This window comes from Oncorhynchus keta, chromosome 13, assembly GCF_023373465.1.
Source record: "Oncorhynchus keta strain PuntledgeMale-10-30-2019 chromosome 13, Oket_V2, whole genome shotgun sequence".
Lineage (NCBI taxonomy): Eukaryota > Metazoa > Chordata > Actinopteri > Salmoniformes > Salmonidae > Oncorhynchus > Oncorhynchus keta.
The window spans coordinates 29185617-29246564 of NC_068433.1; the positions used below are offsets into that span (position 1 = coordinate 29185617).

The 60948-nt window shown below is 44.1% G+C and overlaps 1 protein-coding gene across 1 annotated transcript; it reads right to left on the reverse strand.

Annotated features, from left to right (window-relative positions):
* Positions 1–6870: 6870 nt before the first annotated feature.
* On the reverse strand, positions 6871–54800 carry LOC118388088 (transmembrane protein 132C-like). The gene is made up of 9 exons (XM_035776944.2): positions 54320–54800; positions 48131–49040; positions 29284–29427; positions 26585–26756; positions 25119–25262; positions 12891–13099; positions 10380–10677; positions 10085–10276; positions 6871–8905 (listed from the first exon to the last, which is right to left on the reverse strand). Exons 1-9 carry the CDS (start codon positions 54384–54386, stop codon positions 7448–7450), a joined length of 3594 nt encoding a protein of 1197 aa, XP_035632837.1. The 5' UTR covers positions 54387–54800; the 3' UTR covers positions 6871–7447.
* Between the last annotated feature and the right edge of the window lie 6148 nt (positions 54801–60948).

Sequence of the window (60948 nt, forward strand, 5' to 3'; positions counted from 1 at the left end):
CCCATCGTCTAGAGTTTCTTGCATTGAAATGGGCCGTATGTGAAAAACTTTGTCACTGGCTAAAAGGTGCCAAGTTTACTGTCCTGTCAGATAATAACACACTCACATACTGACAAAGCCTAACCTTGATGCCTGTGAGCAGAGGTGGGTGGAAAAGCTAGCCCCATATGACTTTGATCTGAAATACATACTTGGGCCACAGAACATATGTTTCCACGCAACACGTCACAGCAGAGAACGTACAAGAGACGCTCCGGCTGTCTGTGAATTGCCAAGCCCTGTCAAACAGTGGCATGACAGGGTCCAATCAAGGTACAAAGGCTACTGAGGTATCTGGTGATGAAGTGAAGGCACTTCTAGACAACTGCTTGTACCAAAAGGGTATCATATCCATGTGCACTGTCCTTCTGATGCAGCTATCCCAACATCTGTAGGGAGGTTACCCAGTGCTCCCCGCTTTTTCACTAGGAGATCTCAAAGAGAAGCAGCAAGCAGATTAGACATTGGCTCGTGCTACCTATTATGTGGAGAGGAAACGGAGACCATCACATTGTGAAAGAGAACATGAAACAGTGGACGTGCAGAAACTTCTGAAACATTGGGAGAAGTTGGAATACAAGGATGGAATATTGTACAGGAAATCAAAGGACAAAACCGTAAATAAGAGATATCAGTTCATTGTACCTTTGTCCCTGAAGGCGGATGTGTTGAAGGGAACACAAGATGATGCTGCACACCAAGGTCAAGCAAGAACCTTTACACCCCATCAGACAGAGGTTGTTTTGAGTAGGTATGGATGAACAGGTGAAAGACTATGTCATGAGATGTAGATGCTGTGTTGTGAGCAAGTCAAGAAGACTTGAGGCAAGAGCTCATCTTCAATCGATTAAGATAAGTGCGCCACTAGAGTTGGTCTGTATCAATTTCTGGGCGTCTGAAGGAAAGGATGGAGAGAGTATTGACATACAAGTAGTAACAGACCATTTTACCAAAGTAGCTCACACCTTCCCTTGTACAAATCAGAAAACAAAACTTTTTCTGTATTTACGGTTTTCCTCAGCGTCTTTTATGTGACCAAGGGGCCAACTTAAAGAGCAAGCTGATATCAGAGCTAATGGACCTGGGAGGAGTGAAGAAATCTCATACAACTCCATATCACCCAATGTGCAATGGGCAAACAGAAAGATATTATTATTATATTATTATTAATCATACTTTGGGGAATATGATTCAGGCCTTGCCTCCAAGGATGAAAGAGCATATAACTGTATCGTACATGAGACGACTGTCACGTTCTGACCTTTATTTCCTTTGTTTTGTCATTATTTAGTATGGTCAGGGCGTGAATTGGGTGGGCAGTCTATGTTTGTTTTTCTATGTTTTGGGGTATTTCTATGTTTCGGCCTACTATGGTTCTCAATCAGAGGCAGGTGTCATTGGTTGTCTCTGATTGAGAATCATACTTAGGTAGCCTGGGTTTCACTGTGTGTTTGTGGGTGATTGTTCCTGTCTGTGTTACTTTGCACCAGTATTAGGCTGTTTTAGTTTTCGTGTTACGTTTATTGTTTTGGTATTTGATTCGTGTTTACTTTGTTTCATTAAACATGAATCTCAATAGCCACGCCGCATTTTGGTCTGACTCTCTTTCCCATGCAGAAAACCGTGACAACGACAGGGTTCGCCCCTTTTTACTTAATGCTTGGGCGGACCCCACAGCTACCGGTCGATGCCATGTTTGGAAGTGTTCTGAGAGATGAGACCATTTTGAGTTACAGCGAATTTGTAGACTCCTTTCAAAGAGATCTTCAGGAGGCCATGCGTATCGCACAGAAGAACACATCAAAGGCACAGAAAAAGCAGGCAAGAGAACATGACAAGACGATGAAAGGATGTGCCCTGGAGGTAGGTGACAAAGTTCTCTTTGTCCCATTCCTTCTTGTTGGCTAACGGAAATTGGCAGATGTGTGGGAATCTACCGTCTATGTCATCAGCTGGAGCAACCCAGATCTGCACATCTACAGAGTAGTCAACCCTTCCACAGACAAGAGCAAGGTTGTAAACCGCAACTTCTTACTTCCTGTGAACTTTCTTCCGATTGGAGAGGCTGAGGATACAACCGTTCCCTCCATCCTTTCAGAGGAGAGTTTTGCAGATGCCAGAACTATGAAACCAAACCCACTACCAGATGTGGATGGGGGCAGTGATGACCAGAGAACTGCAATCTGGAACCTCCGCAGCCTAAGTTCAAAAGTAGTCGATGAGGCTATGGACGCCTCCGGGTCCTCGTTGATAGAACAAGAGTGTAAGGGAGAAACCGAATCAATGGGAGATTCTGAAAGCGAGTAGGCATCTGGAACTAGTGACTCTGGTCACATTGAGCATTCCGAATTTCAGAGCAATAATGACAGAGACCCAGAAGGAGACCCCTGCCACTCTGAGGATGATAGCTTGCAGTCCTTGGCTGATGAAATAGAAACGTCCTCCAAAAGCAGTATAAGGGTCAGTGACTTTGCCCCAAGTGATCAAATTCAAACAAGCAAATCGGCCACCCAGAATAGTATCAGGGTCAGTGAAGTTGGCCCAAGTGAGCAGGCCCGAAGCAGCAGACTATATCCCCTAAAATACATTGTTAAGGACAAGTCCCACAATACAGTCAATTCACAAAGCTCTAAGAATAATTTAGGGGAGGGTAGCGTGACACGTACAAGGTACGGAAGGGTTGTTAGATCAGTAAAGAGACACGTTGAAGCCATGAAAATGCTTGTCAGATAACCTGACATGTCAGAGCCCATAGCAACACTCCAAAATGTCCTGTTGAATGTAATGGATATCAGAGTATTAAGTAGGCTATGTGTATTCAGTGTTGAGTGCAAGTGACAGTTTAGGTTACGGGACAGAAAGGGTGAAGGAAATGTGTAAAAGACACATTATTACTTTGTACAATGTTTTGTACAGTCCTATGGATAGCCCATGGCTAAGGTTAACCCTTCAGGTATTTCTTTAACAGGTTTAATGTGACCGCCCTAGTTATGTGTCTTTAAGGTCTGTATGGGTTGATGGAATTCTGCAGGGGTGAGGGTGACAAAGTGAAAATGTAGAGTTTCCATTAACCTCAATGTAGTTATCAAAGAACGCCGCAGTTTGCGGTAGAGTAGTGGGTGAAAACATTCACGTCGGGAAAAGGGGTGATATAAATAAAGTTTCCTTCCATTTTGTGTTACTGAATTCATAAAAACATTTGCTGCCATTGTAGTAAAGTTGGTAATACGAGAGGTCTTCGGACTTACCGTTTTTGTATTGTTTTCTTTGAATTGTTGTATTGTTCTGGGAGCAGGTTCTTGTCCCTTTCCACTTTATATATATAAAAAAACGGTTTAAAACTGTATAACACAATAGTGTCCTTGGAAAACTGGTTCATTTATCCTAGTCAATAGTGAATGTGGCTATGTATGTATTTATTTTGCCATTAATGTATTGAAGACCTATTTCAGCAAGTTAACCAAGTTTTTGCTGTCTTAGCTAGCCATGTTAATGATGAGCTAACTAGCACTGTTGGTCACTGCACTACTGTACAATGTCACGCTAGCTATTTCCAGCAGGTGATTTGCTAGCAGGTGATTTATTGAAATATGAAGTGAATGTTTATTTTCTTACTAACTTAAAAGGTTTATATAAAAGGGTTGTACTTGTGCTCTGTATTTATGGATTAATATCTTCACACTGAGGGTATGTATCACTACTGTTGCTCGTATCTAAAATATATCTTGTGTCCTACCTAACCATTGAACGTGTGGCTGTGACCATCCTGTCAATGCCTGTCATCACTGTTTGATATCTTTTACTGCAGGTATGCTTTTCTGTATTTTTGTTATGTTCTAAACACAAAGCATGTATACTATACAATCACTTTGTAGATTGAGTCTGAGAGAGATATTCTGAGAGCAGTGAACGTGTGGCTGTGATCATCCTGTCAATGCCTTTCATCACTGTTTGATATCTTTTACTGCAGATAAAAACCGAGTCAACCTGAAGTGTGGGTGTCCGTGTGCCTTTCTTCTGGGGGGCTATGTGAAGTTAGTTACACAAGGGCAATGATCACAATTCAGTCATAATGTGACTAATAGGCTAGTGTATCAGGGCAAGATGGTGCCGATGGAGATGGCAGCATCAAGACTAGCTCTTGGAAAACTTTGCAGTATTTTTTTGTATTTTTTATGTACTATTTTTTACATTGTTAGCACAGGAAATGTTTTGTGTCATTACATACAGCCAGGAAGAATTATTGGATATTAAGGCGGCGGTAACTCACCAGAACTACCAGCATTATGACCAGGAATACAACTTCCCTGGAGCAGATCCTTTGTTCACTCTCTCCAGAGCAATTTAACTTATTCCAGGGGCCGACCCAAAACTTTGCCGGCGGAGGAGAGGCACTCGAGGCGGCCTGCTGGTTCAACTTAGGAGGCACGCACACCAGTGCTTCCGAGTATATTTCTCGCTAATGTTCAGTCTTTGGATAACAAAGTTGATGAGCTGCGAGAAAGGATTTCTTTCCAGAGAGACGTCGGGCCTGTAACATACTTTGTTTCACGGAACATGGTCTCTTGGGATACTCTGTCAGAGTCGGTAAAGCCAGCAGGATTCTCAGTACATTGTGCAGACAGGAATAAATATCTCTCCGGGAAGCAGAAGGGCAGAGGGGTGTGTTTCATGATTAACGACTCATGGTGTAATTCTAGGAACATACAGTAACTCAAGTAATTTTGTTCACCCGACCTAGAATACCTCACAATTAAAAGTTGACCATATTATCTCCCAAGAGAATTCTCCGCCGTCATTGCCACGGCTGTTTACATCCCACGTCAAGCCGAAACCTCGACGGCCCTCAAAGAACTTCACTGGACTTTATGCAAACTGGAAACAACAAATCCTGAGGGTGAATGTATTGTAGCTGGGGGTTTTAACAAAGCAAATCCCTTTTGGCAAATCTGTCTACAACTCAATCTGGCTCCTCCCGTCCTATAGGCAGAAACTCAAACAGGAAGTGCCTGTACTATTCAACGCTGATCTGACCAATCGCAATCCACACTTCAGGATTGTTTTTATCACATGGACTGGGATATATTCCCAGGTAGCTTTTTGAAAATAATCTAGACGCATACGCGGATACGGTGTGTGAGTTCATAAGAAAGTGTATAGGAGATGTAGTACCCACGGTGACTATTAAAATCTACCCTAACCAGAAACCAAGGATAGATGGTAGCATTCGCGCAAAACTGAAAGTGCGAACCATCGCATTTAACCATGGCAAGGCGACTGGTAATATGGCAGAATATAAACAGTGTAGTTATTCACTCCACAAGGCAATCAAACAATATAAACATCAGTATAGAGAGAAAGTGGAGTCTCAATTCAACGGCTCAGACACGAGACGTATGTGGCAGGGACTACAGACAATCACGGACTACAAAAGGAAAACCAGCCACGTCACCGATACCGATGTCTTGCTTCCAGACAGGCTAAACACATTCTTTGCATGCTTTGAGAATAACACAGTGCCCCCGATGCAGCCTGCTAACTGCTCCTTCTCCATAGTCGACGTGAGTCAAACATTTAAACGTGTTAACCCTCGCAGGGCTGCCGGCCCAGACAGCATCCCTAGCCGCGTCCCCAGAGCATGCGCAGACCAGCTGGCTGGTGTGTTTACGGGCATATTCAATATCCCCCTATCCCAGTCTGCTGTCCCCACATGCTTCAAGATGGCCAAAATTGTTCCTGAGGTTGTATCGCCCCGTAGCACTCACCTTTGTCATCATGAAGTGCTTTGAGAGATGAGTAAAGGATCATATCACCTCTACCTTACCTGCCACCCTAGACCCACTTCAATTTACTTACTGTCCCAATAGATCCATAGACGATGTAATCGCCATCACTATGCACACTACCCTATCCCATCTGGACAAGAGGAACACCTATGTAAGAAGGCTGTTTATTGACTATAGCTCAGCATTCAACACCATAGTACCCTCCAAGCTCATCATTAAGCTTCAGGCCCTGGGTATGAACTTTGCCCTGTGTAACTGGGTCCTGGACTTCCTGATGGGCCGCCCCCAGGTGGTGAAGGTAGGAAACAACACGTCCACTCCGCTGATCCTCAATACTGGGGCCCTACGAGGGTGTGTGCTCAACTCCCTCCTGTTCACCCATGACTGCGTGGCCAAGCACGCCTCCAACACAATCATTAAGTTTGCAGATGACACAACAGTAGTAGGCTTGATTACCAACGATAACGAGACTACAGGGAGGAGGTGAGGGATCTGGGAGTGTGATGCCAGGAAAACAACCTTTCACTCAATTTCAACGAAACAAAGAAGATGATTGTGGACTTCGGGAAAAAGCAGAGAGTGCAGCCCCCATCTACATCGACGGAGCCGCAGTGGAGAAGGTGGAAAGCTTCAAGTTCCTTGGTGTACACATCACTGACAAACTGAAATGGACCACCCACACAGACAGTGTGGTGAAGAAGGCGCAACAGAGCCTCTTCAATCTCAGGAGGCTAAAGAAATTTGTCTTGTCACCTAAAACCCTCACATATTTTTACAGATGCACAATTAAAAGCATATTGTTGGGCTGGTATGGCAACCAACCCATTACTGGGGGCAAACTACCTGCCCTCCAGGCCACCTACAGCACCCGATATCACAGGAAGGCCTGTTCCTTTTTATGAACAGATTTTAACATTTGATTTTGCTAAAACGCTTTCAGTTCCACTATATTTAACATCCCTTTTCAGCCTTAAAAAAGGCAATAGTATTGCACACACAGTGCACCATTTGTCAGAGCACCAATATATTTTAGAAATATTGCATTTTCTCTAACAAATTGAACAAACTCTAAGCTATTCTGTTTAGGACATATACAAAGCCTGGAAAGTGTATAACCACATACAAATACATCATGATGCATTTTCTCATACAAATGTTCAAAAGTGACATGAAATGAAACAGTAATTAAATGCATTTAAACAGTTAGAAATGTGTAAACAACTATCTGTAGAAATATACAGTACATTATTTACAGTTATAAGCATACAACACTTTTCACCATCCCGTATTAATGAGGTCTGGTCATTAATTTGGTAATTTGGTCATGTGTGTGACTTAATGGAAAGGAAGAGACCTTACACCTATTAATATGTGTATACTCTATGTGTACTAGAAAGTGTATCCTCACTAAGTTGTACACATTTAAACACTTAAACAGGGTCAGAACACAGACACACACACACACACACACACACACACACACACACACACACACACACACACACACACACACACACACACACACACACACACACACACACACACACACACACACACACACACACACACACACACACACACACACACACACACACACACACACACAGAACCCATGTGGAGTATCACTGTGGTTGGCCCAGGGGTGTGACTACAGGCCATAGCATGTCAGGTAGAGGCCCCTTGGGCTCCCCAGCTCCCCCAGCCTGACTGGCCCAGTTAAAGTCCACTCCGTTCCTCTTCAGGGCAGCCAAGTGCTTAACGTCCAGTGTGGTGAAGGTGGTGAACTGGACCTGATTCCTCTTGCTGGTGGGGGAGTGGAGTGGATCGCTGCGGGTTGGCTTGGCTAGGAGGGTGGCTGAACCCTGAGCCATGGGGTCCAGGGTGGGAACCTGCTGGGAGCTGCTCCTCCTACCCAAGGTGGCAGTCCTCTCTGGGATAGCACTCATACTCAGGCTGCTCTCCAGAGCCCTGTGGCTATCTGTGGAGCATTGTCTCTGCAGGCTGCAGTGGGACTCAATAGAGCCGTGGTTCTCCCGTATGATGGTGGAGACCTGGGGTGGGTTGTCCGGCGCTGGCCCTGTGCTGGTCCCCAGCCACACCCAGTCGTGCCTGTGCTCCTTGGGGCCGTTGGGGTCTGGGTTGCCCTGGGCGGGGGTCTTGTTGATCCGGAAGCAGAGATTATAGGAGGCGCAGTTGAGAAAGAAGGCCAGGATAGCAAGGACAGAGACTCCCACCAGCGCAAAGATGCCTATCTCCAGGTCTGACATGGCTTTGAACGTCTTCACCAGGTCACTCTCCACCATCTGGGGCGGCTTGGGCTGCTCTTTCTGGGGTGGTGCCTCTGCTTTGGGCATCTCTTTCTTCTGGTTGGGGTTTTCCACCACGTTCCGCCAGTCTCTCCTCAGCTCCTGTCCTCTGCCCAGGCTTCTGTCCCTGCCAGGTCTGCCAGATACCTGAGGTTTGTCCGTGCCAGGTTTTCCCCTGGTGGTGGTACTACTGTCAGTGTTGGTGGTGGTGCTGCTGATGCCCTCTCTGATGGTAGAAATGCCACCTCCAGCAACTTGCTGATCCCTGGCTGTTGACGTGGTGACATCAGTTACAGTGCTGTCCTGGCTGTCTGGCACGGTGCTCCTGAACGAGCGTCTGTCTCCGTCCCCCTCGATCAGAGCCCGTGGTGAGGTCACAACTGGCGTGAGTTCCTGTGGTGATGTCACGACTGGCTCAGGCTCTACCTCTGACTCTGAACCTTCACCGCCATAGCCAGTAGCACCACGACCAGTGACCCCTCCGTCCATCCTGCTGCCTTTCTGGAAAGTGACCCTAAGAAGCCCATTGCCCACCACCAGCTTGCTCTTCCTCTTAGACTTCTGGCACTCCTCACAGATCCTCAGCTCAGCTTTCACCAGCACCCCCTGACCCTCACCCTCCGCCACCACAAATGCTGACTGGGGGGTCCGGCGCACGGTTGCCACACTCTTGTCCCCGGAGGTCACAGTCAGGGAGTAGACGCTGCGGTCAAAGAGGTCCAGAGGGGTCACTGAGCCGTCACTGAACTGGATCCAGCAGCTGACCATTGCCTCCTAAACACGGAAATAACACAGAGACAGGATAAGGAGAGGGCTTGGAATTCTCTAAAATAGGTGAAAATACATTCAGGAAATCAATATTCTCTCCATGTGCAGAGGGTCAGACATACAGAACATCAATTAATTTCCAAATATTCCCTCTCATAAATAGATGTGTTAATGCATAAGAGTAGGTGGTAAAGCAGGAGCTGATAGGATTTAGCATATTTCTACAGGATTCTCATGCAACCCAATGATTCACAATTACACAGTTATTTCAATTCCTGCATTAGCGTTTTGTCCATTGGGTTGACATGATAGCTAATCCCTAATTTTGTCGGTATCTATGAATTGCCTCTGTTAATCTCACTATAATTAGCTTGGGGGCTATTGTATCACAGACCACAGTCCTATCACATCATGGTGTGAAACTCAATTTAACCACAGGGGATCAATATCAGTATAGATGGAGAATACAAACCATTAGCACTAGCTACCAGAGGGTGCAATGTAAATGAATTACTCCCACCACAGTCAGTCCAATAGAACCATAGAGCTGTTAGCTGATAATGAACGATTGAAGCCAGAGGCATGGCCTATATTCTGAGGTGAAATACATTTGCATAGCTTGGAATTGTACTGTACATGACCCATCATAGAAACAAATGGGCATGTGCACTAACCCCGTTCTAATAGGTTGAGTATTGACTGGGTCAAATTAGCGATTGGCCAGGCCCCTGGCAGCACATGGCTGTCATAGTGCTGGTTATAGAGTATGGACTACTGCCTAATGGTATCCCCACTCACAGTTTGGGAAGTGTTTTTGAATGGGCATGCTGCCACGGCTAATGTGTGAGCTGTTAAACTGCGTCCATGCACTCTGTCTGGCTCACAGCGTGGCCACAGTACTACAGTCCTGAGCTGTGGACACTATTTACTCACACACACAGGAATCGCAGGGACAAACCACATGCTGCTAGGCTAGCAGGTTACTGTTATTCACTGTGAAATGTATTATTTTCTTGCTAAATATCTGTGAAGAGCTTTGAGGGTACAGGTTTTCCACGATTGCTAATCATTCCCCCCTCAGCTTCAGAATGGCACAATGTGAAGTTGGGGCTTGTTCTCCGGATGTACTTTATTTTGTATAATAGTTTTGAATCAGGTTTGATATTACATAATTTGTCTATTTACCTCTTTGGGTCTCTGCATGACTTCCTGTATTGTAGCCGTGGCAATGATGGCCATATTGCTCCCTGGGCTGAGCTGGAGAGACAGAGAAAGGCCAGAGACCAGCTGCACTCCCAGCTCTGTCACACTCACTTTGTCTTCCAGAACCCTGACCATCCGCTCAGCCAGGATCGAGTCAGACAGAGGAGACATCACCTACAACATTATACACACACATTAGAATACACACAAACAAATACACACATGCACACACACAAACAAACACACACATGCACACACACAAACATACACACATTACCTGTAGAGTGGTGGTCCCTGCAGCGCGTCCCTGCAGTACTGTCCCAGCATGTAGTCTGGCTATAGATTGGTCTCCCACCCTGAGAGAGTAGCGCACCAGCCTGGTGACATCCACCTGCCAGTCTGGCCCCAGGAAAGTCTCCAGAGACCCCCCCAATCCCCCTACCATGGGGTCTGGAGATGGGTCCGACGGCTCGGCCACAAAGGGTGTGAGCACCCTGACCACGGTGTGTTGGTACTGTAGCATGCAGCCTCTGCTCTTCCTTATCTCCTCCTCTTCCTCACTGTCCCAGCTGGTCCTGAGGAAACAACACTTAATTGTATACTCTTACGAGTAAACTGCCAGCTGGAAGACGTTCAAGAAAAATCTGAGTGTTGAATGGGTTTGGGTAGCTATCTCTGACACCAACCATAGCCATGCAAACATACAGTGTAGCTCCAGAGAAAACAACAACACCCTACACAATCCATCCATCCACCTCAGTGTATTGAGTAAGAACCAGGCAGCGGTAAGACGCTCAGTATTGAGTGAGACCCTACTGACCTGTTTTCTGAGAGCAAGTCTATGTCCCTTCTACGGGGAATAACACACTAATGTAACTAACAGTGATGTGATGATAGATTATTATTATAGAGTTGTCATGACGTTGACCTGGGGGGTAGGTGTATGACAGTCATAAATACCTCTTTCCCCCTTTTTCCTCTCTCTACTCTACTGAGGTTACATTTGCAAAACCCTTGGTTAACATAGAGATTCTGGGAACATCAGTAGGTGGGGGGAAATTAACTATATTCTGGTAATCCGAACAATTGAACATATGCGGTGGTACTTAATGAATATGATGTCAGTTCGGTTGTCATCTGAGACATTCTCATCAATGATAAGATGACATAAACTCTACAGTGGAAAGTCTGTATCCGAGTTATCGGATTCACATGGAATTGTTGTTCAATTTAAATGTTTGAATATTAAATTATTTGTGATGGGATGAAATGTGATTTTAGCTTCTAAAATGTGTGATGTAGGTTCATAAGATAGGGCTGCTCACTCAGTAGCCCGCCCATGTGAAGAGACAGAAGTTGTAAACTATGAAACACACCCCTTTTCTCCCTTCCTATATAAAGCCTTGACGACAACATAACTTCCTGTTCCGGGGATGAAGGACGACGGTCTTATGTCAGAATGGTTCAGATAATAACTACAGAACGAAGCCAACATCAGCGTGAGCTTTGGTTGTGAATGGTATGAACTTTGAAGTTGTATTCACTACAGAAGTGATACCTCCTAGCCGTTGAGTTAGCAACCCCTGCTGCAAATGCAGGTTAGGAAGGAACAGACAGAGTACCCCGTCTACCACACAACGACGTTACTACAACGTATACAATTGACCACAAGAGACATTCTTTAAAGGACAAAGGACTCGGTTTGGCAACACGACCTTCCCATCTACCACCAACCTACTGAAGCGCAGCTCAGAGTAAATATTTATTGCATTTTCCTTTTCCAAATGGGCGGTAATTTAGAATGCATATGATACTGTATTTACGATAGCACAGCTTCACCTTTTGTTCCTCAGTCTTCCCGCTCCTTCACTCAATCCAGACCCTTTTCTTTTGTGTAACAAGCTGTCATATCTGTTCCGCCCGCTAGGGACGTTTTCCTTTATGACGTAATTTGTAATCAAGTTATGATTAATTGTGTGTATGTGTAAGTCTGTGTGATCAGTTAGGTATTTAGTAAATAAATAGTTAAACCCAATTTTGTATTGCTGATTCAACTTGTTAGCCAGGGTTTGTGCAGATAAAATAATTTACAACTTTCAGATGAGACTGAATTAAGATGGCGATTGATATTGACTGCTAGTGATGTAAAATATTACTCGGTCTTTAAGAGTTTATTCGGAAGATAACAGCTCTATAAATATTATTTTGTGGTGTCCAGCTCTCTAGTTAATTACATTTACACGATGAGCTCAATCAGGTGATATTCATTACGGATAAATTATTTTATAGAATAGCATGTCATATCACTTAATCCGGCATAGCCAAAGACACGAGAGAGTACAGCAACATGCATTAGTCAAGGCTGATAAACTGGAAGATTTATATTCCCTACCCTCTCTCTCATAGTACCTACTGTATTATTGGAATCATCTATCTGTCTGAACAGCACAGCTCCAGTCTATGAGGCTTCTAAACAAACCCGCTTTAGGACTCCTACTTAGATTTGTCAAATAATGGTTTTGGATTTCATCCTTTGTCACTATGCAGTGGGTCACTGCTAGTGGCTCTTGTGATGATTTGTTATTAAGTTTTGTGCGAATAAACTGTCAATCAGATCCTTCTTTGAATCCTTCATGAATGCCAAACTCCAGCCTTGCTACAGCAGGTCTTGGCATCAGCTCTCTAATCAGCTCTCTCTGTGGATTTCTAAATAGTATTGACAAAGGCTTACATTGGTATGTGGCCAACATTGGTATGTGGAGAGTTGTTATTAAAAGCAAAACCATACCTCTTGGTGCCGGCGGCCACGGGGACTCTCCAGCCCTTGATCTGGCTGAGTTCGGGGTTGGCTATGTCGATAAGCAGGGGGAGGCGGGGCATCCACACACTCATCTCCAGTTGGGCACTCAGGTAGCTGTAAGTGAAGTTGAGCACCATCCTCATCCTCCCCCTCGTCTCCTTCCCATTAACAAACACATAGTCACAACGATCCGACACCTGGGGGGACACAGGGGGATGCTGAGCTATTAAATAACACATCCTCTTCATGAGGAGTTATGTGACGTGGATAGCAAGCTGAAGTCTACTTGCCCATAATGTACTAGCCCCATTCATTTCTTTGTCATTTGAGGTCCCTGTGCCCATTGTCACATAGGCTTCGGTTAGATTCATTTTGGGCCGCCGAGTATCCACATTACAGTTAGATTCAATCTGGGCCGCCGAGTATCCACATTACAGTTAGATTCAATCTAGGCCGCCGAGTATCCACATTACAGTTAGATTCAATCTGGACCGCCGAGTATCCACATTACAGTTAGATTCAATCTGGACCGCCGAGTATCCACATTACAGTTAGATTCAATCTGGGCCGCCGAGTATCCACATTACAGTTAGATTCAATCTGGACCGCCGAGTATCCACATTACAGTTAGATTCAATCTGGACCGCCGAGTATCCACATTACAGTTAGATTCAATCTGGACCGCCGAGTATCCACATTACAGTTAGATTCAATCTGGACTGCCGAGTATCCACATTACAGTTAGATTCAATCTGGACCGCCGAGTATCCACATTACAGTTAGATTCAATCTGGACCGCCGAGTATCCACATTACAGTTAGATTCAATCTGGACCGCCGAGTATCCACATTACAGTTAGATTCAATCTGGACAGCCGAGTATCCACATTACAGTTAGATTCAATCTGGACCGCCGAGTATCCACATTACAGTTAGATTCAATCTGGACCGCCGAGTATCCACATTACAGTTAGATTCAATCTGGGCCGCCGAGTATCCACATTACAGTTAGATTCAATCTGGGCCGCCGAGTATCCACATTACAGTTAGATTCAATCTGGACCACCGAGTATCCACATTACAGTTAGATTCAATCTGGGCCGCCGAGTATCCACATTACAGTTAGATTCAATCTGGGCCGTCGAGTATCCACATTACAGTTAGATTCAATCTGGACCGCCGAGTATCCACATTACAGTTAGATTCAATCTGGGCCGCCGAGTATCCACATTACAGTTAGATTCAATCTGGACCGCCGAGTATCCACATTACAGTTAGATTCAATCTGGACCGCCGAGTATCCACATTACAGTTAGATTCAATCTGTGCCGTCGAGTATCCACATTACAGTTAGATTCAATCTGGGCCGCCGAGTATCCACATTACAGTTAGATTCAATCTGGACCGCCGAGTATCCACATTACAGTTAGATTCAATCTGGGCCGCCGAGTATCCACATTACAGTTAGATTCAATCTGGACCGCCGAGTATCCACATTACAGTTAGATTCAATCTGTGCCGTCGAGTATCCACATTACAGTTAGATTCAATCTGGGCCGCCGAGTATCCACATTACAGATAGATTCAATCTGGGCCGCCGAGTATCCACATTACAGTTAGATTCAATCTGGACCGCCGAGTATCCACATTACAGTTAGATTCAATCTGGGCCGCCAGTTAGTATCCACATTACAGTTAGATTCAATCTGGGCCGCCGAGTATCCACATTACAGTTAGATTCAATCTGGACTGCCGAGTATCCACATTACAGTTAGATTCAATCTGGGCCGCCGAGTATCCACATTACAGTTAGATTCAATCTGGGCTGCCGAGTATCCACATTACAGTTAGATTCAATCTGGGCCGCCGAGTATCCACAATTGGGCAGTATACATTACAGTTAGATTCAATCTGGGCCGCCGAGTATCCACATTACAGTTAGATTCAATCTGGGCCGCCGAGTATCCACATTACAGTTAGATTCAATCTGGGCCGCCGAGTATCCACATTACAGTTAGATTCAATCTGGACCGCCGAGTATCCACATTACAGTTAGATTCAATCTGGGCCGCCGAGTATCCACATTACAGTTAGATTCAATCTGGGCCGCCGAGTATCCACATTACAGTTAGATTCAATCTGGGCCGCAAGTATCCACATTACAGTTAGATTCAATCTGGGCCGCCGAGTATCCACATTACAGTTAGATTCAATCTGGGCCGCCGAGTATCCACATTACAGTTAGATTCAATCTGGGCCGCCGAGTATCCACATTACAGTTAGATTCAATCTGGGCCGCCGAGTATCCACATTACAGTTAGATTCAATCTGGGCCGCCGAGTATCCACATTACAGTTAGATTCAATCTGGGCCGCCGAGTATCCACATTACAGTTAGATTCAATCTGGTTAGATTCAATCTGGACCGCCGAGTATCCACATTACAGTTAGATTCAATCTGGACTGCCGAGTATCCACATTACAGTTAGATTCAATCTGGGCCGCCGAGTATCCACATTACAGTTAGATTCAATCTGGACTGCCGAGTATCCACATTACAGTTAGATTCAATCTGGGCCGCCGAGTATCCACATTACAGTTAGATTCAATCTGGGCCGCCGAGTATCCACATTACAGTTAGATTCAATCTGGGCCGTCGAGTATCCACATTACAGTTAGATTCAATCTGGACCGCCGAGTATCCACATTAGTTAGATTCAATCTGGACCGCAAAGTATCCACATTACAGTTAGATTCAATCTGGGCCGCCGAGTATCCACATTACAGTTAGATTCAATCTGGGCCGTCGAGTATCCACATTACAGTTAGATTCAATCTGGAGTATCCACATTACAGTTAGATTCAATCTGGACCGCCGAGTATCCACATTACAGTTAGATTCAATCTGGGCCGCCGAGTATCCACATTACAGTTAGATTCAATCTGGGCCGCCGAGTATCCACATTACAGTTAGATTCAATCTGGGCCGCCGAGTATCCACATTACAGTTAGATTCAATCTGGGCCGCCGAGTATCCACATTACAGTTAGATTCAATCTGGGCCGCCGAGTATCCACATTACAGTTAGATTCAATCTGGGCCGCCGAGTATCCACATTACAGTTAGATTCAATCTGGGTTAGATTCAATCTGGGCGAGTATCCACATTACAGTTAGATTCAATCTGGGCCGTCCGAGTATCCACATTACAGTTAGATTCAATCTGGGCCACATTACAGTTAGATTCAATCTGAGTATCCACATTACAGTTAGATTCAATCTGGGCCGCCGAGTATCCACATTACAGTTAGATTCAATCTGGGCCGCCGAGTATCCACATTACAGTTAGATTCAATCTGGGCCGCCGAGTATCCACATTACAGTTAGATTCAATCTGGGCCGCAGTTAGTATCCACATTACAGTTAGATTCAATCTGGGCCGCCGAGTATCCACATTACAGTTAGATTCAATCTGGGCCGCCGAGTATCCACATTACAGTTAGATTCAATCTGGGCCGCATCCACATTACAGTTAGATTCAATCTGGGCCGCAGTATCCACATTACATTAGATCTGGGCCGCCGAGTATCCACATTACAGTTAGATTCAATCTGGGCCGCCGAGTATCCACATTACAGTTAGATTCAATCTGGACCGCCGAGTATCCACATTACAGTTAGATTCAATCTGGGCCGCCGAGTATCCACATTACAGTTAGATTCAATCTGGGCCGCCGAGTATCCACATTACAGTTAGATTCAATCTGGGCCGCCGAGTATCCACATTACAGTTAGATTCAATCTGGGCCGCCGAGTATCCACATTACAGTTAGATTCAATCTGGGCCGCCGAGTATCCACATTACAGTTAGATTCAATCTGGACCGCCGAGTATCCACATTACAGTTAGATTCAATCTGGGCCGCCGAGTATCCACATTACAGTTAGATTCAATCTGGACCGCCGAGTATCCACATTACAGTTAGATTCAATCTGGGCCGCCGAGTATCCACATTACAGTTAGATTCAATCTGGGCCGCCGAGTATCCACATTACAGTTAGATTCAATCTGGACCGCCGAGTATCCACATTACAGTTAGATTCAATCTGGGCCGCCGAGTATCCACATTACAGTTAGATTCAATCTGGGCCGCCGAGTATCCACATTACAGTTAGATTCAATCTGGGCCGCCGAGTATCCACATTACAGTTAGATTCAATCTGGGCCGCCGAGTATCCACATTACAGTTAGATTCAATCTGGGCCGCCGAGTATCCACATTACAGTTAGATTCAATCTGGGCCGCCGAGTATCCACATTACAGTTAGATTCAATCTGGGCAGTATCCACATTACAGTTAGATTCAATCTGGACCGCCGAGTATCCACATTACAGTTAGATTCAATCTGGGCCGCCGAGTATCCACATTACAGTTAGATTCAATCTGGGCCGCCGAGTATCCACATTACAGTTAGATTCAATCTGGGCCGCCGAGTATCCACATTACAGTTAGATTCAATCTGGGCCGCCGAGTATCCACATTACAGTTAGATTCAATCTGGGCCGCCGAGTATCCACATTACAGTTAGATTCAATCTGGGCCGCCGAGTATCCACATTACAGTTAGATTCAATCTGGGCCGCCGAGTATCCACATTACAGTTAGATTCAATCTGGGCCGCCGAGTATCCACATTACAGTTAGATTCAATCTGGGCCGCCGAGTATCCACATTACAGTTAGATTCAATCTGGGCCGTGAGTATCCACATTACAGTTAGATTCAATCTGGGCCGCCGAGTATCCACATTACAGTTAGATTCAATCTGGGCCGCCGAGTATCCACATTACAGTTAGATTCAATCTGGGCCGCCGAGTATCCACATTACAGTTAGATTCAATCTGGGCCCACATTAGTATCCACATTACAGTTAGATTCAATCTGGACCGTCGAGTATCCACATTACAGTTAGATTCAATCTGGGCCGCCGAGTATCCACATTACAGTTAGATTCAATCTGGACCGCCGAGTATCCACATTACAGTTAGATTCAATCTGGGCCGCCGAGTATCCACATTACAGTTAGATTCAATCTGGGCCGCCGAGTATCCACATTACAGTTAGATTCAATCTGGGCCGCCGAGTATCCACATTACAGTTAGATTCAATCTGGGCCGCCGAGTATCCACATTACAGTTAGATTCAATCTGGACCGCCACATTACAGTTAGAGTATCCACATTACAGTTAGATTCAATCTGGGCCGCCGAGTATCCACATTACAGTTAGATTCAATCTGGACCGCCGAGTATCCACATTACAGTTAGATTCAATCTGGATTCAATCTGGGCCGAGTATCCACATTACAGTTAGATTCAATCTGGGCCGCCGAGTATCCACATTACAGTTAGATTCAATCTGGGCCGCCGAGTATCCACATTACAGTTAGATTCAATCTGGATTCAATCTGGACCGAGTATCCACATTACAGTTAGATTCAATCTGGGCCGCCGAGTATCCACATTACAGTTAGATTCAATCTGGACCCGCCGAGTATCCACATTACAGTTAGATTCAATCTGGGCCGCCGAGTATCCACATTACAGTTAGATTCAATCTGGGCCGCCGAGTATCCACATTACAGTTAGATTCAATCTGGGCCCGCCGAGTATCCACATTACAGTTAGATTCAATCTGGACCGCCGAGTATCCACATTACAGTTAGATTCAATCTGGACAGTTAGATTCAATCTGGGCCGAGTATCCACATTACAGTTAGATTCAATCTGGGCCGCCGAGTATCCACATTACAGTTAGATTCAATCTGGGCCGCCGAGTATCCACATTACAGTTAGATTCAATCTGGGCCGCCGAGTATCCACATTACAGTTAGATTCAATCTGGACCGCCGAGTATCCACATTACAGTTAGATTCAATCTGGGCCGCCGAGTATCCACATTACAGTTAGATTCAATCTGGGCCGCCGAGTATCCACATTACAGTTAGATTCAATCTGGGCCGCCGAGTATCCACATTACAGTTAGATTCAATCTGGGCCGCCGAGTATCCACATTACAGTTAGATTCAATCTGGGCCGCCGAGTATCCACATTACAGTTAGATTCAATCTGGACCGCCGAGTATCCACATTACAGTTAGATTCAATCTGGGCCGCCGAGTATCCACATTACAGTTAGATTCAATCTGGGCCGCCGAGTATCCACATTACAGTTAGATTCAATCTGGGCCGCCGAGTATCCACATTACAGTTAGATTCAATCTGGGCCGCCGAGTATCCACATTACAGTTAGATTCAATCTGGGCCGTCGAGTATCCACATTACAGTTAGATTCAATCTGGACCGCCGAGTATCCACATTACAGTTAGATTCAATCTGGACCTGCCCGAGTATCCACATTACAGTTAGATTCAATCTGGACCGCCGAGTATCCACATTACAGTTAGATTCAATCTGGACCGCCGAGTATCCACATTACAGTTAGATTCAATCTGGGCCGCCGAGTATCCACATTACAGTTAGATTCAATCTGGGCCGCCGAGTATCCACATTACAGTTAGATTCAATCTGGGCCGCCGAGTATCCACATTACAGTTAGATTCAATCTGGGCCGCCGAGTATCCACATTACAGTTAGATTCAATCTGGGCCGCCGAGTATCCACATTACAGTTAGATTCAATCTGGACCGTCGAGTATCCACATTACAGTTAGATTCAATCTGGGCCGCCGAGTATCCACATTACAGTTAGATTCAATCTGGGCCGCCGAGTATCCACATTACAGTTAGATTCAATCTGGGCCGCCGAGTATCCACATTACAGTTAGATTCAATCTGGGCCGCCGAGTATCCACATTACAGTTAGATTCAATCTGGGCCGCCGAGTATCCACATTACAGTTAGATTCAATCTGGGTATCCACATTACAGTTAGATTCAATCTGGGCCGCCGAGTATCCACATTACAGTTAGATTCAATCTGGGCCGCCGAGTATCCACATTACAGTTAGATTCAATCTGGGCCGCCGAGTATCCACATTACAGTTAGATTCAATCTGGACCGCCGAGTATCCACATTACAGTTAGATTCAATCTGGGCCGCCGAGTATCCACATTACAGTTAGATTCAATCTGGGCCGCCACGAGTATCCACATTACAGTTAGATTCAATCTGGGCCGCCGAGTATCCACATTACAGTTAGATTCAATCTGGACCGCCGAGTATCCACATTACAGTTAGATTCAATCTGGGCCGCCGAGTATCCACATTACAGTTAGATTCAATCTGGACCGCCGAGTATCCACATTACAGTTAGATTCAATCTGGGCCGTCCACATTACAGAGTATCCACATTACAGTTAGATTCAATCTGGGCCGCCGAGTATCCACATTACAGTTAGATTCAATCTGGGCCGCCGAGTATCCACATTACAGTTAGATTCAATCTGGGCCGTCGAGTATCCACATTACAGTTAGATTCAATCTGGGCCGCCGAGTATCCACATTACAGTTAGATTCAATCTGGACCGCCGAGTATCCACATTACAGTTAGATTCAATCTGGGCCGTCGAGTATCCACATTACAGTTAGATTCAATCTGGGCCGCCGAGTATCCACATTACAGTTAGATTCAATCTGGGCCGCCGAGTATCCACATTACAGTTAGATTCAATCTGGGCCGCCGAGTATCCACATTACAGTTAGATTCAATCTGGATTCCGCCGAGTATCCACATTACAGTTAGATTCAATCTGGACCGCCGAGTATCCACATTACAGTTAGATTCAATCTGGACCGCCGAGTATCCACATTACAGTTAGATTCAATCTGGACCGCCGAGTATCCACATTACAGTTAGATTCAATCTGGATTCAATCTGGGCCGCGAGTATCCACATTACAGTTAGATTCAATCTGGGCCGCCGAGTATCCACATTACAGTTAGATTCAATCTGGGCCGTCGAGTATCCACATTACAGTTAGATTCAATCTGGGCCGCCGAGTATCCACATTACAGTTAGATTCAATCTGGGCCGCCGAGTATCCACATTACAGTTAGATTCAATCTGGGCCGCCGAGTATCCACATTACAGTTAGATTCAATCTGGACCGCCGAGTATCCACATTACAGTTAGATTCAATCTGGGCCGCCGAGTATCCACATTACAGTTAGATTCAATCTGGACCTGGGCCGAGTATCCACATTACAGTTAGATTCAATCTGGGCCGCCGAGTATCCACATTACAGTTAGATTCAATCTGGGCCGCCGAGTATCCACATTACAGTTAGATTCAATCTGGGCCGCCGAGTATCCACATTACAGTTAGATTCAATCTGGGCCGCCGTATCCACATTACAGTTAGATTCAATCTGGGCCGCCGAGTATCCACATTACAGTTAGATTCAATCTGGGCCCACATTACAGTTAGATTCAATCTGAGTATCCACATTACAGTTAGATTCAATCTGGGCCGCCGAGTATCCACATTACAGTTAGATTCAATCTGGACCGCCGAGTATCCACATTACAGTTAGATTCAATCTGGGCCGCCGAGTATCCACATTACAGTATCCACATTACAGTTAGATTCAATCTGGGCCGCCGAGTATCCACATTACAGTTAGATTCAATCTGGGCCGCCGAGTATCCACATTACAGTTAGATTCATTCTGGGCCGCCGAGTATCCACATTACAGTTAGATTCAATCTGGACCGCCGAGTATCCACATTACAGTTAGATTCAATCTGGGCCGCCGAGTATCCACATTACAGTTAGATTCAATCTGGACCGCCGAGTATCCACATTACAGTTAGATTCAATCTGGACCCGCCGAGTATCCACATTACAGTTAGATTCAATCTGGACCGCCGAGTATCCACATTACAGTTAGATTCAATCTGGACCGCCGAGTATCCACATTACAGTTAGATTCAATCTGGACCGCCGAGTATCCACATTACAGTTAGATTCAATCTGGACCCGCCGAGTATCCACATTACAGTTAGATTCAATCTGGACCCGCCGAGTATCCACATTACAGTTAGATTCAATCTGGGCCCACATTACAGTTAGATTCAATCTGGGCCGCGTATCCACATTACAGTTAGATTCAATCTGGGCCGTCAATCTGGGCCGTATCCACATTACAGTTAGATTCAATCTGGACCCGCCGAGTATCCACATTACAGTTAGATTCAATCTGGACCACATTACAGTTAGATTCAATCTGGGCCCGAGTATCCACATTACAGTTAGATTCAATCTGGACCACCGAGTATCCACATTACAGTTAGATTCAATCTGGACCCGCCGAGTATCCACATTACAGTTAGATTCAATCTGGGCCGCCGAGTATCCACATTACAGTTAGATTCAATCTGGGCCGCCGAGTATCCACATTACAGTTAGATTCAATCTGGACCGCCGAGTATCCACATTACAGTTAGATTCAATCTGGGCCGTCGAGTATCCACATTACAGTTAGATTCAATCTGGACTGCCGAGTATCCACATTACAGTTAGATTCAATCTGGGCCGCCGAGTATCCACATTACAGTTAGATTCAATCTGGGCCGCCGAGTATCCACATTACAGTTAGATTCAATCTGGGCCGCCGAGTATCCACATTACAGTTAGATTCAATCTGGACCGCCGAGTATCCACATTACAGTTAGATTCAATCTGGGCCGTCGAGTATCCACATTACAGTTAGATTCAATCTGGGCCGCCGAGTATCCACATTACAGTTAGATTCAATCTGGGCCGCCGAGTATCCACATTACAGTTAGATTCAATCTGGGCCGCCGAGTATCCACATTACAGTTAGATTCAATCTGGGCCGTCGAGTATCCACATTACAGTTAGATTCAATCTGGACCGCCGAGTATCCACATTACAGTTAGATTCAATCTGGGCCGCCGAGTATCCACATTACAGTTAGATTCAATCTGGGCCGTCGAGTATCCACATTACAGTTAGATTCAATCTGGGCCGTCGAGTATCCACATTACAGTTAGATTCAATCTGGGCCGCCGAGTATCCACATTACAGTTAGATTCAATCTGGACCGCCGAGTATCCACATTACAGTTAGATTCAATCTGGGCCGTCGAGTATCCACATTACAGTTAGATTCAATCTGGGCCGCCGAGTATCCACATTACAGTTAGATTCAATCTGGGCCGCCGAGTATCCACATTACAGTTAGATTCAATCTGGGCCGCCGAGTATCCACATTACAGTTAGATTCAATCTGGACCGCCGAGTATCCACATTACAGTTAGATTCAATCTGGACCGCCGAGTATCCACATTACAGTTAGATTCAATCTGGACCGCCGAGTATCCACATTACAGTTAGATTCAATCTGGGCCGCCCAGTATCCACATTACAGTTAGATTCAATCTGGACCGTCGAGTATCCACATTACAGTTAGATTCAATCTGGGCCAATCTGCCGAGTATCCACATTACAGTTAGATTCAATCTGGACCGCCGAGTATCCACATTACAGTTAGATTCAATCTGGGCCGCCGAGTATCCACATTACAGTTAGATTCAATCTGGGCCGCCGAGTATCCACATTACAGTTAGATTCAATCTGGGCCGCCGAGTATCCACATTACAGTTAGATTCATTCTGGGCCGCCGAGTATCCACATTACAGTTAGATTCAATCTGGACCGCCGAGTATCCACATTACAGTTAGATTCAATCTGGGCCGCCGAGTATCCACATTACAGTTAGATTCAATCTGGACCGCCGAGTATCCACATTACAGTTAGATTCAATCTGGACCCGCCGAGTATCCACATTACAGTTAGATTCAATCTGGACCGCCGAGTATCCACATTACAGTTAGATTCAATCTGGACCGCCGAGTATCCACATTACAGTTAGATTCAATCTGGACCGCCGAGTATCCACATTACAGTTAGATTCAATCTGGACCCGCCGAGTATCCACATTACAGTTAGATTCAATCTGGACCCGCCGAGTATCCACATTACAGTTAGATTCAATCTGGGCCGCCGAGTATCCACATTACAGTTAGATTCAATCTGGGCCGTCGAGTATCCACATTACAGTTAGATTCAATCTGGACCCGCCGAGTATCCACATTACAGTTAGATTCAATCTGGACCCGCCGAGTATCCACATTACAGTTAGATTCAATCTGGACCGCCGAGTATCCACATTACAGTTAGATTCAATCTGGACCCGCCGAGTATCCACATTACAGTTAGATTCAATCTGGACCCGCCGAGTATCCACATTACAGTTAGATTCAATCTGGACCACCGAGTATCCACATTACAGTTAGATTCAATCTGGACCCGCCGAGTATCCACATTACAGTGCGATTCAAATGTTTCCCGCTGGATATGTCGGTTCAATCGGAAATGTCTGTAAAATGTTCAATTGTGCTATAACGAAGATCTTATGCGGTCCGGATTTGATCTAGCCCTCAGCCATCTAAGTTGTATCAATCTAAGTGCTGATAGAGACAGAAGAAAGAAAGAGCATGCAGTTGAACCATCATATTGTATCTGTGTGTATGTGTATCTCCTGCTCTTTATCTAGCTTTTTCAAAAATCGCTCTGTAAATGTTCTCTCTCTCTCTCTGTTTCCCTCTCTCTCTCTCTCTGTCACCCTCTCTCTCTCTGTCTGTCTCTGTCTGTCTCGCCCCCTCGCTGTCTCTTTTCATCTCTCCGTCTCTCTCTCTCTTATTGGAGTAAAGTCCCTATGCCCTTGGCTCCATGAGATCTGCTCTAATAACATGCATTTCACGTGCAAGTATGATTTATATTATGGTCTCTGAATGATTCTGAATATGATAGTCATAAGGATGTTTGTCTTGTTCTCTTGCAACATACAGATACGTAGATATAGAATCTCAATTTGAGCCAGTTTGCTGCAGTAGGAAAATAATCCTGCAGCAACAGGACATGTTAATTGTCATGTGGATTATAATTCATGGACATTTTTGTAGGGGTTGATACATTTTTCGTAAGGGAAAATCAAGTCTGAAATTACAGTGGAAATTATAAACTTCTGCAGCCTTTTTAAACCTCAAATACACTACAAGTTGTAATTGTCCTGCATTGTAGGAAAGTTCTCCTGCAACAAGTTGATCAAATTAAGATCCTACACCTGTAGAGAAAAACATTGATTAAAAACATTGAAACAGGGCTTCCAAAGCTGTACCTTCAGCACGTTCTCGTCAGTGGACCTACAGTTGGTATAGTTGGTGACATCGGTGACAGTGCCATCAGCCTCCACAGCCAGAGTCCTGACTGGGGCAGACACTTTCTTACCAGTCAGAACAGCTGTGTTCATCACATCACTGTCCTACAGGGGACAGACGGGACAGAGTGACTGTGTGAAGCAGGCATTTAACCACACACTCACATTAAAAAATGGGCATTCACATGTAAGCATGCATGCACACAAGAACACACATACACACCCACACACATTTACACAAAGATTGGCATGCACATGTACACACACTCGCAAGAACGCACACACAAATGCACAATCATACAATTACATGAACACGCACTCACCCACTTCCTTGTACAGTTAAGTCTGTGCATATGTTTAACTTGCTTACCTCCTAAACATAAATGGACAAATCAAGGTTGGTCTATGGCTGATAAGTTCTCTCTTATAGCTCTATAACCCCTCTTTGAACATGGGTTTTAAAGTGTTTTCTGACCATGATACTCTCTAATAATATTGGTTCTAATCTAGGAGGCGTGGGGGTTGATACAGTGGCTGATGACTGTATGGCCCAGCTGATGTAGATTTAACTGCAGCTCTTGACAGATGTTGCAGGGCAGCCTGTAAGTCATTCTGAACTCAGCAGCAATAGCTGCTGACCGCAATTCAGAAAGTCACCCAAACTGACTACCAGTAGAATAAAGTTGTATTGTATTGTATTGTATTGTATTGTATTGTATTGTATTGTATTGTATTGTATTGTATTGTACAGATCTACTGTACTGAAGCAATCCCTATGGGATTTGTAGTACCAACACCGCTTTGAAAAGGGGATTAATTCCTGTCATAAGTACACAGGTGCTAAAACCATCTTCTGACAAACAAGATCTATACCTTGTACTTGTACATTAGGAAAAATTGTATAAAGCATTGTGTCTTTGTTATAAAGATGTTTAATTCCTCCCTATGAGGGCTGTTTGATCCTCAATGAACGTCAACTGCATTAACATTGAAGGAGAGTGTGACCTGGGCCAGAACAGCCCTGATGTTATCAAAGCTAGAGGCTAATACAGCTGGCACTCAGCTGTACAACAATGAACACATCGACACCCCCTGACATCCCCCTCTCCAGGGCTCTCTCAATCATGTACACACACATGTTATTGTTATTTTATAGCCAAAGTCTCCTCCATAAAACATCAAACCAGATGAGAGTACAATAGACATACATTTACAGTAGACCCACACAGTACTTAATTGCACATCCAGCAAGACTCTAATTCAACTTACAGACACGCTGCAGGTAGAATAAAGTGGTGGTGTTACTGTTAATGCAACTACTGCTGTGTCATACAAACCCAGGTGCATCTGCACACAGGTACATGCACGCATACAAATAAAATGCCACATGTGCACACACATAAAAGGCACGCACACATGCTCCTCACCATGACCAGTGGTGTCAGGCCTACGTAGTCTCTCTGGGTGGTATAGATCTTCATGATGCCAACATCCTTAATGTGTCCTGTTTCCAAATGCCATGTGATCATCTGGCTCTCTAATTGTTGCTCAGTCAACTCCTTGGTCTCAAAGTCAAGCTGCAAGACCTCCAACAGACCCCTGTCATTCCAGAAATACAGTTACATTCACATTCTTCATCCTACTGATATTCCCTGTACCATTCAACACAATGTGTCACAGCTCATGAATGGACATGAATACAATAATCCAGATGTATGCTGCAATCAAGAAAAACAAGACCCTCTTATATCTAACATGCACATTCAAACCCACAGTGTTATTATAAAATGATCATAATCTGACCTTTAACCTTGCTTATAGTGTATGTAATACAGAGATGGGAAACTGGTGGCGGGGGAGGGGAAGGGTGTTCAGAACACTCTGTTTGGTCAAGCAGTTGCTAGACAACAGATGTGTGGATGTCCTGAGTGGTTGTCCTTGGTGCTGTCAGTAGGATACTGTGTTGGTTTACTGTGTTGTATTATTCACTGTCTCCCTCCCTCTTGCTCTCTTCATCTTCTCTCCTCAATATCTCCCTCCTTCCTCATCTGTCCATTTGTCTCCTCCATCTCTTCACCATCTCTAGTCCATCTCTCTTTCATTCTCGGATCAGGCCCGCAGATCAATCCCCCTCCCCAAACTTATTTCAGCCTCTTCAGCTTAGACCTCGAGATAGCTTTGCTCTACATACATGTATACTTATTCATCAATAAAAGAGTTTGGACAGGAACATTTTCACCATATTCCACTCAATTACTTCAGCACAGGAATTGAGGAGAAAGAGGTGGTAATTCCCCCTCTTTTTCCTAGAAACCCTCTATGGGGGCTTTGGGGGTCGTAGCTTGTAAATCTGTGGTCTTATCATCAGTTTCAGAGTGCTGTGGTGGGTAGGGGGGTCACTTCTGTCGACCCCTCTGGGTGTTCACTGGTCTGTTCACTGGTTAATACCACTGCCAGGACTTGGAATATCTGCACTCCTTATCTGGCCCGGAATGTGCCAGCCAGCGGTTAAGCCCGGATAACGCACTGAGGATTACTGATGATTACAGATAAGTGGGCCGGACAGGCGGCACGCTGAGCCGGGTTGGAGCGTGTGTGTGTGTGTGTGTGGTTGTCTAAGGGGGATGGTATGTGCTAGGAGGTTGCTGGGCAGAGGTGTGTTTTTCCATCTGGATCAGGAAGTGTTGTGATAGCACCACATAATTGTCCATGTTGACATCATTGACTCTGTGCTGACTAGTGGTGGCTATTCAGCAGCCTGATGGTCTGGGGGTAGAAGCTTTTGGCCAGTCTTACAGTTTCTGCCAAGATGTTCCTATACTGCCCGCGTATAAGTGATGGAAAAGGGAAGAACAGGGCATGGCCCGGGTGGCTGGGGAACCTGATGATCTTCTTGGCCTTCCTGCAACATGTGGTGTTGTAGGTGTCGTGGAGGGCAGGCAGTGTGCATCCAATGGTGCGTTCGGCTGAGCGTACCGTACCACCCTCTTTAGCGCCTTGCGGTCACTGGCGGTGGAGTTGCCGTACAAGGATGCGATGCAGCCTGACACTTCCTGCAGCCTATGCTCTCAATGGTGCTCCTGTAGAACACTGTGATGGCCCTCGAGGACAGACCAGATTTCTTCAGCATCTTGAGGTGCCGTGTGGTTTAGCCATTTCACCTCAACGGAAATGTGTACACCGAGGAACTTTAAGATTTTGACCATCTCCAATGCGGTCCCGTTGATAAGGATGCTCCTTTGATTTGCTGATGTTGAGGGAGAGGTTGTTTACCTGTCACCACCCCGTCAGTGAAATCATGGAGAAATATTCTAGACTGTTCATATCAACACAGTTGATCCCTCCCCCACTGCGATAGACAGGAGGATTACTAACGTTATTACTGATATCATGATAATCTCAAAGAGCCTTACAAACAACTGATTGACATTGACATCTACTGTATGTTATTCCTTGTAGTTACAGAGCAGGTTTACCAGACACAGATTAGTGCTACAGTCTATTTCTCCATTGAGGAATGCTTTTTAGTCCAGGACTAGGCTTGATCTCTGTCCCGGAAACTGGCCCATATTCCATGAGATTATAACTAGGACCCAGAGTTTTTCCTGATCACATGACCTGACCAGGGAAAACTCTGGGCCCAATTTACGTATAACATATCTTATAGAAACCAGGGAAATAAGTGCCTTAAGCAAATATCAGTGCAGCTGTACCACATCTATCAGTTCAAAAAGTACTGAATTAGTCACTTCAGTTTATTTACAAGGAGAGTGATTAATCACAATGTAACAGATCTGATTCACACAATAAACGGCTGTCTGCACAGCTGCTGGGACCACACCAACAAGGCAACTGATGAAATTAATTTGTTTTTTCCCTCGATCAAGTCCTAGAATTGCAATCTGTTCTTCTTCCTGATATTTTAACGAAGAGAATTCTGAGAATCTGGAAAGCTATAAGAAACAACCTGTTTGTTTCTTCTACCCTTCTCTTCTGACAAATATGCTATACATCAATAATCTCACACTTCTCATACCAGTAAGAACATGACAAAGGAAGGCCATTAGTAAGATTTAAGAGAGCCTACAAAACTCAAGATGTTTGAGGAAAATGAAGGGCTACACACCTTTTCCCGGGATTGGTGGTCTTCCTCTGACACACGACAGAGATGGAATTTGCGCCCCTTCTGCCAGGCTCCAGGGCGATGTCCCATAAGGCTGAGTCACTGGGCCTCGCTGTACTGAACGACATGCCCTTCCTCACTGTGGCTCTGGAACACATAGATACACACAGGTCAGTTAACACACACATACACACAGGTCAGTTAACACACACGCATAGGTCAGTTAACACACACACACACACAGGTCAGTTAATACACACACAAAGTTCAATTTACACACACATACACACACATAGGTCAGTTGACACACGCATACACACACACAGGTCAGTTAATACACACACAAAGTTCAGTTTACACACACATACACACACACACACACACAGGTCAGTTAATACACACACATAGGTCAGTTAACACACACACACACACACACACATGGCAGTTAATACACACATGATGAATATGATATATCGGGGGACAACATTCAGATAATGATGATTGAGGACAAAATACAGATGATGATGTGGGGGCAACATTCAGATGATGATGTGGGGACAACATTCAGATGATGATAATGGGGAGACCAAATGTAGATGATGATGATGATGGGGGACAATATTCAGATGATGATGATGATGTGGGCACAACATTCAGATGATGATGATGGGGGACAACATTCAGATGATGATGATGGGGGACAACATTCAGATGATGATGACAGGGGGACAAAATTCAGATGATGATGATGGGAGGACAACATTCAGATGATGATGATGGGGGACAACATTCAGATGATGATGATGGGGGACAACATTCAGATGATGATGATGGGGGACAACATTCAGATGATGATGGGGGACAACATTCAGATGATGATGATAATGGGGGACAACATTCAGATGATGATGATGATGGGGGCACAACATTCCGATGATGATGACGGGGGGAGAAAAGTCAGATGATGATGGGGGGACAGAATTCAGATGATGATGATGGGGCACAACATTCCAATGATGATGACGGGGGGACAGAATTCAGATGATGATGATGATGGGGCACAACATTCAGATGATGATGATGGGGACACAACATTCCGATGATGATGACGGGGAGAAAAGTCAGATGATGATGGGGGGGGGACAGAATTCAGATGATGATGATGGGGCACAACATTCCAATGATGATGACGGGGGGACAGAATTCAGATGATGATCATGGAGACAACGTTCATATAATGATGATGATGGTGGGACAACATTCAGATGATTTTGATGGGGGACAACATTCAGATGATTTTGATGGGGGACAGCATTCAGATGTGGCACAACATTCAGATGATGATGATGGGGGACAACATTCAGATGTGGCACAACATTCAGATGATGATGATGGGGGACAGCATTCAGATGTGGCACAACATTCAGATGTGGCACAACATTCAGATGATGATGATGGGGGACAGCATTCAGATGTGGCACAACATTCAGATGATGATGATGGGGGACAACATTCAGATGTGGCACAACATTCAGATGATGATGATGGGGGACAACATTCAGATGTGGCACAACATTCAGATGATGATGATGGGGGACAACATTCAGATGATTTTGATGGGGGACAACATTCAGATGTGGCACAACATTCAGATGATGATGATGGGGGACAACATTCAGATGATGATGATGGGGGACAACATTCAGATGTGGCACAACATTCAGATAGATGATGATGATGGGGGACAACATTCAGATGTGGCACAACATTCAGATGATGGGGGACAACATTCAGATGTGGCACAACATTCAGAAGATGATGATGGGGGACAACATTCAGATGTGGCACAACATTCAGATGATGATGATGGGGGACAACATTCAGATGTGGCACAACATTCAGATGATGGGGGACAACATTCAGATGTGGCACAACATTCAGATGTGGCACACCATTCAGATGACGGGGGACAACATTCAGATGTGGCACAACATTCAGATGATGGGGGACAACATTCAGATGTGGCACAACATTCAGATGATGATGATGGGGGACAACATTCAGATGAAGATGATGGGGGACAACATTCAGATGAAGATGATGATGTAGGGACAACATTCAGATGATGATGATGGGGCACAACATTCAGATGATGATGATGTAGGGACAACATTCAGATGATGATGTGGGGAAAACATTCATAAGATGCTGATGATCATGTGGGTACAAAATGAACATGTTGATTATGTGGGGGGCAACATTCAGATGAAGATGATGATGTAGGGACAATATTCAGATGATGATGATGGGGCACAACAGTCAGATGATGAGGATGGGGGGACAGAATTCAGATGATGATGATGGGGGACAACATTTAGATGTGGCACAACATTCAGATGATGATGATGGGGGACAACATTCAGATGTGGCACAACATTCAGATGATGATGATGGGGGACAACATTCAGATGTGGCACAACATTCAGATGATGATGATGGGGGACAACATTCAGATGAGGCACAACATTCAGATGATGATGATGGGGGACAACATTTAGATGATTTTGATGGGGGACAACATTCAGATGTGGCACAACATTCAGATGATGATGATGGGGGACAACATTCAGATGATTTTGATGGGGGACAACATTCAGATGTGGCACAACATTCAGATGATGATGATGGGGGACAACATTCAGATTAAGATGATGGGGCACAACATTCAGATGATGATGATGGGGGACAACATTCAGATTAAGATGATGGGGCACAACATTCAGATGATGATGATGGGGGACAACATTCAGATGAAGATGATGATGGGGCACAACATTCAGATGATGATGTGGGGAAAACATTCATAAGATGATGATGATCATGTGGGTACAAAATGAACATGTTGATTATGTGGGGGGCAACATTCAGATGAAGATGATGATGATGGGGCACAACAGTCAGATGATGATGATGGGGCACAACAGTCAGATGATGATGATGGGGCACAACAGTCAGATGATGATGATGGGGCACAACAGTCAGATGATGATGATGGGGCACAACAGTCAGATGATGATGATGGGGGACAGAATTCAGATGATGATGATGGGGGACAACATTTAGATGACGATGATTGGGGACAACATATAGATGATGATGATGGGGCACAACAGTCAGATGATGATGATTGGGGACAACATATAGATGATGATGATGGGGGTCAACATTCAGATGATTATGATAGGGGGACAACATCAGAATAATTAGAGTCACTATTAAGTGATAACCCAGTGGCTTAAAGTCCCACCACGCATCCAGACAGACAACTCTTAATCTCCACGCACACTGACAAGTAAGCTTTATAAATATAATAACAGAGATTTCAGTGCAGTGGATTAGACACACACACACACACACACACACACACACACACACACACACACACACACACACACACACACACACACACACACACACACACACACACACACACACACACACACACACACACACACACACACCCCCTTGTCCCGTCAGACTGCTGGGGCGTGTGATTCAGTCATACTCACACAGACTGGTGCTCAGTGACAGCTGACAGTCTGATCAATACTAACCCAGGCAGATCTGTATCGAGTTCTGGGTCAGGAGCCAGACTAAATCACTCTCAGCTAGGTTCACTGAGGCAAGGCCAACATTAGAGCCAAGCAATCCACCAACCAAACATATCGTTACTCCTGCTATGATAAATGAGGACCTTCTTTTTATCTCAATTTAATGGGCCAGTATCAGGAACGAGAAGTGATTCAGACCAACAGTGACTAATTTGCCTGAGGAGGAATATAGCGATGAGGGGCAAAGCCTGATGACAACAGTCTATTTTCAGCCTGGCTGGATTAGTAAACAGTCCAAGTATGAGATCAGGAAGGGGAAAGGAAAATAAAAGTCAAAGAGGAGGTTGATTAAATAAATCCTTGCCTGAGATGACGTTGAAAAGGGGTTTTCCGGTTCCGGTTGGAGCGAGCGGTCGCATTCGCACTTCGCTCTGCAGGTTGTATAACTTTTTCATTACATTTCATTATAGTACAACGGTTGATTTGTCTAATCTTAGCAATTCTTCTTAGCTAGCTACATAGCCGTCCTTGTATCAGAGATAATTGCATAATTATCGTATTTCGTCGCCCTAACGTAGCCTTCACTGCTATTCGCCCAGGAGCTAGCTAACGCTAGCTAACGCACACAGATTAGCATCACTGTAGTGCTATTCACTCAACTGTACGACTTGATTAGTTTACTGTTAGCTAGCTACATAATCTTAGCCATTCTTCTTAGCTAGCTACATAGCCGTCCTTGTATCAGAGATAATTGCATAATTATCGTATTTCGTATTTCGTCGCCCTAACGTAGCCTTCACTGCTATTCGCCCAGGAGCTAGCAACGCTAGCTAACGACACAGATTAGCATCACTGTAGTGCTATTCACTCAACTGTACGACTTGATTAGTTCAGTGTTAGCTAGCTACATAGCTGTCTTTGTTTCCAAGATAATTGTGTAGTTTAGTGTGTAGCCTGGGAGTGATTATCTTAATTCACTGAGGTTCGCTAGCCAGCTATTGTCGTTCTTTTAACTCAACGTAACGTAAACAACACTGCTAGCTAGCCAGCTAGCCCCGAATAGCAGCACTGTAGAAATTATTACACTCAACGGAACGACTTGATTAGTGTAGTGTCAACAACGCAGCTACTGCCAGCTAGCCTACTTTAGCAGTACTGTATCATTTTAATCATTTTAGTCAATAAGATTCTTGCTACGTAAGCCTAACTTTCTGAACATTCGAGACGTGTAGTCCGCTTGTCATTCCAATTTCCTTGCATTAGCGTAGCCTTTTCTGTAGCCTGTCAACTATGTGTCTGTCTATCCCTGTTCTCTCCTCTGCACAGACCATACAAACGCTCCACATAAGTGGCCGCGACCACCCTAACCTGGTGGTCCCAGCGCGTACGACCCACGTGGAGTTCCAGGTCTCCGGTAGCCTCTGGAACTGCCAATCTGCGGCCAACAAGGCAGAGTTCATCTCAGCCTATGCCTCCTCCAGTCCCTTGACTTCTTGGCACTGACGGAAACATGGATCACCACAGATAACACTGCTACTCCTACTGCTCTCTCCTCGTCCGCCCACGTGTTCTCGCACACCCCGAGAGCTTCTGGTCAGCGGGGTGGTGGCACCGATCCTCATCTCTCCCAAGTGGTCTTTCTTTCTCCCCTTACCCATCTGTCTATTGCCTCCTTTGAATTCCATGCTGTCACAGTTACCAGCCCTTTCAAGCTTAACATCCTTATCATTTATCGCCCTCCAGGTTCCCTTGGAGAGTTCATCAATGAGCTTGATGCCTTGATAAGCTCCTTTCCTGAGGACGGCTCACCTCTCACAGTTCTGGGCGACTTTAACCTCCCCACGTCTACCTTTGACTCATTCCTCTCTGCCTCCTTCTTTCCACTCCTCTCCTCTTTGACCTCACCCTCTCACCTTCCCCCTACTCACAAGGCAGGCAATACGCTTGACCTCATCTTTACTAGATGCTGTTCTTCCACTAACCTCATTGCAACTCCTCCAAGTCTCCGACCACTACCTTGTATCCTTTTCCCTCTCGCTCTCATCCAACACTTCCCACACTGCCCCTACTCGGATGGTATCGCGCCGTCCCAACCTTCGCTCTCTCTCCCCGCTACTCTCTCCTCCTCTTCCATCCTATCTTCTCTTCCCTCTGCTCAAACTTTCTCCAACCTATCTCCTGATTCTGCCTCCTCAACCCTCCTCTCCTCCCTTACTGCATCCTTTGACTCCCTATGTCCCCTATCCTCCAGGCCGGCTCGGTCCTCCCCTCCCGCTCCGTGGCTCGACGACTCATTGCGAGCTCACAGAACAGGGCTCCGGGCAGCCGAGCGGAAATGGAGGAAAACTCGCCTCCTGCGGACCTGGCATCCTTTCACTCCCTCCTCTCTACATTTTCCTCCTCTGTCTCTGCTGCTAAAGCCACTTTCTACCATTCTAAGTTCCAAGCATCTGCCTCTAACCCTAGGAAGCTCTTTGCCACCTTCTCCTCCCTCCTGAATCCTCCCCCCTCCCTCCTCCTCTCTGCAGATGACTTCGTCAACCATTTTGAAAAGAAGGTCGATGACATCCGATCCTCGTTTGCTAAGTCAAACGACACCGCTGGTTCTGCTCACACTGCCCTACCCTATGCTCTGACCTCTTTCTCCCCTCTCTCTCCAGATGAAATCTCGCGTCTTGTGACGGCCGGCCGCCCAACAACCTGCCCGCTTGACCCTATCCCCTCCTCTCTTCTCCAGACCATTTCCGGAGACCTTCTCCCTTACCTCACCTCGCTCATCAACTCATCCCTGACCGCTGGCTACGTCCCTCCCGTCTTCAAGAGAGCGAGAGTTGCACCCCTTCTGAAAAAAAAACCTACACTCGATCCCTCCGATGTCAACAACTACAGACCAGTATCCCTTCTCTCTTTTTCTCTCCAAAACTCTTGAGCGTGCCGTCCTTGGCCAGCTCTACCGCTATCTCTCTCAGAATGACCTTCTTGATCCAAACCAGTCAGGTTTCAAGACTAGTCATTCAACTGAGACTGCTCTTCTCTGTATCACGGAGGCGCTCCGCACTGCTAAAGCTAACTCTCTCTCCTCTGCTCTCATCCTTCTAGACCTATCGGCTGCCTTCGATACTGTGAACCATCAGATCCTCCTCTCCACCCTCTCCGAGTTGGGCATCTCCGGCGCGGCCCACGCTTGATTGCGTCCTACCTGACAGGTCGCTCCTACCAGGTGGCGTGGCGAGAATCTGTCTCCTCACCACGCGCTCTCACCACTGGTGTCCCCCAGGGCTCTGTTCTAGGCCCTCTTATTCTCGCTATACACCAAGTCACTTGGCTCTGTCATAACCTCACATGGTCTCTCCTATCATTGCTATGCAGACGACACACAATTAATCTTCTCCTTTCCCCCTTCTGATGACCAGGTGGCGAATCGCATCTCTGCATGTCTGGCAGACATATCAGTGTGGATGACGGATCACCACCTCAAGCTGAACCTCAGCAAGACGGAGCTCCTCTTCCTCCCGGGGAAGGACTGCCCGTTCCATGATCTCGCCATCACGGTTGACAACTCCATTGTGTCCTCCTCCCAGAGCGCTAAGAACCTTGGCGTGATCCTGACAACACCCTGACGTTCTCAACTAACATCAAGGCGGTGTCCCGTTCCTGTAGGTTCATGCTCTACAACATCCGCAGAGTACGACCCTGCCTCACACAGGAAGCGGCGCAGGTCCTAATCCAGGCACTTGTCATCTCCCGTCTTGATTACTGCAACTCGCTGTTGGCTGGGCTCCTGCCTGTGCCATTAAACCCCTACAACTCATCCAGAACGCCGCAGCCCGTCTGGTGTTCAACCTTCCCAAGTTCTCTCACGTCACCCCGCTCCTCCGCTCTCTCCACTGGCTTCCAGTTGAAGCTCGCATCCGCTACAAGACCATGGTGCTCGCCTACGGAGCTGTGAGGGGAACGGCACCTCAGTACCTCCAGGCTCTGATCAGGCCCTACACCCAAACAAGGGCACTGCGTTCATCCACCTCTGGCCTGCTCGCCTCCCTACCACTGAGGAAGTACAGTTCCCGCTCAGCCCAGTCAAAACTGTTCGCTGCTCTGGCCCCCAATGGTGGAACAAACTCCCTCACGACGCCAGGACAGCGGAGTCAATCACCACCTTCCGGAGACACCTGAAACCCCACCTCTTCAAGGAATACCTAGGATAGGGTAAGTAAGGGTAGGTAATCCTTCTCCCCCAACAAGATTTAGATGCAAGTGGCTGTTCCACTGGTTGTCATAAGGTGTATGCACCAATTTGTAAGTCGCTCTGGATAAGAGCGTCTGCTAAATGACTTAAATGTAAATGTAAATGTAATATGAAGAGAAACTTGTCTGTGTGACTTCCTCAAAGTCAACTCATCATCATTTCATTCATAGTCTTTTACAGCTCCCCTTTTCATCTACTACCTTCACATCTCACACCTTTACAATATATTTAGTTGGGAACTGCCAACAGGCTATCAGCTAAATAAACTGCCGGTCGGAGACCTCCTGAACCTCCTCTCAGGCACAGCACAAACTCATCATCAAAATACCACTTTTCAAAATACACAAAGTTATCATCCCCTGGCCTGAATTTGACAAAGTATTCATTTGTTTGGACCAACCAATCACATTTGTTCAGGCAAAAGACAGGGCTGCCTGAAATGTCCTTAAATTACCCGCAATACTGTGGTGCAAATGAAATTACTTGTGTAAAATGAACAGCCATGCAACAGTCCCATTTTTACTCCCCACAAGTAATTTTAAGTGTAATATTATATGCTGATATATGCTGTATATGCTGATATTGTACAGTGGGAGTTTTCATAGAAAGAAAGACTGACAGGGATGGCCATTTTGGACAGAGCTCTGGCTCTGAGGTAGAGCAGCAAAGATGCTTAGTGTAATTGAGAGCCTTGTTCCAATGACTGTGGGACTGGGACCCCCGTCAAACACACATGCACACACTCACTCACATATGGCCGCACGCACACACACAAACTCACATTAAAGTCCAGGAGGCAGTAATGGAGCCATGGTCAGATCATCTCTCAACCAAAGGGTTAACCTCTCGAGTCATTTTCAATCAGGACAGGGATTATCTGCCATAAACCTGGGGGTTTGTACTCAATATTGGGCCTGGAGGAGTGAAGTAGAGCATGGATTTTCCCCCAGGAAGAATCACTCATCTCTGAGCCAAACCAAGCCAGGCCAGGCCGGGCCAGCCTGCACATGGCCTTAAACACGGGCTCAGTCCCTCCCCTTTCTAAATCTCAGTATGGGGCTATGATTTACAATGGGCCTCAAGCACAGAGGCCTAAAAGCATCTGTAGTGGGTCAATGAATTTGGGAAGTTCAGGGGGCATAGAGATTATTCTCTCAAATAAATATAATATCAAGGCCATGAGAGTTTAAGAGTCTTTCACCAAAGTCTCCTCAATGCTAGTCCAGGTCAGTTTTGTATATTTTTAGTTATTTATTAGGGGTCCCCATTAGCTACTGCCAAGGCAGCAGTTACTCTTCCTGTGGTCCAAACACATTAACGCACTTACATCACACATAAAAAGAACAGTATCACATCATACACCACCAAATATCTACAATACAAACATGTAGAATTCCACCGTACAACAATATTACAATGTGTGTATGTGTGTGTCTGTACCTGTGTGTGTGTCTCTTCACAGTCCCCACTGTTCCATAAGGTGTATTTACAGTGCATTTGGAAAGTATTCAGACCCCTCAACTTCTTCCACATTTTAATACGTTACAGCCTTATTCAAAAATGTATTAAATTAATGTTTTTCCTCATCAATCTACACACAATACCCCATAACGACAAAGATAAAACAGGTTTATATAATTTTGCAAATGTATAGAAATTAAAAAACAGAAATACCTTATTTACATAACTATTTGAACCCTTTGCTATGAGACTTGAAATTGAGCTCAGGTGCATCCTGTTTCAATTGATCATTCTTGAGATGTTTCTACAACTTGATTGGAGTCCATCTGTTGTAAATTCAATTGATTGGAAATGTTTTGGAAAGGCACGCCCCTGTCTGTATAAGGTCCCACAATTGACAGTGCATGTCAGAGCAAAAACAAAGCCATGAGGTCGAAGGAATTGTCCGTAGAGCTCTGAGACAGGATTGTGTTAACTAGGGTATTTTCACCTCTGGATGAAAAGCGTGCCCAAAGTAAACTGCCTGCTACTCAGGCCCAAGAGCTAGGAATGCATATAATTGGTAGATCTGGATAGACAACACTCTAAAGTGTCCAAATCTTGTAAAATAATGTCTGTGAGTATAACAGAACTTATTTGGCAGGCAAAAACCTGAGACAAATCCATCCAGGAAGTGGGATTTTTTGCATGTTTGTAGTTTCCTAATGAACGCCATTACAGTATCAATTGATTTAAGACTCAAATTGCACTTCCTATGGCTTCCACTAGATGTCAACTGTCTTTAGAAATTGTTTCAGGCATGTATGCTGAAAAATGAGGGAGTAAGACCACTCTAAATGACTGGACCCTACAGTATCCCATAGATTTTTCATGTGCACGACTGAGAGCGAGCCTTTTTTGTTTACCTTTTATATTGATTATTGCCCAGTTGAAATATTATTGATTATTTAGGCTAAAAACAACCTGAGGATTGATTATAAACATAGTTTGACATGTTTCTACGAACTTTGCGGATATTAATTGGATTTTTCATCTGCCTGTTGTGACTGCATTTGAGCCTATGGATTACTGAACAAAACGCACAAACAAAACAGAGGCTTTTGGATATAAAGAGGAAATTTATCGAACAAAACAAACATTTATTGAGTAAATGGGAGTCTTGTGAGTGCAACCATAAGAAGATCATCAAAGGTAAGTGATTAATTGTATTGTTATTTCTGACTTGTGTAACTCCTCTACTTGGCTGGTAACTGTTTGTAATGATTTGTCTGCTGGGCGCTGTTCTCAGATAATCGCATGGTATGCTTTCTCCGTAAAGCCTTTTTGAAATGGTTGGATTAACAAGAAGTTAGTCTTTAAACCGATGTACAACACTTGTATGTTTTATGAATTTTTATAATGAGTATTTCTGTTTTTTAATTTGGCGCTCTGCAATTTCACTGGATGTTGGCCAGGTGGGACGCTACCCACGTCCCCTAGTGAGGTTAAGGTACAGATCTGTGGAAGTGTACTAAAACATTTCTTCAGCTTTAAAGGTCCTAAAGAACACAGTGGCCTCCATCATTCTTAAATGGAAGAAGACTGGAACCAACATGACTTTTCCTAGAATTGGCTGCCCGGCCAAACTGAGCAATCGGGGGAGAAGGGCCTTGGTCAGAGAGGCGACCAAGAACCCATGGTCACTCTGACAGAGCTCCAGAGTTCCTCTGTGGCGATGGGAGAACCATCCAGAAGGACAACCATCTCTGCAGCACTGCACCAATCAGGCATTTACAGTAGAGTGGCCAGATGGAAGCCACTCCTCAGTAAAAGGCACATGACAGCCAGCTTGGAGTTTGCCAAAATGCACCTAAAGACTTTCAGACCATGAGATACAAGATTTTCAGGTCTGATGAAACCAAGAATACCAAGTGTCACGTCTAGAGGAAGCCTGGCAACATCCCTACGGTGAAGTATGGTGGTGGCAGCATCATGCTGTGGGGATGTTTTTCAGCGTCAGGCACTGGGAGACAAGTCAGGATCTAGGGCAAGATGAACGGAGCAATGTACAGAGAGATCCTTGATGAAAACCTGCTCCAGAGCGCTCAGGACCTCAGACTGGGGCGAATGTTCTCCTTCCAACAGGACAATGAGACTAAGCACACAGCCAAGACAACACAGGAGTGGCTTCAGGACAAGTCTCTGAATGTCCTTGAGTGCCCCAGCCAGAGCCAGGACTTGAACCCAATCAAACATCTCTGGAGAGACCTGAAAATAGCTGTGCCGCGACGCTCCCCATCCAACCTGACAGAGCTTGAGAAATCTGCAGAGAAGAATGGGGGAAACTCCCCAAAACAGGTGTGCCAAGCTTGTAGCGTCATACCCAAGAAGACTCAAGGCAGTAATCGCTGCCAAAGGTGCTTCAATAAAGTACTGAGTAAACGTTCTGAATACTTATGTATAAATGTGATATTTCCATTTAATTTGCTTTGTCATTATGGGGTATTGTGTGTAGATTGATGAGAGGGGGGACCTATGTAACGGGAATGTAGTAGGAGATGTTTTTCACAATTTTCAATTAATATTCATGCACAGCCCTACCAATCAGGTGCACTCCAGCTGTCCTTGTCATGCGCGCTCCTTGTGTTTGGTAGAATTAACTTCATTTATTCTCTTCAAAAACGGCAAACTCATTATCACATTTCCATGGATTGACATAAGGTAATTGACTCCCAGAATCATAAAGGTATATGTTTTAACCACTAACTGAAAAAACCCTCTTGAAACAAATTGTGTCAAACCACCCAATTATAACAGCATGATTCATCAACAGAAATACAACTTCAGGTAAGATACTGTCCCAATCACAGCCAGTTGTGATACAGCCTGGATTCAAACCAGGGTGTCTTTAGTGACACCTCCAGCGCTGAGATGCAGTGCCTTAGACCCCTGCGCCACTTGGGAGCCCCAATTCATGCACTTATCAGGAGAACATCCCTGGTCTTCCCTACTGGCTCTGATCTGGTGGACTCACTAAACACACATGCTTCATTTGTAAAGACGTCTGAGTGTTGGAGTGTGCCCGTGGCCATCAGTAAATAAAAAAAAATAAAGAAAATGATGCCGTCTGGTTCCACTCTCAAATAGGTCCGTGGTTGCAAAAGGCATCAGTGTCTTAACAGAGCGATTTGCCAAGGCAGAATACTCTGAGCGCAGCGCAGCCATATCCAGAAATCTGGTAGTGGCTTCTGATTCAATTCCATTTTCACAGAACTGCTTGTTCAGATATCGGTAAGCGGACTGGAGGCCGGGCATGAAAGGGATAACGAATCCAGATGTTTGTGTGGTCCGTTTTGGGAAAGTCTCCGTGTAAATGCACACCCAGCTCACTCAGGTGCTTCACTATATCATATTTGACATTGTCCGTAAGCTTGAGTTCTTTTGCACACAAACAATCATACAATGATGGAAAGACCTGGTGGTGTCCTTGTTAATGCAGACAGAGAACAGCTCCAAATGTTTAATCATAGCCTCAATTTTATCCCACACATTGAATATAGTTGTGGAGAGTCCCTGTAATCCTAGATTCAGATCACTCAGGCAAGCAAAAACATCACCCAGATAGGCCACTCGTGTGAGAAACTCGTTATATTGCAAGCAGTCAGACAAGTGAAAATTATGGTCAGTAAAGAACTTTAAGCTCATCTCTCAATAAACATTTTTTTGTCAATACTTTGCCCCTTGATAACCAGCGCACTTCTGTATGTTGTAAAAGTGTTACATGGTCGCTGCCCATATCATTGGATAGTGCAGAAAATACACGAGAGTTCAGGGACCTTGCTTTAACAAAGTTAACCATTTTCACAGTAGTGTCCAAAACGTCTTTCAAGATATCAGGCATTCCCTTGGCAGCAGGAGCCTCTCGGTGGATGCTGCAGTGTACCCAACTGCTTGCATGCGTGTTACCACTCCACAATGTCTTCCTGTCATGGCTTTTGCGCCATCAGTACAGATACCAACACATCTTGACCACCAATGTCCATTTGATGTCACAAAGCTGTCCAGTAAAAATATCCAACAAATATTACAACAAATATGATGGCTGAACTCAAATGTGCTGGTTGATAAAATAGCTGTATTTATGGGAAAGATTTTTGAAAAGGGTATTTTGTTCTTAAATAATATTTTAATTGTAATGGTAGTTACAATTTACAATATTCATGGAGTTATCAGAATGGTACGGGAAGGTCTGCTCAATCCAAGAGTACAACCGATTGATTACAGCATTGCCCCAGAAATGGAGGAGGCGGGTGGCAACGGGAGGAGGTAGGGAACTGGTCTGTCTGCCCAATGTAAAGGGTCAAGACTGCCGGAGGAATAGAAATAGCATAAATAGGAAAGTATACCAGTTTCATTTGAGGACCAGGATGTTGACAACTGTGACATACAGATTGCAAAATAGTCTGGAAGAGATTTTTGATGTACCGATTCCATGGTACAGGGTGTATGAGTTGATATATAAAACAACACAAGATTCAAGACTTTGTGCTTTTCAGTTAAAATGATTATATAGAATTCTTGCCACCACCAAAATGTTGAATATTTGAGGCATAAAATCATTGAAGCTCTGCAGATTTTGTTGTGAGGATACAGAATCAATAGTCCATTTATTTTGGTATTGCCGTCAGGTAGCCTGTTTCTGGTCTCAGGTTCAGGAATGGCTGAGAATTCATAGCATTGATCTAAAATTGACCCTAGAAATAGTACTGTTTGGAGATCTGGAGAGACCGGGTCAGTCAATTACTAATATACTAATACTCCTAGTAAAATTATTTATCTTCAACACACAATCTGTAGATACATTAAACATCATAGCATAGTTGAAAGATATATGTTGCGTAGAAACACGAAGTGGGTGGCCAGCAGAGATAGATGGGATGGGCTGAGGGAAGCTGAGGGTTGGTATGTGGAATTGGAGACAAGTGGGAGTGGAGTTGATGTGTGAGAGAGAGATTGATGGTCAAAAGATAAAGGAGAAAAAAAAATAAAAGTACATTTGAATGACACTAAGTGGCAGTGTTTTTACAACGAATGTCGGTTTGCCTGAGGCTGATGCCGTGCAGGTGTTTGTACACATGCATATACACACACTCTCATTCAAATAAACGCATACAAGAACACGCACATACATGTAATAGTGCCAGATATGCACACAAACATTTAAAGTTGGCATTGCTGTTATGATTTCAGTTGTCCTTGTCCTTTTTTTGCATTGTTGTTAGCTGTTTTCTTGTCTTTTCCTTTTTTCTCTTTAGTTCATTCTCTTGGTTGTTGGTGCATTGGGGGGTTCTTGGGGGTGGGGAATGGAATTCATTGTATTTTTTTCCGGGGGGGGGGTCGAATGGTTGAGGGACAGCTATTGGGGAACTGTGGGGGGATCTTGTAACTGAGGGTTACATTTTTGAAAGTAGAGCTGACGTGTGTCTCTATGGATGCGGGCCTTACTAAATGGACAGTTAGAAAATGTGAAGGACGTTCATTTTTAATTTTTTAAGTAACATTTTTTAAATATATATATATTTTTAATGTGGATCACATTTTTATTTGGCTTACCCCGACGGCATTGTGCGTACCCCTGTTTGGGAATACCTGCTATAAGGAATTTGAAATTATTGTACTTTTACTTTGATACTTAAGTATATTTTAGCAATACCACTTACTTTTGATACTTAAGTATATTTAAAACCGAATACTTTTAGACTTTTACTCAAGTAGTATTTTAGTGTGTGACTTTCACTTTTACTTGAGTGATTTTCTATTAAGGTATCTTGTACCACTGCTCATAGGGAGCATTTCAAGACTGGTGATGGACTCCCAGGAGGCCCAGAGACAGATGAGCTGGGGGAAATGTTGAGCCAGCAACCCCTGGAAGGTATCCTCGATGATGACAATTTGGACAGTTCAGATGGGGGACTGTTCCAATCCTCATTTGGTAGGACACATTCATTCAACATGTGCAATCCCCGGACTCCAGGGAACATGTAATGTGTCAGTTATCTCTTGCACTCACATAATAAGAATTATGTAATGAACTCAACTCTTGAAGAAATAATGTTCTCTAATGCAGCAATGCAATCATTTTCTAGAGGCAGATTATCACCATAGCTTAGAGGAGATAATGCAGGATGAAGGTCAGCCTACTACATCTGCAGCAGCCAGGAGGGAAGATTGTGTGAGAATGCATGACAAACTGACCATGGAATTTCATGAGCACAAACTAATGTATTTAAAAGAAGAGCATGATATGAAGATGCTAATCCTTCATGTTGTGTTGGTTATGAAGGAGGAGAGAAACAGGAAGCAGCAGCAGTACCAATGTTCTTCTCAAACCAGCACCAGTTCGGGGTCCCGATATTTCCATTTGTGAATTAAAAACCTTTTTGTTACCAATCCATGTCTACGGTTTGCTTCAATCACCTGAGCTATCTTTGTTGTGAGAAGTGCTGCATAGCAAAAGAATCTCTGCAGGCTCGTCCATTTCTGTCATTGTCTGCCTCAAACATTGGAACATCTGGGTCATCCTCATCTTCAATGCAAGGATCTAGGCAGCCATGCTGTTTGAGGTAATTGTGAAGCACTGCTGTTGCAATTATTACAATGCAGCATCATCTTGGTTAAAAGCGTAATGTGCTTCTTACACAGGACATTACTCTTCCATACACCAAGCATGTGCTCCAATATACCTCTGGTGCGGATATGAGCTTGGTTGTACCATTGTTGCTCAGGTCCTATTGCATGAAGATAGGGAGTGAACAAGAAGTTGGACTGTGCATACCCACTGTCACCAAGTAAGATTCCACTATGTTGTCCACCTTCAAGCTGAGCATACAAAGAGGAATCCTTGAGTCATGAGTTGCACCTTTCCAAAATGCACCAATGTTGGAGAACTGCACACACTTTTTACATTTATTGAGAACCAGTTTTTGCAATTCCTGTACTCCTCAGCATCTGCTGTAGAGAGAAACTTGATGGGAATATGACATCCATCTATACAACCAATGACTCCATGGAAGTTCCCATATTCATAGAACTCTACCTTGTAGTTGGCTCAGGCAGCAGCATCAGGGAACTTGGTATAATTGTCATTCAGTTCACATATAGCTTGCAGACTTTGTGGACGATTATGCATTATGTTCATTTGCACCACACAAATCTCCTGTTTCAACAAGGGGATCAATACTTGTAGGGAAGGAGGGATGGACCTTCCCCAAAGAGACTTAGATAAAGCCTTGGCTCAAGAATTGTCTTTGTACATATGGAAATGGTCACAGAAATAGATTTTAGTCCAGGTAATCCATTTTCCTCCATTGCCAAGGTCAACCTTGGGGCCAACATCCATTAATCAGAAGTTAAACCTGCCTCTAGGCCAGGTTTAATTTAAGCCTTCACTTAGATCTAGATGAACTCTAAACGTCCTTCTGGAAATCAGATTTTAAAAAATCTAGACTAGTCCAAGTCTGACACTATTTTAAACCATGTCTGAGAAATGGCATTTCAGTTAGTCCAGTTTAAAAGTGCAATTTAGTCTAGGATTAAGCTTCATCTGTGTCTGAGAAACCGCTCCTAGAAGGCTTAACAAAATGACATACATTTGGAACCTTAAACAACTAAACACAACTCTACAACCGAAAAAAACAAACACTTATAGGTCCTTTTCTTGACTTACATTGCTCAAAACCACTTCTTAAAACTAGGCGAAACATGGCCAGACTGGGAGTTTGTTTTGTTGCTAGGAGCTCGTCCTTTGCATTATGGAACGTGCTGACTTCACTATGTCATTTTATCTTCTATGTTATCTGAGAAAATGGGTGTGCTACTTTGTCCCCTACACTTTGAGATATCAACGTATCAGAAGCTTTTCTGCTGTTTCTTCAAACAAAACGAGTGGAAGAGTGGAAAATGCAAACTTCCCCCTGATTGAAATTACTTTAAGGTATACTGATCTAAAACATTCCAATAAAAGCAACTTTATTCTGCTCTGTGATGTGCATCCAAGGCAACCAGTAGAGCTTTTGCAAAACAGACTGAATTGTGTGTTTGGCGCGATAAAGCTGCCTGCGTAATAAGTTAATTTTCACCATAAGGAGTCAGGCAGTTGTTAGTTATTTGTTTTCTTGCTCCATTAAATGTATGCATTATTTATGAACTAAAAAAATTCAGAGATCCCTTTTCAAACGTTAATGGGATGTTAAGATATGAAGGCTGCCGAATCCATTACCCAATTATTTCCCTGTCTATGGAAGACTGCCTTCAGAACTTCTTCCAGTCGGGAGTGAAGTAGACTGGGACTGGCACACGACAAGTCTGTAATCTGTGTAGGGAGCGGAACAACAAGACGACTTCCAGCCACACCAGCGTTCAACCGTCCCACAGCATGGCCTTGGTGACACGCCCTGGCGCCATTCAAGTGGCCTTAAGTTACAATTTAAATGCATGGAACTTATCCTTTGAGAAGAGCCCTTCTTATTCATCATGGTGATAGACTTTTTACACAAGGCCTAAAATGGCAATAAAAAACATTCTGTCTCTAATTTCTGACTACACACAATATTATTTTGTCCTCATATACACAAACAGGAAAAGAGGTTAACATTTGCTATGTGTTCTGAGAATGTTTTCATAATCCATACATAAATCCTATTTCTTAATTTTCTATTATTTATGGATTTATGTTTTGAGCCAGGGGCCAGCACATTATGGTAGCATGCGTCAAGGTAACAGAAAAGGCACAGTAAGACTTGCATTAGTACGACCACAACATATAAATTTACATTAAGCAAATAGGATGTAGAATGGATCCATTAGTGAGTTAGAGTGTATCAGTGCATGCAGAATATGTTCAGCACGTTTAGACAACACAAAACTTTACAATAGAATATATAGACAAAGTAAAAGGTTATATCAACACCATTATGTGCAAACTTCACAGCTAATGTATCAGACTTTCTGATTGTGACCTGGATATTCTAGCTATGGACTGAACAGACAGTATATCCAAGCAGTGATCTTACCTAGGGCTGTACAATTAATTGAATTCACATAGAAATTGCAATATTGACATGTGCAATATGCAAATCGCAAGAGATTCATATCGCATGCTATATTTTGACATTTTCATATCGCATGCAATATTTTCAAACGCTGCGTGTAATGTCAGTATTTATAGTTTACTCTGTTTTTTTCTCCTCTTGTGGCTGCATCCCACACATACCAAGCTCTGTCCCATCACTCAAACCCTGGAGTTACCTCTCACTGTTAGATCGACTATAAGTTTGCATGCTGTTCTGTTCGATCAATTGCAGTCAACAGATTGTTCCAAATGAGAACGATGCTGCTTTAACTTTAGCTTTTTAATATAAATCATTCTATTTCTATTATTTCAACTGTTCAACCATATGTTTTGATCTAAATCGCAAGTCAAATCGCAATTGCAATATTTGCTAAAAAAAAACACAATTCTATTTTTTCCCATATCGTGCAGCCCTACTCTTACCTAAGAGTGAAGCTCTCCACAGCAGACACACTGGACAGGAACACATAGAAGGTGGCCATGTCGGTGGTCCTCAGTGGTTTGGATGAGGTCTGGACCACCACGGCTCCCCCTAACCTCAGACGCAGGAACGTAGGGCTTCCAGATGGTGCCTTTAGGATGTTGACACTCCCTACTCTCCTCATGGGTATACCAGACCCCACTGGGCCGCCCCTCCCCACCCCCACATGCTGCAGGCTGTCCTGGGGAACACACTGGTCTGTCCAGTCCCGTCGGCTCTGGAAGTAGATCTCCACGGGGATACCCTGCACCTCTCCCTGTCTATCCCTGCTGTTGGAGCTGGAGGAGCGGCTGGTGGGGCTGAACCAGGCCGGGTCGGGCTTCAACTGGGCAACACAGAAACCCCCTGGCGACAGCAGGCATGCCCCCCGCACCTCCTGCGTCTCACAGAAGGCATACGCCGTCACACAGTGGGCCACCTCCTCCGTTCCCTTCCTCCCACCACTACCCACCTCCACCCCCTCCCCAGCCCTGCCCCCTCCAACGTCACCTCCATTGGCCATACTGGGCATGTGAAAGAGGATCCTGATAATGGGGGCAGAGGAGAGGACCTGGCGTGCCAGGATGACAGGGAGGATCCTGCGACTGCCAAGGAGCAGCTCTGGGCCGATGGGTCTCTCCACAGACAGGGAGCCGAAGGTGACATTGACGGCCGGCTGCAGGAGGCCCGCCCCAGGGTTGGTAATGAGGAAGGCCTGCCTCTGGGCTTGCAGGCTGGAGTTCCCCAGCAGCTCCTGGCTGTAGTCCCTCAACAGCAGGTGGTCTGCGTTGAGGATCTGGTAGCCAACTGAGGGGTAGACAGGGAAGGGAGCTTGGTTCTTGGTGTCCTTGAACAGTTCCTGGCAGTGCACACCTAGAGGATGAGATATGAAATACAGCTGTTAGCATAGAGCAAAAAGAAAGCACATAGCAAATGTATGTCTGTTTAAAGTATATAGTAGCATTATTATAGAATGGATTTTCTGAACATTTGGTTTAAAAATTGAATAATGGTGGATATAAAAAGCAATTCTAATGCACAGTGACCCGTGTTTATTCAGTGAATTCAGCGGAATCCTAGAAGAGATTACCAAGCTTTTCAGGGAAGGTTTGCTGAAAACCAATATTTACACCAGTCACTTATCACACTGAAAGTCCTAGCTAGCCCAATGCCCTCCTGCCTCACTATACAGTCCATCATGACACAGCCACACATAACACACACAACACATACACACATACATACACATTCCACAAACACATAATTTGCTGCTGCTACTCTGTTCTTTATTTACTCTTATTATTACCTATCCTGATGCCTAGTCACTTTACCATGCCTTCATATACATATTTACCTAAAATACCTTGTACCTCTGCACATTGTACTGGCACTCCCTGTATATAGCTTAACTTACGAGTATTTTATTTGATTAAAATCTGCATTGTTGGGAAGGGCTCGTAAACGAGCATTTCACAGTAAAGTCTACACCAGTTGAGTTCGGTGCATGTGGAAAAGACAAATCCAACCAATCCAGCACAATCCCTTTCATTGTAAACATCAACGAGAACAGGTTTGCAGCTTAACAGCAGAGCACTACAATATCAAGGCAATGTATGAAACAAATGTATGTAGGAAGTATTTTTCTGCCACAACTTCACTGGATATGTGTGTAATCCTGTTATAATACACAGGCTATTGTACCTTGTCTGAGCCCTACATTGCACAGTGTCTTCAGAAAACTACAGGGTAGCTACATTACACGGTAATTACAAAATACATACTGTTGAAGAAGAGAATGGCAACAGTTGTTCAAATACATAACATAACATGCAACAACTGTATAACATCCAACCTGGTGGACAATGTTGTGACAAATATATGCTCCAGCAGGAGTTGGACCCTTAAACGCTTTGGATGTACACAATACATATCCTGCTTTCAATAATGCACATACAGTATGAAAGCCCATGGGATACACAGCCTTATTATACACTGAGTGTACAAAACATTAGGACCACTTGCTCTTTCCATGACATAGACTGACCAGGTGAATCCAGGTGAATGCTATGATCCCTTATCGATGTCAAATCCACTTCAATCAGTGTAGATGAAGGGGAGAAGACAGGTTAAAGAAGGACATTTGAGCCTTAAGACAATTGAGACATGGATTGTGTACAGACAATCTAAGATGAGCTTGGGAAGGGCTTAATGCAATAATGGGAAGAGAGAGTAAAAGAGAGAACAATACAATTGCTGACTGTAAACGACCTTAACTGCTTTAATGGAAGATTTGACACTGTCGATTTTAAAGACGAACGTGAACAAATATGTGACAGCATCCCCAAATCCGTACCTGGCGGGGATACAGCCTGACAGGATGCTCTCTATTTTGCATCTGTAAAAGTGTGTGACTGTTTTAGGTGACAAGTCACATTTTTTCAGCCTCCTGAGGTGGAAGATGCACGCTGTCTGTGTGCGTGGACCATTTCAGTTTGTCCGTGATGTGTACGCCGAGGAATGTAAAACTTTCCACCTTCTCCACTACTGTCCCGTTGATGTGGATGGGGGGATGCTCCCTCTGCTGTTTCCTGAAGTCCACGATCATCTCCTTTGTTTTGTTGACGTTGAGAGGTTATTTTCCTGACACCACACTCCAAGGACCCTTGTGGGGCCGCAGTGTTTAGGATCAGCGGGTTGGAGATGTTTCCTACCCTCACCACCTGGGGGCGGCCCGTCAGAAAGTCCAGGACCCAGTTGCACAGGGTGGGGTCGAGACTAGGGTCTCGAGCTTAGTAACGAGTTTGGAGGGTACTATGGTGTTAAATGCTGAGCTGTAGTTAATGAACAGCATTTTTACAAAGGTATACCTCTTGTCCAGATGGGATAAGGTAGTGTTCAGTGTGATGGCGATTGGTCGTCTGTGGACCTATTGGGGCGGTAAGCAAATTGGAGTGGGTCTAGGGTATTAGGTAGAGTAGAGGTGATATGATCCTTGACTAATCTCTCAAAGCACTTCATGATGACAGAAGTGAGTGCTACGGGGCAAAATGGTCTATGACTCATAGTCACTCATGTGTCATACAGTACATGCTTTTATTTTTTGTTGTCCTAGGCTACCTGGCTAAAATGCTTGCTCGCTAGCCTAACTTCCTTTCATGGGCAGTGTTAGCTAGTTAATATTAGCCTACTACATTGATATACTACATATATTACATCCATCCTCTCAGTCCAATGGCCAGTATGGAGAATTAAGTAAAACCACAAGTCCAAATCCATATCTCAATCCATGGCTAATTTAGGAAAGGGACAATTTTAGCTAGCTAGCCACCAGAGAACAACAACATAACAAGATGCAACAATTCAAGTTGTTTCTATAAGTTACTAATTTACATGTGATAGGAGTGAAGCCAAATCCAAACTGGCTTCCGTTGACACTTTTATTTGGTGCGCCAGGACCATTCACAGTTGAGCTCACTCAGCTTAGCTCAATGCTGATTGGCTATTATTTTATGCATGTTTTTTTGGGGGAGGCCAAATGCTCTCTGGCTTCCCTTGTATTCAATGCTACGTGCGGAAACAATGTCATACTCTTTATGAAAATTATGAAAACACCGATAGACGAAAGATAAATTATTTTATGTTTACATTTTTTTTGTATTGGTCAATTTGATCTATCCAGTGTAGTTGGGGCAGCGGTCAGTTGTGAGTGAATGTATCAATGTCCTCTATGTTTTTAGTGTATGCAGTATGATGGACTGACTGGTTTAAATGTGTGTGATGTGAGAATGTATGTGATCCTTTAAATGTAAAGTGGCTATCCTGGATGGACAATAATGTTTTATTCTATTCTGTTCAATTATATTGTGTATGAGTGCCATTCAGAGGCTGAATGGGCAAGACAAAATATTTAAGTGACTTTGAACAGGGTACGGTAGAAGGTGCCAAGTGCACCGGTTTGTGTCAAGAACTGCAACACTGACAGGTTTTTCCCGCTCAACAGTTTCCTGTGTGCATAAAAAATGATCCACCACCCAAAGGACATCCAGCCAACTTGACACAACTGTGGGAAGCGTTGGAGTAAACATTGGCCAGCATCCCTGTGGAACGCTTTTGACACTTTATAGAATCCATGCCCCAACAAATTGAGGTTGTTCTGAGGACAAAAGAGGGCAATATTAGGAAGGTATTCCTAATGTTTTGTATACTCAGTGTATATCTCAATAGAAACCCTCCCACTTCTGCCATGCCAGAAGATACTGTAGCTATCTCTTCATGTATCTGAGAAAACGAGCGACCAGCACTGTGAGGCTCTGTTGGATGACTGCCTGTCTGTACAAGAAACAATGTGTCAGAACCCTGGTATGCAGAAGCATCCGGCAGACACTTAACCTTTCTCTCGCTGACAGACCCACCAGCTTCCTCTTCCGAAGCCCACACGGCCGCCATCGTTAAAGTGCAACGGAGGAAATTGAAGGTGAATCTGGACATGCCGTGCATCTTTGAAGTCATTTGTCAAAAGGCGTTCTGCAAGTCAAGCCTCAAACACCTGAATGTGTTGTTCTGTTCTCAATGAGTTGACTTTAGACAACAAGAACATAATGATACAGTTCCACAGGGAGGCCAAACACCCTCATGTACAACTGATCACACTGATCAGCCATGCAGAATATTATATGAGAAACCATTAGTATTTCGTTAGAAGGGAGTAAGAAATTGCTAGCCAATTAGTATTGGGGAAATGGAAGGGTAGCACTGCCCTTCATGGCTCAACCTATGTGACCTTTCTCTCACGGAGAGGGTCAATTAAAATCACATATTAATTTTCAATGAAAAAACATGTTTGTGGAGGGTCAAAAGGTGAAATTGTGCACAAAGCAAATATTAAATCTTCTTGACTTTCTAATCTCTCTACAGGCTACACCTGCACAAGTAGAGGAATGAGAAGGCACAGTCACACACAGACACACACCAAACAGCAGTCTGAAATGGTTATCAACAGAAGACAGACAGCTTGGCCTGATCTTCTATAATGCAGGACAGGTTATCTCCAAACAAACACAGTGGCTGTTTCCTGACATCCAGCCTCTTTCTTTGATGATGATTTCCACTCTAGCATCACATCACTTGGCCAAACTGCCCCCAAAACACACACATGTCTAATGAACAAATCATGTCTGCAACTGCCCCCACCACATGTGACTGTACCTGCACCACCCCTTAATTGCTGGACTGCTGGGTGAAAGAGTGGTACTGTCCACACAAGGAGGTTCAAGCACACTGATTACAATCTGCTAAATTACTCAAATGTAAATGTAAATGCTAAGGTTTTAGTGTAGGATCTTAATTTGAACCAGTTTGCTACAGCAGGAAAATAATCCTGCAACAATAGGAAATGTTCATTATTATGTAAATTATAATTAATGGACATTTTTGTAGGGGTTGGTACATTTTTCTTGAGGGAAAATCAAGTCAGAAATTTCACAGTAGAAATTACAAACTTCTGAAGCCTTTTTAAACAACAAATACACTAAAAGTCTTACAAGTTGTCCTGCAAAAGGGTGATCAAATGAAGATCCTACATCTGTGTGAACAACATGAATCTATTTCCTGGTGTTACCTGAGGCGTCCGTTGACCCATTATTCCTCAGGTGATTTTCATTAGTACAAATATCACAGAGGGTATACAGTAGTCGTCATATTTTTAGGGAGATCTCAAATGTATAATGTTCACGAAGTTTAAAGTTTACTAGACTCTTTAACTCAGTAATGCATGGGAAAATATGAATGAATGAATAAACAGCAGTCATGCCAGAATACTTTCGAGCAAACATAGTCCTATGGTATCTTAAAGCATTAACTTATTATAGCATTCATGCTCTTTTTCGGGATCATCCCCAGGTGAAAAGCATGTTTTTTTCATGTAGTATGTAAATAGGAAAGGCCATTATTCAATAAATGAATATCTCTAGTTTACATCAATGTATGGACCTACTGTAATAAAATAAGCTATTCCTTTAAATGTGTTTCCAACTGTCAAGCTGTGTTTTTTATCTGTTGATCAATCAAAATAAGTTAGAATGGACAAAATGAAAAAATAATTGACCTCAAACCATTTTATTTTCACCATCTATCACAGCAAAGTGGATCCTTACCTGTCAGAAGTTTGAAAATTAATACTGTGACAATTGGCAATATCCAAAAGAGAGGCAAATAAAGCATCTTGGCAAGTTGGACAGTCCTGATTATCTACAGGAGCGCTCTAACAACGTACCAAGAGAACAGCGTCAGACTTTCCGCTCTCAATTGACACACATCTATGGTAATTTACATTTTTTCAATCCCCAACAAAGTAAAGAGCTGTAATGAATATATATAACTCTATGTTGATAACAGATGCAACGGTAAATTCCTGTTCCAAGTAATAACTGAAGTGTTGTTTAGGTCCACCAGTTTGGGTATCCACATTACGCTACTTCCTGCACCTTGCCTCCGTCTAATTTTCCTGCGTAAAATTCACTTTCGCTTGTGGATCGCCAAATTGTAGAACAAAGATCCAAGTTGTGGTATTCTTTTACATTCACCGTTTATTGTGGACGCAACTAAAAGCAAACTTCACTGGGTAGACTGCGGATATGTTATATCCTGTCCTGGACTGCATATAGAATGAGTAAAAATCAGGTTGAGCGCTGTGCCCATATTCCGTCAGATTAACGATTCTCGAGAGGTCAATGGGATCTAGTGATTTCTCCACGATTTATTAAAGGCTGTCCCATTTGGAATATGTTGCGCTACTAGTATATAGGCTACAATTCACAAAAGGCCTAGAAATACTTTATAGGCCTACATGTCTATATATTTTATTTGACCTAATAACTATGCTATTTTTAGTCTATTGTTATTTTGTACTCTGTTTTTGTAGCCTATTGACAGGGGGGTAGAGGGGGCTAGACAAATGTATACCCACTTTTTTTCAGAGGACATTGCATATACACTCTTAGAAAAAAGGGTTCCAAAAGGATTCTTAGCAGATGGATAGATAGGGTTCTACCAATAACCATTTTCACCTAAAGATCCATTTTTGGAAGATGAGGGTTCTTTGTAGAGCAAAGGGTCTACCTAGAACATTTTTCATTCTAAGAACCGTTTTTGGAAGAAAGGGTTCTTTGATGATTATTTGGAAGGCAAGAAGCATTCTAAAGAGAACCGTTCTGAATCATTTTTTAAAATAGTGCTTTGACCGTTAGTGTTTACCTCAGTGTTTAAACTTAATCCTTTAACATTTAAAAAAGATAATGACTTAAATGTAAATGTAATGACACAATTTCAATCGCACTCCACACTGATCTTTCTCACCTGGATAAAAGGAACACCTATGTGAGAATGCTGTTCATTGACTACAGTCACCGTTCAACACCATAGTGCCCATGAAGCTCATCACTAAGCGAAGAACTCTGGGACTAAACACCTCCCTCTGCAACTGAATCCTGGACTTCCTGAAGGGCAGCCCCCAGGTGGTAAGAGTAGGCAACAACATGTCTGCCGCGCTGATCCTTAATACTGGGGCCTCTCCGGGGTGTGTACTTAGTCTCCTCCTGTATTTCCTGTTCACCCACGACTGCATGTCAAAACACGACTCCAACACCATCATTAAGTTTGCTGAAGACACAACAGTGGTAGGCCTGATCACCGACAATGTTGAGAACAGCTGTCAGAGACCTGACAGTGTGGATCCAGGACCGAAAAACTTTCCCTCAATGTCAGTAAGACAAAGGAGCTGATCGTGGACTATAGGAAATGGAGTTTGTAGTGGAGACGGTCGAGATCTTCACGTTCCTTGGTGTGCACATCAATAATGACCTTTCATGGTCCAAATACACCAACACAGTTGTGAAGAGGGCACGCCAATTTCGCATGGGCCCTCAGATCCTCAAAAAGTTCTACTGCTGCACCATTGAGAGGATCTTGACTGGCTGCATCACTGCTTGGTATGGCAACAGCTCTGAATCCGAACGCAAGAAGCTACAGTGGGTAGTGTGGGCCGGACACCTAAAATTGTCAAAGACTCCAACCACCCAAGTCATAGTCTGTTCTCTCTGCTACCACATGGCAAACGGTACCGGAGAACCAAGTCTGGGACCAAAGGGCTCCTGAACAGCTTCTACCCAAAAGCCATGAGACTGCTGAACAGTTTATTAAATGGCTACTCAAACGTCCTGCTTTTCACCAAATCCATTTCTATCAGCACTTGACTCTCGGGTGCACGACATGCAGTACCAGTCAAAAGTGTGGACACACCTATTCATTCAATTATTATTTATTTTTTTACCATTTTCTACATTGTAGAATAATAGTGAAGACATCAACAATATGAAATAACACATATGGAATCATGTAGTCAGCAAAAATTATTAAACAAATCAAAATATATGTTCTTGTGGCAGACCAGGGGGTTTGGTCAAGACGTTTACACAGATCAGACATGGACAGAGTATGATTAGCCCGGTTTCAAGGGTGTTTATTAAATAATGAATCAAAAGAAAAGGATAGGTCACCCCATGAGACCCTCTCCTGGGCTCCGGGTCTTGCTGTATCCTGTCGGGCACACAAACGTCTTCGCTCGGACACCATCTCCAACTACATGGAAGTCACCTTACTTCCCCCAGTCCTCCTCTGTGTGCTGCCCTTCTGGCAGCTTCATGGGACTTGTACAGCTAGTGAGCAATCAGCCCTTGATTACTCACCAACTCCCCAATCAGCCCCAATTAGTACTGGGCGGAGAGCCCTTCAAGACCTGGCATGTTCAGCAGATGGAGCCATCGCCTCGTGATGTATACTCCGTCTGTCACCAGGCCTCGACGAGTCTCCCCCTGGTGGCTGACCTGCTGTACGCCACAGATATAGTTGAGAAGCTAGCCACCCTTTACCTTGATGACAGCTTTGCACACTCTTGGCTTTCTCTCAACCAGCTTCTGCTGCAGAGGATAAGTTCATTAGAGTTACAAGCCTCAGAAATTGCAGCCCAAATAAATGCTTCACAGAGTTCAAGAAACAGACACATCTCAACATCAACTGTTCAGAGGAGACTGTGTGACTCTGACATTCATGGTTGAATTTCTCCAAAGAAACCACTACTAAAGGACACCAATAATAAGAAGAGACTTGTTGGGCCTAGAAACACAAACAATGGACATTAGACTGGTGGAAATCTGTCTTTTGGTCAGATGAGTCCAAATTTGAGATTTTTGGTTCCATCCACTGTATCTTTGTGAGATGCAGAGCTGGTGAACGGATGATCTCCGCATGTGTGGGTCCCACCGTGAAGCATAGAGGAGACTGTGATAGTTTGGGGGTGCTTTGCTGGTGACACTGTTGGTGATTTATTTAGAATTCAAGGCACACAACCAGCATGACTACCACAGTATTCTGCAGCGATACGCCATCCCATCTGGTTTGCTTTTAGTGGGACTATCATTTGTTTTTCAACAGGACAATGACCCAACACACCTCTGGGCTGTGTAAGGGCTATTTGACCAAGAAGGAGAGTGATGGAGTGCTTTATCAGATGACCTGGCCTCCACAATCACATACTTCAGCCCAATTAAGATAGTTTGGGATGAATTGGACCGCAGAGTGAAGGAAAAGTAGCCAACAAGTGCTCAGCATATGTGGGAACTCCTTCAATACTGGTGGAAAAGCATTACAGGTGAAGCTGGTTGAGAGAATACCAAGTGTGCAAAGCTGTCATCAATGCAAAGGGTGGCTACTTTGAAGAATCTAAAAACTTAAATATATTTTGATTTGTTTAACACTTTTTTGGTTAATACATGATTCCATATGTGTTAATTCAGAATTTTGATGTCTTCACTATTATTCTACAATTTAGAAAATAGTAAAAATAAAGAAAAAGCCTTGAATGTGTAATGGTCATCGGTGGAAGAAGGTGAGGACCAAAGCGCAGCACTTGTTCATGTTATTTATTTAAACTGAACACTATCAAACAAAGAAACAAAACCGAAACAGCTCCGTCAGGTGCAAGCCACACTAAACAGAAAATATAATCACCCACAACTCAAGGGTGAAAACAGGCTGCCTAAGTATGGTTCTCAATCAGGGACAATGATTGACAGCTGCCTCTGATCGAGAAACACAGAAATACCAAATCATAGAAAAAAGAACATAGACTGCCCACCCAACTCACACCCTGACCATACTAAAACAAAGACATAACAAAATAACAAAGGTCAGGACGTGACAGAATGAGTAGGTGTGTCCACTTTTGACTGGTACTGTAAATATGATTGACATCAGCCTAATTGCTCCAGGATCGCCATTGATAATGGCTGAATCTGGCCGTCAACACACTCCCCGAGGGTGTCTCAGGGGATGTTGAGATATGACAAAAATACATTTCCAATTAACACATGAGTATAATACACACTTGTGCATCTGTTAATTAGGACAAATATAAGCACCCACTAAACTATTATTATCATGTACTCCTTTTGCCTAAGCAAGTAAGTCTCAAATATTATACAAATGGCCTAAAATATGTCTATACTGCATTTCATCTTAACCCAGTCTTGTTAAAAAATGTCAGACCCTCACTTGTTGTGGTACACTGAACATCATTGCATGTAAGATATTAATTGAAATGTCATGCAGCCTCCCAAGATGGCACCCTGCAGGGGCAGTGGAGAGATGATGAGATGGGCATTTTTAGGACCGAACGGAGGTGAGGATACGGCTCATCGACGCTGTGTCATCTCTGGATCCACACCAAGACTGTGGCTGAATGCCTGGCTGGCTGAGAGAACATCAACTTTGCAGTAAACCTGCAAGGTTTAATGAGCCAATATTATTGTCAGGCCTGTCCTGTCCTCCTCTCGTCTCGTTGACTCCCTCTCTGTTTGGACTGAGTCCCAGACTCCCAGTGTCCTGTGGTTTGATGGTCACTTGTTGGTTGTCTGTGCAACGACACGTGTCAACACTCATTAATGCCTGAAATAAAGGGATCATGGCTGCCAAGCTGATGCTATGCTGCTTCAGCACAACCTGATTTTCAATGGAAGGTGACATGGCTGCAAAGGTAGAAGCTTTATGCAGCGACAGACTCATTTCCAAATAAACATCCCATCCCTGACAGCGCCAGCGGGTTAAAATAAATATGTGTCTTAGAGAAATTAAAGTGCCTGTGGATAGCTATAAAGAAGGGGTACCTATGTAGCCCAATTGTTTCATGCAAAAGAACCAGATGGAGTCTATCGTAATCCATCCTGGACCATAGTGTGTGATATGTTTAACATTGTCAAAACACCTTTTACCACAAGCCAAACTAGGCCTGGTGGATTTAAATTAGGAGCATTATTTTGTGATGCAGTGTTAGGAGGGTGTTTTGTCTCTCTACCATTATTAAAGCTTCAGCAACGTGCAAGTTAGCGGTGGTAGCCATCTGGGAACGGTTCCAGGTCTTAGCTGGGCATTTCAAGACATGCAAACATGCTCTTACGGCAGCTATTAATGGAAGGAACCCTGTTGAGTGGTGGTCTGGTCACTAGTGTTGTTGGCCTGGATAAACTAGCTAAACAGTATAGGTGGCTGAAAGGTTGAATGGTCATCTAAAATGGATCAACCATGTTCAACCCTAATTACCGACAGGAAGCTGGATGGATGTCCAGCTATTCAGACTAATCGGCAGAGAAGTATGAGTCCCTAATAAGGTGATTGGTAGGAGGAGCTTAGTGGGGACGAAAGAGAGGCTGAAAAAATACATAAACCTGTGGGAAAAAAATGCTAATTATGTGTTTGGGGCTGTTACTCACCATGTGTGCTCTCCTAATTCTCCCCTCTGTTCTAGCTCTGAAATGAGAATAGATTATTTTCTCTTCGGTCCTAAAATGAACACTTTAATAATCAATAGTTCTGGAAGCATGGCCTCGCATTGACCCTACGATTTCCCCTCGCTCAAAAAGATTTTGGATCCTTTTCCTGACAATTTCAATCTAGCTGAAACATGAACAGAACATCCATTAATGATCTGTAAGGACCCAGGTCACTGGATGGTTGGTGGCTCTGTTAACCTTTGCTGACACTAATCCTGTTCTGAGATTGACATTAAAAGCCACTGTGCGGATGTGTCTTAATCATAGAGATAGAGGACTCATCTTTATACCTGTGCCATTATAGCATCTGTGACAGCATTGGCAGCGCCATTGAGGCTACAACCCATAGGAATCCCTCCTCAGTTGACTACTATGACTACTTTAAAATGGAGGAAGCATGGTGGAAGCCCTCAACGGCGCTGCCCATGCTAAAACAGCATTTTGGCCTCTAGAGATAAATATCATTCTTTATGGTATTAATCTGTCTTCAACCTCTCTACTACTTTCCATTAGTTGAATTATGAGATGGACTTCATTGTATCCATCAAATCTGAGTTGAGAGATTAGTGTAAATCAAATATGCCCGGTACAGTGATGTAGGCTGTAGGAAATCTCATGACTTATCATTAGCTCATACAAGTTTTTAAGACAGTAAGAACTATTAAATAATTTCTGAAGCCCTGTACTTTGTTATTATGGCCTCCACACAACCTCTAGAGAAATCTGGACCATACTCTTGAGCTGCCTATATGAACTGACTGGCAATAATGCAGGTTATGTCTAGCAGTCAGTCCTTATAGGCAGCTCAAGAATATGGTCCAGAGTTTGTGAGGTAGCTCTGGGACCTCTCCAGAGCCGCAGTGATGGGAGGCATTGCCCCGTGGCTAGCCCACTGTGAACAG

Excerpts from the sequence above, each read along its gene's own strand:
- LOC118388088 (XM_035776944.2), bottom strand. The coding sequence starts at position 54,386 with ATGCTTTATTTGCCTCTCTTTTGGATATTGCCAATTGTCACAGTATTA. Across the intron at positions 49,041-54,319 it reads AATTTTCAAACTTCTGACAG|GTGTGCACTGCCAGGAACTG; the intron begins GTAAGGATCCAC and ends CTCATCCTCTAG. Across the intron at positions 13,100-25,118 it reads CTGACGAGAACGTGCTGAAG|GTGTCGGATCGTTGTGACTA; the intron begins GTACAGCTTTGG and ends GTGTCCCCCCAG.